General features: G+C 45.0%; 1 pseudogene; it reads left to right on the top strand.

The window, feature by feature from the left end:
* The first annotated feature begins 53,503 nt into the window (after positions 1-53,503).
* On the top strand, positions 53,504-58,101 carry LOC107978304 (annotated as a pseudogene).
* The last annotated feature ends 13,988 nt before the right edge of the window (positions 58,102-72,089 follow it).

Below are 72,089 nucleotides of genomic sequence, written 5' to 3'. Positions count from 1 at the left end.
ACAACACTACAGTCCAAGGATTCCCACATCCAGTGTGGGGAAACACCAGTGACAACTGTGTCCACTCATGTGCTCATTATTAAAAGGTTCATCGGATGCCTCTAAAGTCGGGACTATAGCAGGAAGTACAAACATGTTCTTTATGAAGACCTTACATGCGTTTCTGCAGGGCCTAAGCTCTTACATTTGATGACGCAGCACACTCCGTGCCCCACCCCCAAGCCCCATGTTCCTGAGTTTGGAAGTTTCCATGCCGACGTTTCTTGATGAGCCAAATTGCCTTAGGGTAATTTGGAGTGAGACACTGAGGTTATTTTTGATCTTACGCTATTATAAGCAATGACAGAAGGAATGACTGTGTGCACAGGTCATTGTGCATGTGTGACTAACTTAAATTACGACATTAATTTGTGAAATCTCTCTATTGGATATGGGGAGGGCTCAAATTGAATCATGATGTGTGCTGTCAAATGTATACCATACAATTTTGACAAAGAAAATGAGAACCATCCTGTTATTTTAAATGACCCAATTGTTTTACTTCTGCCCTTCAACTTAGCTTTTTAGTGATTTGAACTGGAAACTAATCGGAGAAACAATCCTGTCTAAGTTCTCTACAAAGCAAAACAAGCTGTGTCCCCATAGGTTTGGCTGTTGAAGATGCCATCAACTGCATGGCTTCCATACAACCAAGACCTCTCTCTTCTACTTGTGAAGTCAAGTTTTCAATAGATTTAGTGTCTCTTGAGGAACATTTCCTGTTTCCGATTTTTGGTTGGTTATCTTTGGTTAGACATGCATATGGTAGAAAGAGACCAAGGTTGCTTTTTCTTCCACTTTCTTGCTTTTGGGAGTTAGGGGGGCTTTGTCAAGACAGGTTTTCTCTGTGTAGCTCTGGAGACCAGGCTGGCCTCAAACTCATAGAGATCCGCCTGCCTCTGCCTCCCGAGCGCTGGAATAAAAGGTGTGCGCCACCACGGCCTGGCTTCTCCAAGTTTCTTTAAAAAATCTATCTATTTGTTTACCTTTTATTCATGCACATGTGTGTATATGTGTGAATGTCTTGCAGATACATTTCTTTTGTGAATGTGGAGGCCAGAGGAAACTTCCAGTTTCATCCTCAGGGACACTATCCATTTCCTTTGAGACAGAGACTCTTGTTGGCCTGGAGCACACCACATAGGCTAGACGCGCTGACTGGCAAGCCCCCAGGATCTGTGTGTCTCCTCCTCCCTGGGGTGTGGGCTCTGGGCTCAGACTTACATCTCCATATTTTCGTGAAGCACTTCACTGACTGAACGATCCCCGAGCCCTTGCTTCCTTCTCATATGAATTAACCTCATTTTTGAGTGTTCTATCTCCCCCACCTACTCATCACTCGCAGGCTACAACTACTAATGCTTAATACACATTAGTGGTGAAGACTTAAAACATTTTGTGTTGTGAGGGGGCACATACAACCTTCAGACCCCAGCAGCCCTCTGAGGTATTGTGTCCTTTTATAGGTATATTTGCCAGCTATTTTTAGGTAAAGACATTCAGCCATTGTTTTAACTCTCAGTAAGTGGTTACAATGGGCTTGGGACCATTAATGCAACAAATATTTAATGAGCATGATGGCAGAGACTAGGAGGGGAGCCAGTGTATTTCCCTTAGCCCTGGGCCTGTAATATGCGAACAATCCCCCAGCCCCTCTTACTACTGACATGTACCTGTGCTCTGACCAATGAATTTGGTGGAAGTATGTGGGAATTTCCCACACCTGGTCCACTGCAAATTTCCCATCAGATCTTCTGTTAATTCCCTAGACAACCACCATGGCTGGTAGACAGCCAAACTTGCCAAGAAATAACTTTTGTTACGTTAACTTATCAGACCCCCAAGACTTTCTTGTGCAAACAGTGCTCATGATTTTGACAAGAACCAGGTCTTCTGGCTCTAAAGGCAGTGCACAGACTGACCAGTAGCCTCAGGAGTATTGGAGAAGTTGTTGGAGAGCCCTAAAAACTGGCATGCAATTGTCTGAATAGGAGATTTCAGGCTGCTAGGAATAAATTTTATGACCCCTGAGTTCTATACCTACTCTCTACTTAAAGTTCATCTGAGTTATTCTTAATTCTAAGGGGAACGTGACAGATTAAGTCAGTCACATCTTCACTTGGGGAATGAACATAATCCCGGAAAGAAAGGCTGTTCTCCAACATACCGTTTGATCGAGCCCTGACTATCTGACTGCCTAGCTGGATGAGTTAGTTTGGGTGGATTGAAAGACACTTGGGATATGAAACTCACTCCTGGGTGTGTCTGTGAAGGCATTTCCAGACAACTGGGGAAGACCCACACTGAATGTGGACAGCACCCCAGCGGGCTGGAGAGTAGAGGGATAAAGAGCTATGGAGAAGGAAGCAGAGGGCCAGGGCACGCCTGCTGCCTGTCCATCATGAAACAGTGCCCTCCTTCCCGTGTGTCTCCACTGGGATGTTTTACCTCATCTGGACCCAAAGTATTGTGTCTTCAAATGAGTCAGCCAGAGCAATCTCCTCCTGTTGCTGTCTTGGGCGTTTTGAATCACTGGATATATGTACTGTAGAGGGAGCTGAAGGTGCTCCCTGTGGGAGTTAGAGTCTGCCTCTGATTCTCCAAGCTACTGGTTTATTAATATTAGGAGAAAGGCAGAAACCATGAAAAAGCAATGAACACTCTCAAGGAAAAATAGTTCCTAAATCATTGCTACCAGATGCACAGTATTTGCAGAGGCACTCAAGCAAAAACTAAAGCCAAACCAAAAATAAATAAACACAAAAACTCCAGAAACCTTTCCAAACCAAATTTGAGTTCAGCCTCTGTTGCCAGCCCCAGATGCAAGCAGGAGCTATCTGAGGACAAACTGACACAGAGGCAGGTTTGCTGTCCACAGGCTCTCCCTTTAGCCACCCTTTCTCTTGGCTCCCTTGCCTGGGGACAGAGCACTTGCCACCTTTTAGAATGTTCTCAGAAGTGATACCTGATGAAGTCATGGCTGATGTTTGGTGACTGATTGGCTATGTTTTGGTGGAGACCTGTATTTTTCAGTCACTATAAACAGATGTGATATTTTAGTTTTGCAGCTGTGACACTGGAGGAACAGTGAACCCACAAGTTCAAAGAGTTTCGGGCCTCAGCAGACGGAAAGTGTAGAGCAGGGGTGGGCGAAAGGAGTGGGGAGGGGCACGTGACCTTCTGGAGGGCAGGTTTTCCCACAGCCCCCCCTTCTTCTGTGGACACCAACACTCCAGCCTGAGGAGACAGCCCAAGGTTTTAGTTAGATGAGATTAGTTAGAGAATTGTTTTTAAAGAACGTTGTAGATCTTGTGCCAGCTTATAGGCAAACCTTGTTTCTCACTCCCTAAGCCAAACCCTTGACTCCAACACATGTGCTCCAAGTTGTCCCCAGCTTACACATCCTGAGAAAATGGCAGCCTCGCCATTCTTCCTGTTAACCAATACGTTTAATATGTGAGAAGTCCTTCATCCCCCTCCTCCCGTCACTGCATCCAGCTCCTCCCAGCTCTTCTCCCGCGAGCCTCCCATGTCCGTTTCACGCTCAAGTTGGTAGTCTACCTTTCTTTTCTTTACGTTGAAATTTATTTTCCCTTTTCTTGAAAATGCATTGTTTTCTCACGAATCTATCCCGATTGTAGCTCCCCCTTCCTCTGCTCCCCCCAGTTCCCCCCCACCTCCCGCTCTCCCACCCAGATGACTTCCTATATCTCTCACTGGAAGAGATCAGGCTTCTAAGAGATAACAGCCAAAAATGACAAAATAAAATATAATAAAGATGAAGCAAAAACCACCACATTGAAATTGTTGAAGGCAACCCAACAGCAGGAGAAGATTCCTAAGATCAGGCACAAGAGTCAAGGGTCCGCTCCTTGTCACACTCGGTCCCATAAAAATACTAAGCTAACAATGTCATGTGTAGGGCCTGGAGCAGACCCGTGTTGTAGGATCTGGTGCAAACCCGCGCTGGCCCTGTGCTTTCTGCTTCAGTCTCTGTGAGCTCATAGGTGTCTTGCTGAGTTGATTCAGAAGGCCTTGCTCTCCTGGTGCCTTCCATCCCCTTGACTGTTACACAGTTTCCACTTCCCTGAGCTCCGGGCAGGTGGGGGGGGCTTTGATGGAGAAATCCCATTTAGATGCTCCCTCATTATGACATCTGACTGTGGGTCTCTGCATCTGTTTCCATTTGCTGCTGGAGGAAGCTTCTCTGGTGATGACTGAGTAAGACAGCCTGTTTTCTTGATTATTTTTGTTACATACATATGTACATGAATGTACAAATATATGTAAATACCAGTATTCTATTTGTGGTATATATATGGTGTTAGGGTGATGACCACATTGTGTTGGACAACCAATAAGGGGACTTATCCTTGGAAGAGGCTAATTCTCCTTCTCCTCATGGTTATTTGTTCTTTGACTAGGGGTAGGACCCTGAGAAATTTACCTCTGTCCACATTAACATGTCAACTGACATCTTAGCTCAGTAATTTTTTTTTATTTTTGACTCTATTGTATTTTTCCATCTGTGTGTCTCTGAAACCATTTGGGCAATATGCCTCTGCCACATACAAAGAAGCTTCTAGAACTTAAAAAGTAATCTCTATGAAGATTATTAATTAATTTGAGTTGGAGGGCACCATCGAGAAGGAAGCTTGGGATGAGAATTTTCCCAGTCAGTATGACTCTGGCATCTGCCTGTCTGAAGGAAAAATTATCTGGAGCTATTCTGCCTCACGGACTCCCTAGGGCCATCCTCAACTGTGTCTATAACTTGACATTTAGTTTGTAAGCTGTGTAGCAAAGCTTTGAGTCCAGTCCCACATGACCACTGAGCCATGATCTTCTCAGTAAGCACCCTACAAGAAAACTGGGTTTGCATCAATGGCTCTCACATCTTTAGCTGTAAGCTGTAATGATAACTCTTTCCACCAGCCATCTGGGTTCTGCCACATTGGTAGGGCCCCCAACTTATATTAGTTACAATGCTGCTGGCCAATGACTAGGATTTCTTATATGTTAGCTCAGTCTTAATTATCAACCATAACTACTAATCCATATATTTTATAAGGACTTATCTTACTGAGGATGCCAGTCTTATGAGTCCTCTCTTCCTGGGATCATATGACAACTCTCTCCCTTTCCTACATTTCCCAGAATCCTCCTCTCCTAGTCCCACCTAACTTGCTTCCCTGTTGGCCAACAGTGCTCTATTTATCAATCAATAAGACAAACATATACACAGAAGGACCGCCCCCATCAATAAGATAAAACATAAATGGATTTAATTATCTTCACAGGAAAGAGCATGGTGCTTTGGCACATTCACAAGCTGTATATTGATCACCTCAAACCATTCCAAGTGTTTATTGTTTCCATGCGATGAGTGCACTCAGCATCCTCTCTTCTAGCAATCCTGGGTCACTCACTACACCCTTGTTAACTGTAATCACTCCCTGTGCAACACAACACCAGTGTGGACTCTCATGCAGGCCGTGACTGTGTTCACATTGAACATTTACTCTTTTTCTTCACCTCTAGGCCCCACTGTTCTGCTCACTTGCTAGCCATGTCAGCTAAGTATTCTTAGTTTCCATTTGAGCATGAAATTATGTGATTCCTGCTTTTTTGTGCATGACTCGTTCCCGTCAACATCAGAGTAGTCAGTTCTGTCTGGCTGCTTCAGTTGGTAGGCTCTTCCCTTTTTAAATGACTGAATAGTGTTCTGCTGTCTCAGGAAGCCATGGTTGGTTCCATTTCTCAGGTCTCGTGAATAATTCTGTAGTAACCAGGGGGTACAGATGTCTCTTTGGAGCACCGGTTTCCTTTCTTTTGGATAAATAACCAGCAAAGACAGTGTTGGGTCATGTGGTAGCTTTCTTTTCATCTTCTTGGGGGTCTTCTACAGTTTGTTCTCTGTAGAGGGCATTCGTTTACATTCCTTTCAACAGTGCAATTTTCCTTTCTCCATAGCTTCTCCAGCATCTGTCAATTTGCCTTTCCACTGGAGACATTCTGACTAGGGTAAGATGTCACGTCATCAGACTTCTCTGACGTTGACTGGTGTGGACATTACCTCATATACATGTCAGCCATTGTATATCTGTTTTGGGGAGATGCCTTTTGGGTTATTTTCCATTTAAAAATAGCAGATTTTTAAAATTCATTTTCATATCTTATTATTGTTTCCCAAACTGTCAAAGTCCTACATTTTCTACAGGAGGGAGTGTCGCCATTTTTCTTTCCTAATTACAATGGTCCTTATTCCCGCAGAATCTGGCTAAAATAAATGCAAAATGGACAGTATGTTACATTACTTTTAAGGCAATAATTACTCATGGAAAGCAAATGAGAGTTCTTGATGAGCTAAAAGGCACGAATTCCTGGTTTCTTACTTGGTGAACTAATGGCTTGGGAAGTGGGTTAAAAGTTTACCAAAACACACTGGGGTTATCTGCTCAATTTTAGATCCAGGATCCAGGAGTCTATCAGCATATTCGGAGCCTTGGAGAGGTTCTCACCGTCTTAATATAGCGATGAAGACAGAAGCCAGACCCCAGGAGAGGTCGGGCTGAGCAATCAAATTAACATCTGTTAGGAATGAGTCAGTCTTCAAGGTCAGCCTAATCACAGATGTCAATGTGTTGGAATGGAGAGATGATAACTGCTGACCCTGAACCCCGAAGCTTGGCAGGCAGCTGTGAGAGATAAGCTGAGACAGCAAATCCGTGTTGGAATGTACAACTCCTTACTTAAAAAAAAAAAAAAAAAAAGACAAAATATCAAACCCAAATCTAGGTTGACCTTGGTCCTACTGACTGTTGATAAGATAGACTCTCTGTTCTCACAACCTTCATCCTCAGGCTCCTGACAAGGTTCTTTCTTTCTTTCTTTTTCTTTCTTTCTTTCTGGAGTAATTCTGAAGACAAATGAGAATGAGGTGGGCAACCTGGGAAGAAGAGCAATCGGGTGTGGCTGCTCATCAGAGGCTATCTGGATATCAAAGCTAAAGCTTTAAATACTATGTGCCTCGGCTAGGCGCATTCCTAACAAGGCCTGTGCACTAAATAATTTCCCAACTCCAAATCAGAAACAGATTTTGTTTTTTATTTTTGGAGACAGGGTTTCTTTATGTAACCTTGACAGGCTTGGAATCACTAGGTAGACCAGGCTGGCCTCAAACTTTGAGATCCACCTGCCTCTGTCCTTGAAGTGGTGGCATTAAAAGTGTTCAGCAGCATGCCTGGCTGAATGGTGTGTAGATCTAGTTTTGGACTTATTATTATTTTTTAAGCAAACCTCAAAACTTAGAAGTAAGAATTGTACCAATTGCAGCCCGCAGCCTTGGAGCCGAAGAAATAGCTACAGATAGTGTCAAGGGAGGAAGGAAGAAAATTGCATCTCTTTTGTCCCTCAGAGTATTCGTGGTTCTCAATATGGTACTTAACGCCAACACCAGCAACAAAACAAGGGTGCTGCCATGTTCTCTCATAGAGAGCAGCAGACTGGACTGCAGTTCCCTCCCTCGATCGTGGGCCTTCGGGCAGGAGATGAGCTGGCAGCTTGAGTCTCCATGGTGGACTTTCAGCTGATTTTCTAGGGAGAAGGGCAGGGTTGGGGTATCTGGTTCTTCCCTTGTGAGAATCACTTAGTACACATCTCACTTGTGAGATGCAGATGACAATCCAGTGTCATTTGCAAGGTGACTTTGTGTTAGTTGAGACTGACTTGTCTTTTAACTGGGATGTGTAACCAAAGGCCCTGTGCTCACTGGTCCCCAAGCTATGGAAACACTGCAGCATGGGGTTAGGGTGCCATAGATCAGCTACAGGGTTGGCAACAGGAAAGGGGGGGTCACTACTGTCTAAAGACTAAAATTAGGAACAACAAAGTACACACAAAAAGAATTATACTCAGCAATCAGGGAAACTCTTGAGCCTTGGCCAATGTGCAGGGGTCCTCCCAAGAGAGGGCGACCACTGGGGGTCCTCCCAGGAGAGGGCGACCACTGGGGTCCTCCCAGGAGAGGGCGACCACTGGGGTCCTCCCAGGAGAGGGCGATCACTGGTGTTGGGGTTCTCTCTGTTTCTTACCACCTGGGTGCCTTGGCAAACTCAACTCTCCAATTACCAGTTATTTATCTTCACAGCATGTTATTGGGATCCTAGAGCATTTTTTTTTTCTAAAGGGAAATGTTGTCATGCAAAATGAGGCCTTCAAGGAAAAGATACACATCTCTGAACTTTTAGCCTGCAACTGGTCTGTAAAGTAGATTCCCCATCACACCTCCAAATTCTTCTCTATCTCCTTTTTTCTTTTGTTCCCCTTTCTCTCTCTGTTTTTCTCTTTCTCCTTCCTTCTCTCTTCTTCATCTCTTCTTTCCTTCCTTCTTTCCTCCATCCCTCCCTCCCTTCCTTGCTTGCTTGCTACTGGGGATAAAAAATAGTTTGCACATGCTAGGCCAGAACTATGCTACTGAGCTCTGGTCCTAGCCCACCTTTACTTTTTATTTTGAGACTGGGTTTTACTAATCCACCTAGGCTGCCTTGAACTTGTGGTCCCACCTAAGCCTTCCAAACAACTGGGATTACAGATCTTCACCAGGAGCCCGGCTACCTGTTGACTCTTAACTGGTCTGCTCTCCTGTGGTGACTTTCCAAGCCTGTGCTCACTCTGTGTGGAGCAGCCAGCATGTTTATGGGAATCGACAGGTCACAGAATTCTCATGGTGTTATTCTTCGTAGGGCATAAAGCACACACACCTTCCCAGCTGTGTGGGAGATACTCTCCCAGGCCTCTATTTTCCTGAAGTTAAACATTCCTGGCCCCTGCTGTAGGCTTCTCCTGCCAGGTCTCTGTAAAAATAAAGACAATAACAATGACATGTGGCTAGAACAGCCTGGCCTTTGACCACTGCAGCCTCAGATACTTTGTTTTATGGGCAGCACTGGCTCCCTTTAGCCCTGTTTTAAAAGATAACATTAGAGGAATTAGCTGCTGTGTTATTACTCAGATGGGTTTCTGTCCACGACAGGGCTGGGGACTAAGCTAAGCTTGGATACAAGGAGTCAGGCTGTTTGTGGTTCAACTTACAAAGGTAGGCCTCTCACACTTAAAAAAAAATAAACATGATGATTCTTGAGTGAATGATTCCTCTTTTGTTCATTAAGAATCAAGACTTTCCTTCAGTTGTCAGAATGGTAAAGGAAGTAGATTAAAGAAATCAGCTTAACCTCAAAGAATGCTGGCTACCAGTTTCCTCTGACTTTGTGCCCCTTTGTGACAGGTACTAGGAGACAGGGAGACTGTTAATACAGGCTTCCCTGTATGGTAGCCACCCCATCATGCAGAGTGGAGAAGACAACCTTTTGAATGCTTTCTCACCTGTAACGTATTGGGACACACTTTAGCCTATGTATTCTGAGTCGTTGGGAGCATTAATTAAGGAGATATGCATGAATCTAGTGAATTAAGCTTGTCTTTAAGGCTCCTCCATGCCCTCTGTAGCCTTGAACCACCCCCAGTGTGCAAAGGTGGCCTCCGGTAGATTCCTTTATTGTTCTCCACCTCAGTGTTTGAGACAGGGTTTCTCCCCGAACCCAGATCGTGTCTTTTATTTTTTAGACCGGCACCATGAGGCTACAGGCATGTGCTGTTACACTTGGCTTTTGTAGTGTTGGGAGATTCGAATGCAGGTCTTCATGCTTGTTAAGCAAACACTTCAGCCATTGAGATGTCTCTTCAGTTCCAGAAAACGATTCTTACTAATTGGTAAGTGATGCTTACGTTCAAGACATGACTTGTTCAGAGGTTTATGTTTGGTTGGGATGGAAGAAATGGTCCTTAGGGGTTTCAGGAGTGGAGCCGCTGGCAGGATCAGAGCATTTTTCTGTAGACAGTGTGGGTGGGGCAGCTTCTCTTCCCATCACACCATGTCTTCACTTTTGGGGGAGGGTGCAGTGCAGTCCAGGATCCTTAGAGCTGAGGGTGGTGTGCTTTAGAGATATTTTCAGCTTGTCCATGAGAGGGCGCTGGTGTTCCAGATTGCCCGCTCATTCTGGCTAGACACGGAATCCCACATCTTCCAGAGTGGCTAACCACTTACCCCACATCTGTGGGCATAGGCCATCAAAGAGGTGCGTGTGCGTGCGTGCGTGCATGCGTGCGTGCGTGCGTGCGTGCGTGTGTCCTTCCTCTGGGACTCTGTCCCTTTGCCCAGCTTGCTCTTCTGTGGTCTTCTCACCCTAATTGCAAGCTGCTAAACCCACTGACCATGTGTGAAAGGGCTGAGCGCTGATGCAAAGCACTTACAAAATTAATGCAACGGGTCAGTAATTCAGTATACCTTTGAAAGAGGAAGCAGGCAGCTCTGGGGGGCGGGGGTCAGTATACCAGGTAAGGGTGGGGTGGATATCTCGCTACAGGGGGACCCCAAAAGAAGGAAAGATAATTTACCTTGGAAGGAAGGAAGTTTCAGAAAGAGGTAAAAAAGAAAAAAGTCAGAACAGCCTGCAATTTCCAGTGAAATGGACACTGCCCTGTAACCCTCACCTTAGCTCGAGGCATGGGGTCAAAGGCAAAAATGGCTAAGGGTTCACACACATGCTTATTTCCAGCTGGGAGTCAATAGCACGTCACATTTCAAAACAGATCACCCTGAGACACCCTCGGTCCCCAGTGGCACCCTCTTTCATATCATCCTGTTTTATTGTACTCTCCACATTCTCAATATTTGGAAGAAGCTTGATCCTTCGGTGTCTTTTATCGCATGTCACCCTTGTTGGAACGTAATTGCTATGAACAGTGGGACCTTCCCCGTCTCCTACATGGACACAGCCTCTTCTCCTGAAAATACTGCCTGACACAGAAGTCCCTAAGTGACAGTGCCTGAAGGTGCCAAACCTTCACAAAGAGGGCCAGCGCCAGAGTGGCGAGGGATGGGCTGTGACCTCAGAGACTAAAAAGCTGCTCGCTCGCAACGACAAGTGCCCATGGAGGATTTGAACATGGGAAATTGACCAAGGTGGTCATGTGGTCATCACAGTGGCCACATACTGTGAGCACACACGTACTCTACACACACATATATGTGTATGCTTACTAATTTCTCCATCTGTAGTTATTGACAAAGTGCTTGTATGTGTGCTGAGTCACACTGGCATTTGGAAGGTTGGACAGCATCCTATCGGGCAATGAACGTTTGGAAATTTGGACATCCCAGTGCCACAGCGGTGACAAGAAGAGTCCACATGGCCAATAGAAGCTATTGAGTTACTTTGAAAGAAAATATGATCTTAGTTTTCTTTTTTTTCAACCACAGGCTGTAGAGACCTCAAACACGTGCCAGGATGTAGAAACCAGGGCCTCGACACTCCAAGCGCTGTACTGCTGAGTTCTGTCTCTAAAGTAAAAGTCTAATTGTTTGTTCTAGTCCACCTCTGTTTGGGTGGAGAGTTGGGGTGATAGGGTGAAGCCGGGGTTGTGACCATTTGTGGAAGGGATGATGAAGATTCAGAATCACTGCCTGGTGTCTTAGCCAGGGTTCCCTATGGAACAGAACTGAAAGGAGGGGTTTATTAGAGTGGCTCACAGGCTGTGTGTGGTCTGAGCAGTCCCACAATGGCTGTCTTCTCACAGGAAGACCAAGAATCCAGTAGTGGCTAGTGCAGGAGACCAGATGTCTCAGCAGTCCTGATCTGGTCTTGGAGTTCCCAGAGAGGTCCCAGAGAGCTGCCAGTTTCCAGTCTACACTGGAATTCTGTAGAAGTGTGTTCTAACACCAGCAAAGGAATGGGTCAGGTTAGAAGAATTTATTTGAAGTCCCATGAATGCATGTGGCCACATATGGACAAGGACAAACACTAGGGACAAACCATTCAGAGCCAGAGCTTTCCAGGGTATCAGGGAAAGAAAAGACTCTCAAGAATGCAGGGGCTCTTCATAGGGGTCTCACCTGGCCTGTGACATTGTTAGACCCCCGAAAACTCACGTATTCGGGGTCCCAGGCCACGTTCGCGGTCACCCAAATCACCAGGCGGATTCGAGAGCTTGCTGCAAACTGCACGAGGCTTTATTGTAATTTAACGAACTAACCCCATGTTAGCTCAAGTCTTTCACCCACCCACCATGGTGGACAGCTAGAAAAGACGGCTCCTACGGGCTCCCAAAAGATCTTATAGGGCAGCGTAAGGGGAGTGTCTAGGGGTACGCACAGGCTTACGCACAGGCTCACGATTGGTGTGCCTCCAGGCTTGGAGGGCTTGCCCTGTGTTGATTGGTCAACTGGTTGTTATGGCCCATAGGCCCTCCCAGGGTGGTTGCTATGCTCTCTACGTCATTGCTGTGCGCTTGTCTGTAAAGCACACCCAGGGTCGTAAAGCATAGCGCCACCAGCTAACTTCTGATTGGCTCCTTGTCACGAGACAGGCATCTGACTTTCTAGTGACTAACTTCTGATGGGTTCCTTGTCACGAGACAGGCATCTGACCTCTACGTGACCAAGGTAGGTTTATGGCAAGCACGTGTTCGGCTGTTATGGCTGCCAAAAGGAAGCTGGTTCCTTCAACATCTGTACCTAGACACCCTCTGAGGGCTCAGAGTGTATGAGCAGGTAAGTGTGTTTGTAGAGAGATGCCTCAGGGGGTCCCTGCGGAAGTCACTGCAGGCAGGAAAATAAACCGCAAAGAGGTGAGAAAGGATGCTGGGTGGTTCTCAAACACCGTAGAACTCGGGAAAGAGCTCCCAGGCAACAACGGTGCACAATAAAGGCTAAGGTGTGACTACACAGAAACTTCTCTTCAAAGTGCATGTGACCTGAAGATGTGTTCTATAGCTGAAAGGCTTAGTGTGTGGTCTCTGAATGAAGTAGCATAGAGGTCAGCAGGACACACAATACACGTGACATCCCCCCACCCCCAGGATGGGTTCTGCTGACTGGCAGCTAAAGACAACAGTCTAAGGAGGGAGAGTCTGGGATCTACATTCTGGGCATAGGTGGACGAGGTGTGTCTCTACAGATAACAAAGGTCACCGGGCATTAACATTGTCCACTTCTGTGTGGGAAGCAGGTATTCGCACCTTTGAGGAGACATACCTGCATGACCCGCATTCCTGGTTTTCCTAGGGATCTGTCCAAAAAGAGACTTTCATGTTCCCAATGACACTGAAGTGTCCTATGTACATGGCTCCTGTAGACACTCCCCGTGTTGAATGACAGACTCTGCATAGAAACTCCAGGCGTTATGCCCTTGTGATGGGCCCCCGAGATAATTCTTGGCAAGAGCTTTTCCACAGAGCACGGGGCTAGTTCCCTTGCACTGTGGCTTGTCAAATGTGAGTTTTACATCCTGATTTGGGGAGTGAGGGGCCTACTAAATATCTCACTATACCAGCCAGCTCCTGTGCAGGACAGAAATGACTCCCTCAGGGCAGGGAGACCACAGTGGTCTTGGTCTGGGTGGCAGACATTAAACCTTTTGAGTGCGATCATTTGTAAAATAAGACCTCATATCCTCTGCTAATTTATTTTTATGCTGCCTTTCTGATTGAGCTGCCGCATGAGGAAACACCGATAAAAGCATTCATTAATAAGCAGGGCTTCTCTGGTTGCAAACAGTGGTTTTTGTCTCATAAATTGGCACCAGGAAAGCATATGTGGTTTGTGAGTGGGATGTAAACTCTCTCTACATTTCTCCAGAAGTTCAGCAGTAGCCTGTGCTAACACCGACATGAGATTCAGGATCGGGCTCATCTGAAGGCTGGGAAATTTGACTTTTACTGAGTTTTTAAATACATCAAAACTGGTTTTGTATGAATTTAAAGAAAGATAATAAAAAGTATAGGATATGAATGTATGTACTCCTGTGGGCTGGAATAAAGGACTAGACTGTGAAATAAGGTACAGTGGACGTGTGTATTTGTGTGTGTGTATCTATGTGTGTGAATGTATGTGTGTGTATGTGTACGTGCATGTGTGTATATGTGTGTGTGTGAATGTATGTGTGTGTATGTGTACATGTGTGTGTATGTGTGTGTGCGTGAGTGTATGTGTGTGTATGTGTACATGTGTGTGTGCATGTGTGTGTGTATGTGTACATGCATGTGTGTATATATGTGTGTGTATGTGTACATGCATGTGTGTATATGTGTGTGTGTATGTGTGTGTGTGTGCATGTGTTTGTGTATGTGTACATGCATGTGTGTATATGTGTGTGTGTATATGTGTGTGTGCATGTGTGTGTGTGTATGTGTACATGCATGTGTGTATATATGTGTGTGTGTATGTGTACATGCATGTGTGTATATGTGTGTGCGTGTGTGTGCGTGTGCGCGCGCGCATGTGTGTGTGTGTGTGCATGTGTGTGTATGTGTACATGCATGTGTGCATATATGTGTGTGTGTATGTATGTGTACATGCATGTGTGTATATGTGTGTGTGAGTGTGTGTGCATGTGTGTGTGTATGTGTACATGCATGTGTGTATATGTGTGTGTGTATGTGTGTGTGTGTGCATGTGTTTGTGTATGTGTACATGCATGTGTGTATATGTGTGTGTGTATATGTGTGTGTGCATGTGTGTGTGTGTATGTGTACATGCATGTGTGTATATATGTGTGTGTGTATGTGTACATGCATGTGTGTATATGTGTGTGCGTGTGTGTGCGTGTGCGCGCGCGCATGTGTGTGTGTGTGTGCATGTGTGTGTATGTGTACATGCATGTGTGCATATATGTGTGTGTGTATGTATGTGTACATGCATGTGTGTATATGTGTGTGTGAGTGTGTGTGCATGTGTGTGTGTATGTGTACATGCATGTGTGTATATGTGTGTGTGTGTACATGTGTGTATGTGTGTGTGCGCGTGAGTGTATGTGTGTGTATGTGTGTGTGCATGTGTGTGTGTATGTGTACATGCATGTGTGTATATGTGTGTGTGTATGTGTGTGTGTGCATGTGTGTGTGTGTATGTGTACATGCATGTGTGTATATGTGTGTGTGTGTGTGTATGTGTACATGCATGTGTGTATATATGTGTGTGTGTGTGTGTATGTGTACATGCATGTGTGTATATGTGTGTGTGTGCGTGTATGCTAACTTTTGTTCTTTAACTTTATATCTAACGATGGAATCAAGGCCCATGGTTGATTTCCATTTCATACTAGTCTGTTTCTTGATGTGTAGTAATGTTAGACCCCCGAAAAACTCAGGTATTTGGGGTCCCAGACCACGACCTCGGTCACCCCAATCACCAGGCGGATTCGAGAGCTTGCTGCAAACTGCATGAGGCTTTATTGTAATTTAACAAGCTAACCCCATGTTAGCTCGGGTCTTTCATCCACCCACCATGGCGGATGGCTCGCAAAATACAACTTCTAGGGGCTCCCGAGAGATCTCGTAGGGCAGTGTAAGGGGAGTATCTAGGGGTACGCACAGGCTTACACACAGGCTTACGATTGGTGTGCCTCCAGCCTTGGAGGGCTTGCCCTGTGTTGATTGGTCAACTGGTTGTTACGGCCCATAGGCCCTCCCAGGGTGGTTGCTATGCTCTGCGTCATTGCTGTGGGCTTGTCCGTAAAGTACACCCAGGGTTGTAAAGCATAGCGCCACCAGCTAACTTCTGATTGGTTCCTTGTCACGAGGCAGGCATCTGACTTTCTAGTGTCTACGACAAGGTCAGATAAGCATGTGTTTGGCCATTATGGCTGCCGAAAGGGGAGCTGGTCCCTTCAGTTTTTCTTTAGGTTTTGGAGAAAGTCTCAAGAAGATCTGAACCTTCATCTTAATTACTTTTAATCCTATAAATCTTTCTCTCCTTCCAGTACTTTAAAACATGCTTTTGTCTGGCATATATGGAAGCTTTATCATATTTTACATTCAACCACTATATTATAAGTCATAGCTAAAAGCCCAGGACTAAATGCAAGCTCAAGTTGTTTAAATTAAAATTATCTTTTTAAGACTCATGAGGATGCTCAACAAAAAAATCCCTTCCATCAGCAAAACCTTACTGAGGATATTTCCAGATCAAACTCTGCTAGAACATTAATTAACTTTTTTGTGCCTAAAAAAAGACATTTGTGTTTGAATGTATTGACCAGTGTGTGTGTATACACCCACACATATATGATGCACACAAATACTATGCATACATATCACAATATCACATATGGATTTATGCACATGTATGCATACACATGAGCTTTCATTTAGGAGAAAATTAAATCCATTATCACTTCCTGGAAGCCTTGCTGGCTTTAATGAAAGTGGAGGATTTCAGGTAGATAACTGACTTGTCACAAAAGAGGGAGAATGTTCAAAATGAATGACTTTTAAAAACTGAAACAGCTAAGGTAAAACAAATAGATGACAAAGATACTTTGATTTTTAATGGGTTAGAATTCTCCCATAATCATCACATTTGAATTGTTGCAACTTAGAGCTCATGACACAGGTGAACTTCCTGCCTCTAGATATTTCTGCTTCAGTGAGGTCAAGTGGGAGTCTTTTCAGGGAATAGAAGAAGGAGGCCTAAAATGGGAGTCTTCAACTGAGTCCTCTTCAACTAAGTGGAGACAGCATGGTCTTAATGATCCTTGAGCTCTGTTGGCCTAGGAGACACAAAACCAAAGGCCCACTGAGCCCCAGAGGAAAGAGTACACAACAGGCTGTGCAGTTTACGTCCTGCTAGTTCCTAGCTCTGTCACCTCGGGTGACCTGTTCAATGTCTCACAGTTGAGTTTCCCCAGTCATGCGGGGGTGTTACCAGCCCTCAAATGGTAGGCATTTTAGTTTACCTCTTTATTTCTCTGTCTTGTATAATGCTGAAGAAATAGGCATAGCACATGGAGCTGGGGCAGGACAGTAGAAAGAGCTTGGCACAGTGCACATGGAAGTCACTTGAAGGGATGATGTCTAATTTTTTGTTCTCCAGTTTAGGAAGGTTGAATAAATTTGGGCCTCAGGGGCTCAAACAGATGGACAACACAGTGAGAGGAGAGGAATGGGACCAGAGCCTCCTTGGTAGATCCCAAGGCTACCTACGATCGCCCTGGGAGGCCTACTTGGCCATTTACAGCAAGCATCCAAGCACCCTGCAGGGATATTGGCAGCTCTGTCTACACAACTTAAAAAGCACTTAGAGGAATGCAATTCCATTAGGCAAGGCATAATGGGCCCACTCAGGGCAGGCTTTGTAAATACACGGCTAATGTCATCCTGACATGTTTACAGGCCAGGACATGCTTCGTCTAGGTCAGGACCTTCAGATGGCTCCTCTGGCTCTCAGGACAAGGCTTCACCTCCCACACCCAATACTCCATTCTTATTACTGGAACATGAAAAGATGGGACATGTCAGTAAACAAATTACTGTTCTGACAGACTGTGAGATGGCCTTGACAGGACAGAGGTCAGACCAGAAGCAGACAATTGCCAGGAGGTTCAGGAAAACAGTCATCTCACTTGGTAGCTGCTTACGTGAGGGTGAGGGCCGTTTTCCTCATCTTCAATTCAGAGAAAATGGGAAATGTAGCCACACTTTTACAAAAGGAATTCCTGAAAGAACAGGGATCATAGGCCTTCGTGCTTTTGGTTGCCTTGGGCGGTTGGCCTCATGGCCCTGAAGTGTGCTTGCTGGAGTGTAAATCCAGATTCAGAGCTGTCCTGTCCATGTCACCTGCAGATGGTCCTGCAGGAGGATCTTACTGACTCACTTTGTCTGATGCCCTTGACCGCTTTGCAAGGTCACTGACATTGCTAATGGCAGAATATAATATGTCTTAAATGCCCAGGAAGCTTCTTTTTTTTTAAGTGTTCCTTCCCTTTAATTCTATGAATTATTGTGTGTGTGTGTGTGTGTGTGTGTGTGTGTGTGTGTGTGTGTTATCAGACCCTCGGGGCAGAACAGTTTTGATTCTATGCCTAGTTTTGTTTTGGTTTTTTAACTTTCATTTTATGTGGATGAATGTTGTGGTTTGAATAATAACGACCCCCATTGGTTCATATCTTTGAATGCTTAGTCACCAAGGAGTGGCCCTATTTGAAAGTATTAACAGGTGTGGCCTTGTTGGAGGAAGTGTTTCACTTTGGGATGGCTTTGAGGCTCCATAAACTCACCCCAGGCCCAGTTTCTCTCTCAGCCAGCAGATCAGGATATAGCTTTCAGCTCCTTCTCCAGAGTCATGCCTGCTGCCATGTTCCCCATAATGAGGACGATCAGCTAAGCCTCTGAACTGTAAGGAAGTCCCCAGTTAACTGCTGTCTTTCATAAGAGTGGCCTTGGTCATGGTGCCTCTTCACAGTGACTAAGACATGTATGTCTGTGTGTCATATGTGTGTCTGGTGCCTGAAGAAGCCAGAAAAGGGTGTCAGATCCCTTGGTGCAGAAGTCACAGACAGCTGTGAGCTGCCATGTGGGTGCTGGGAAGGTGACCTGGGTCCTCAGTAAGAGCAGCAAGTGTTCTTAACCTCTGAGCTCTCTCTCCAGCTCAAATGCCTAACTTTTTAAAGCAAGTAGATGCCTACAAATGGTTCATAATGGACAACTCTAAGATTGTAGGGGTAGGGCTGATTTTACCAAGGAAATGGCTAGGATTTCTTGCTATTGCTGTATGGCAATGGAAAAGAACTGGGCTCAGGAGGAGGAGGTCAGAATGGATGGTACCCAAGAAGGAGCAAAGGGCATCTTTGGATACTCAATCTGTAGCCTTGACCTTGAGCCTATGACCTTATCACTCCAATTTAGACATTGCTCCTGGCCCTAGGATCACAGAATTATTTTACAACAAGGACATGTCAGCCTTCCCCAAGTTAGCAGAACCTGGCATAGATAATGCTAGTTGCAGACTTTGCGGCAAGACCAAGATGGAGATATAGAAACACCCACTTTCATATTTTGGTCTCTTTTTTCATGTGGCCTCTCTGAATGTGGTGAGCTCTGGTGGAGAAACCTGTGTGCTAGGCTACAATCTAGGATGGTGTCATCAGTTTCCTCTTTTTTTTTTTTTTTTTTTTTTTTTTTTTTTTTTTGGTTTTTTGAGACAGGGTTTCTCTGTGGCTTTGGAGGCTGTCCTGGAACTAGCTCTTGTAGACCAGGCTGGTTTCCAACTCACAGAGATCCGCCTGCCTCTGCCTCCCGAGCGCTGGGATTAAAGGTGTGCACCACCAACACCATCTGGCTTTTTTCCTTCCTGTTTCACTCTCTGCTCATAGTGTTCACCTCATTCACACTGCAGGTCACACGCTCATAATTGCCCTCACCTCTCTCCAGTGCCATCCAGAATCTGGGATCTAAGAGGTCAGAATCCAGTTTTATTTACTGACTTATTCCCAAGGCTTCTGAAAAGCCAGACAATTTATAAGAGCCAGACAAATCAGTTTTGAATGGTGTATGAAGAACCCCAGATATTTGTTCCTGATACCTGCTCCTCCACCTCCCTGCCCCCTCTGCCTCCTCTGCCTCCCCTCTTCCCTTCCTCCCCTCCTCCCTGCCTCCCCTGACTTCCCTCTACACCTTTAACTCCTCCACTCCAGCTCCATGCTCAGCCTTAGGTCCCCACATCACGAGACAAAGCATAAGCTTGGGTTTCACGTCTGGAGAGCTCTGCCGATGCTAACTAAATCACACCATAGTGGTTCAGATTGCTCTCCATGGCTCCAAGTCGGGATCTCTAGGAATAAAAACTGTTCCCATAGATAAAACATTTGGTGGGGCTAGTAGCTAACAAGGACCACGAAACCCTGGACGGAATGCTGCTTCCCACGTGACCAATGGGGAGCACGTGATGCCATCTCCTGCCTGGTCTCTGAGCTTCTCTGCCTTTGCGTGGTGCGAGGCCCCACCAGCCATACTTGATGAATTTGTTTTTAAAGAATTCATTTTTAAAAGTGTGTGTGTGTGTGTGTGTGTGTGTGTGTGTGTGTGTGTGTGTGTGTGTGTGTGTGTGTGTGTGTGTGCGCGCGCGCGCGCTATGCACAGAGGCCAGAAGAGCATGTTGGATTCCTGGAGCTCAAGTTACAAGAGGTTATGAGATGCCCAGTGTGGACACTGGGAACAGAATTCTGGTCCTCTTCAAGAGCAGCAAGTACTCTTAACTGCCTGGCAGTCTCTCCAGCCCCAGGAACAGTTATCTTTATTGCTGAGTTAGAAAATCCTTACTGAAAGGTAGTGGGAATGCATATAATTACAGATAAGCACACAGCAAACACCGTGTGAGCCAAGATGTGTGGGGGTCTCAGCAAGGAAGAGCCTTCATTGCATCTCGGAACTGTTGCTTCTCGATGTAATCCCACTCTGACTTTCACTACCATAGACTTCTTTTGCCTTTTAAAAACTGCACAAATGTCATGATAAGATTTATGGACATAGCTCTTCTATGATAAAAATACATTATCTGTCTATCTCCATCAAATAAAGCCCATCATTTTATCTGGCCCACTTATCTATGTACAGAGGGGTGGTTTGTTCTCAGTTTTATATTCTAACCTATCAATGCACCATAAATTTTTGTTCATTATGCTGGTGCCAGAATGGTTACCAGATTTTGGTTGGTGAAAGTGATGCTGTTGTGAGCATTTGTAAGCAGGTGACTCGGGGACTGCACATGTGTGTGCTTTTCTGTTGTGTATCACGGGTGACTCTGGGACTGCGCATGTGTGTGCTTTTCTGTTGTGCATCACGGATAGGGGGACTGCTGGTTCATGGAGGAGGGATATGTTCAGCTTCATTAGACACCACTAAGTGGTTTTTCAAAGTTGCTGTGTAAACTCAGATTTTCAGAGCTGTGTGTGAGAAATCCTGCTGCTTTGGATCAAGGCCAACACTTCATATGCTCATTTTAAATCTATTTAAATGATCCTGATGGGTATTTAACATGTTTTGTTTTGATTTAAATTTGAATTTCACAATAGATTTGTGCATGGTGACTAGTATTTGCGTGTGTGTCTTGTGCAGAATAACTAATTGTATGGTGCTTTTCTAAAGCAATCTAGTATATTTCTGTATTTGATTAATAGTTGCAGTTGTTCATCTGTGGGTGTTGGGGGTGGTGATCATATATGATTCTCTCATCTGTTTCTTCCTTCCAATGCCTTTACTTTTTTTCTTGTGGGAACTCTCACAGTCTTGCATGCTCCATCCCTGACTGCAGAAGGAAAAATGTCAATATCACACTCAGCATGATGCATGCTGTGGACATTGTATAGATGTCTGCACCATGGATAAAGAACTTCTGTTTTCTCCCTGCCCTCCAGCTGTTTGCTCTAAATCACCTCAGGTAAAAGTGCTACCAAAAAGGCTTCCCATGTCGGCAGATTTTTAGCCCCTCTTTCCTTCCTGTTGATCTGAGAATTGTGTTGGGTAATTTTCAAATGTTCACCATTCTTGGGGTGAAACATATCTAACCATGGCTTAACCTTTTATACATAAGTGGGCATGTTATTCTTTTGCTATATTTTTGCATTTTTATCACAGTTGTCTTTCCTTGTCATATATTGTAGTTGGTCTTGGTGGGAAGCTCACACGGATTTCTGTTTGAATTTTGTTACCTTCCTTCCCTTGGCCAGATGCTTGAGCTTATGGTCCTTTGAAGTTAATGGTTATCGCAGACATTTAGGCATGCACCTTGGCTTATTATCACGGTATCTCGCCACTAGCAATGCTAAAGTTTAAAATACATCGACTTCTTCCTCTCCTTTTCATCATCATTACCACACTGTTAGTTCCACATACATCTTAGCTCTGAAAGGCTAGATTAATACTGAATTCACTGTTAATGTCCGTTTTTATTTTCTAAAGTTATAACTTGTCAGTTATAACTTTATATATATATATATATATATATATATATATATATATATATATATAAAGTTATAACTGCATTTTTTCCCTCATTTCTACCCAGGAGCACTTCTTTCCACTTACTGACCAGCTGGTGACTGGCAGATGAAAAAAAAAACAACAAAAAACAAAACAAAACAAATCTCTTTTCTGTTTATCTGTAAATTCTCTGTTTTAAAATATTTTAAAGATCCACTGTGTTTTATTTTATGTGTGTGAGTACCTGCATGTATGTATGGACATCAAGCAGTGCTGAGGGAGGCCAGAAGAGGAAGCATCAGCTCCCCCGGAACTGGAGTTACAGACAGCTGCGGGCTGCCGTATGGCTTCTGGGAGCTGGTCTTGGGTCCTTTGCAAGAACAGCCAGTGTTTGTAACTGCTGAGCCATCTCTCCAGCCTCCTGAAGCATCTCTGTTCCGTCTTCATTTGAACTATTGTTCAATGTGCATGTCAGCTATTTTCTGTTCTTGTCTTCACAATGCTATTCTGCTATTTCCTTGGTTTCTTATTTTTCTGCTGAGAACTTAGCTGTCAGACTGTTGCCACTTCTTTGAAGGTAGCGTGTCTTCACAATTTTATTTTTATTTTTCACAATTATAATCGAAAGATCTGCACATGCAGAGGAGTACAGTGTGATAATTCAATACATAGAGACAATATGAAGTGATTAATCCAGGTAGCTAGTATTCCTATCGCCTTGAATCATTTATCCCTTTATCCGGTTGCAAACCTCTAAACTCTTCTCCTGGACTCTTTGTAAGAGTCACAGTGAATGAACTATTGCCACTCTGTTGGGCTGCAGAAGACATCAACCTCCCCCCCCCCACCGCTTCAGTCCTGGCTCCATTTCTCCACTGTCTTCACTGTGCTGAGCCAACTTTGATTCCGTTCCATCAGCGTGCAGTTCTTGAAGCCATGGGCTGCCCTCTGTTGCAGAAGCACCTGGTCATTCTCTGCGGAAATACCTCCTGCCTCAGTGCGACAGCCACTGATGAGCCACACCTGTGCCTGTTTGTAGTGTATCAACTTTCACTAATGCTTTTCTGTCTTTTCTACCCATTTTGTTGTCTGAGGTTTCTCTCCCACCTGCCGGTTCCCAAATAAACACTCCGAGGCTTAATATTAATTACAAACTGTTTGGCCTATTAGCTCAGGCTTATTATTAACTTGCTCTTACAACTTAAATTAACCCATATCTACTAATCTGTGTATCTCCATGTGACTGTGGCTTAGAGGTAATGCTCTGGCATTTCACTCCTCACACAGGGCCACATGGTGTCTCCCTGACTCTGCCTTCTTTCTCTCTGTGTCTCTGTTTGGATTTCCTGCCCAAGTATATTCTGCCTGGCTATTGGCCTGATCAGCTTCTTTAGTAACCAATGGTAATTAAACATATTCACTGCTTACAGAGGGGCATCCCACATCAATTGTCTTCCAGATCTTGCTTTTACTATATCTGATCTTCTATGACACCTAATCAATCTTTAATTCCAACTGTTACAATAATTCTTAGTTCTAGAATTTCTACTTAAAATTTTGAAATAGAGGATATTACAGATCTCTGGTATAATAATCATACTTGCCTATATAAAAAAAAAACGAATGACAAGAATTTTTAAATCTGCATCTCATGATTCAAAACAAAACACTTGACCATCTGTGAATTTGCATTTATTTTGGTCATTTTGTTCTCTTGTTTCTCATTTTACTTTGTTTGAGTTTCTAATTGGGAACAAAAGCTGTGGATACTCAAGACAGTGTGAACTGTCTCTAGAGAGGGCTGAGCACACCTGGGACAAGTGTATAATCTGATCAGACTGGGAGTCCAAGTGAGGTGGGTTCAGTGAGCTGGTTCCTTTATTCATTACATTCCTTCTCCCTGGGTAAGTACGGCTTATTGACAATCTAACCTGGCTGCCTAGGGCAAGTACGGGGACTCTTTAATTTTTTTGTTTTTAAATTAGCCCATTAGGCCATTGGCCTCTGAGGGTCTCAGACAACACTTCAGCTGTTGCTCCCAGCACTCCTGGCTCTGATCTTGCTCCCCTTCACGCTGGTTCTTAGCTGTTTGGTGCTCTCTGCCAGGCACTGAAGTGGGAGTGCTGGTGCCCCCACCCCCCAAGATTCATGCTGATCTTGAGTCCCCATGCAACAGCCTCAGAAGGCAAATGGGCCATGAGGGTTCTACTACTAGGAATGGGATTAATCCCTGGAGACAGAGTTTACAGGAGTGAGCTAACCTTTTATGCCACATTGGAGACACAGTTTTTTTTTTTCATTTTTTTTATTTGAATTAGAAACAAGATTTACATGACAATCCCAGTTCCCTTCTCCCTCCCGTCCTCTCCTACCACCCTTCCAACTAAAACCCTACCTATCACATTCCCTTTCTTCAATTCTTCACCTGACTCAACCTTTCTGCTCCCTCCTGACCTTTGCATCCTTTCTCTTCTTCCCTTATCATTCTCGTAGCTCCCTCCCCCGTCTTCCCATGCTCTCAATTTGCTCAGGGGATCGTGACCCTTTCCCCTTCTCCAGGGGACAATGTTGAGACACAGTGTTTTTAACATGTTCCCTTCTGTTCCCTCTACACTGGGAAGAAACCTAGAGTCAGGCTCATCACTGAGAAAACGGTGTTCTTGAGACACTAGATCTGCTGGTGCCTTGATCATGAACATGCTCAAACTTTGGAAAATAGAAATGCACATATTTATAAATTACTTCACCTTGGGTATTATATTAGATCCAGAAGCACAAGTGGACTTCAAAAGTCTAGAAACATGCCAGGGCCAGCTCTGAAACCTGTGTCTCCCAATTCCCAGTGGCTCCTTTGTCTCTTGGCCACAGCTCTGAACTCAGCCTTTCAACTCTAGCCCATCGTAAAGGCAAACATAGCAAACATCTCAGTTGGAAGCGGCACACAGCAGGCTCCCCATGGCTCTTCTCTGCACATTGGCATTCTTGTGTCCTGCTTCTCTTGGCTGCTCTCCAGGTCCTTCGAGTAAATGCTTCAGTGTTTTATCTGATTTCCTAGTTAGTTCTGGAACAGTGCCATCACCAGATAAAGCATATGTCAGGAGATTTATTTCTTAAAAGCCTGGTAACTAGCATATGGATCACACTTAACTGTGGGCATTAAGAGATCTTTTGGTTAAAAAAAAAAAGTTCTTCTGAAGTTGATTTATAATGTCCTGGTTAATGCAACACTAAAGAAAGCTAGCGACTTCAGTCTTGAATAGGCAAACAATGGTCTTTCTCCCTTTGACCATAGAATATACAACCACTCTTAGAGCATACAGATGGGTGGGGGGCACAGATGTTTAGAATATATCCTCATATTCAGGGGTGAGTGTGAAACAGATCCTGAACCTTGGACTATACTCAAGGGTGAGAAGTCACGGGACACGCACATGCACACACATACATATCACACACACATATATACATACACCACACATATATGCATACATACATACTACACACACACACACACACACACACACACACACACACACACACACACACACACCACACATTTAAACAGAGACTCAACACGAGTGCTCTGTTTTTTAGCATGGTCAGTGATTTATGCACCTGTAACATGTGATAATAATTCCACAGCATAATCCCCAATTTGAAATATGTAACACCCTGGATTTAAAACCCACCGATATGGCTCATTGAATATGCGTGCTTAATGTTCTATAATGCATCTCTTCATCGTTTAGTGTGTCAGATGAAAATTGCTCAAAACATTTATTTTCAAAAATTCACTCTGTTATTCTTTGTGACTCCAACATTAAATCTAGAAATTTATTCTGTTGATAAATTGGGTTATTAATAATATTGCCTATAGCCTTTAATCTACTTTAGAACATCTTAGAAGTCAGTAATGATATTGTTAGTAATACATATTCATTTATGCTGGTTAAAAGGTTTGAAAAATTAGCTGCAGATGGCTTCATGTTTATGGATGTCCACACATATTTTGCAATAGTTAGTGAGCATTAGCTTTGAGGGAGGCTTTAATATGACAGGTAATGAGATGCAGAACAGGTGTGGAAATCTACGCCTCAGTTCCCAGGTGTCCCCATCCTTTGTTTCCTTATTGATCACTCAATCACCAGCAGCCCTCGATAACTGTGCATTGAACACCCTTGGGGACCGCAGGAGCATTGGACGGTGAGATTAAGTCATGAGGACATGAGGTAGGTCATATAGGGAACATGATTATTGTTGGACAAACATAACACTTAAGGTGACCAGAACAGCCTAAGGAGGTCAGAAAAGGTGTTATGGGCTGAGATAACAGACGGAGAGCAGTTAGGATCTGTTGAGGAAGGGGAAGCAAGAAGGAATGAATGTCAGGCACTTAGCGGGAAGAACCGATGGAAGCAGAGGTCCGAGGACGAAGAATGTGGGTGGTGGTAATCGTGATGGGACATGTCCTGCTGTGGAAGACAACACGCGGCATGTGATAAGAGAGAAACTCATTTGCACACAGTAGGACTATGATATAGAAGCCACCTAACACATTTGCCCAACACACAACAGGATGGCTACTGTGCTGGCTAGTCTTATGTCAACTTGACCCAAGCTAAAGCCATTTGAGAAGAGGGAACCTCAATGAAGAAAATGCTTCCATAAGATCAGGCTGTAGGCATGCCTATAGGGCATTTTCTTAATTAGTGATGTGTTGTGGGGGGGGGCCCTTTTGTGGGTGATGCCATCCCTGGGCTGGTGGTCCTGGGTTCTATAAGAAAGCAGGTTGAGCAAGCCACAGGGAAAAAACCATAAGCAGCTCCCCTCCATGGCTTCTACATCAGCTTCTGCCTCCAGGTTGTTTCCCTGTTTGAGTTCCTGTCCTGAATTTCTTCAATGATGAACAATGGTGTGGAGGCACAAGCCAAATAAACCCTTCCCACTCCCAAGTTGCTTTTGGTCATGGTTTTTCATCACAGAGATAGGAACCCTAACTAGGTCAGCTACAAATAAGGAATACTTCCTTTCTGGAGCAGCACAACAACGAAACAAACCCCATCCTTTATGGTGCACATATTTGTAATGAGCAGAATAATAGAATTTTGCATCCTTCTCTTTTCACATAAAAAATACAGGGTTTTAGCAGGGTGACAGCACAAGCCTTTAATCCCAGCTCCTGGCAGGCAGAGGGATCTCTGTGAGTTCCAGGCCAGCCTGGTCTACAGTTCAAGTTCCTGGACAGCCAAGATGACAGAAAAACCCTGTCTGGAAAAACAAGCAAACAAACAAAATAAAGAAAGGAAAAAAGCAGGGTTTTCTAGCTCCCACAGTGTTTATAAGCAGGATTCTTAATGGATACCAAGTTTCCCAGTGAGTCACTTTAAAGAGGTTACTAACCCACTGGAGTTTTATTGAACATGTACATTGCCACTATAGATGACACCATGGATGTCATGATATATGTTTGACTTTTTTCTTTTAGCTTCTATTGCCTTACTTGCTGAGCACACATACTCTGGAGTATGGTGATGGTACAGAGCGGGAAGCCTGTGGTACTTTGTACATGATAACAGACTCCTCTTCACGGCTGTACTGACTGATGAACCCCCAGAAAATGAGACACGGTGTTTCTTTGAAACAAACAAACAAAACCAGAAGAGGGGAGGAATATGAAGGGGATGAGAGAGAGCAGCGGTTGGTAGGTGATGGGGCAAGGAAAGTAGGAAGAAGACAGTGGGCAGCTGTGATGGAGAGATGGGAGAGACAAGTGTGGGGGTGCTGGGAACTCCTGACTGAGAGCCAAGGGGCCCCTTGAAGTCTTTGATTTCTCCAAGCTGTTAGCTGAACTCTCCCAAGGGCTAAGAGTTCCTGGGAGGGCCAGGTCTCAGTTCCTCTTCTGCCCACAGCTCTGGCTACCAGCCCAGGGTTTGTTTCGTTCAAAGGCTCATTCCTTGAGTCCCTCCAATGTTCTTCTTGGTTCTGTCTGTGGGTAGTGTCAATCACCTTCCTCCCGAGCCAGTGGGGCACTGAGGTGGAGATCCCTATGGAGGCTGGCTGCATTTCTCGGGCTCCTCCCTCTCCTTTGCTGCTGCTAGGAGGAGGCCTTGGCTTTAGAGAGCGGTCCCTAGGCCCCGCCATTGTCAGCGCCCATTGATCACAGCTGTGGAAAGTGTGCATAGATACAGCTTGTTGCTTTTCACATTGGGATGAACTTGCAAAGTCCAAGACTGCACACTAGCCCTTGTCTCCATTGGCTGGGAAATGTTCAGCCCTAGAATGTGCCCAGGTGATGAGAACTGCCCCAGTGTGTCACATGTTGTCTAGCCTTGGGCGTACATGTCACTGTTTCATTAACACATGTAAACCATTGTGAAATATTTGAGGGATTGAAGAAAAATGGGTTATAAGAAATATATATACATCCCTCTCCCAGAATGAGTTTGGAGGTCCGAGCTGTGGAGACTTGGCCTCTTCTCCTTGCCAATCTCTTTCTCCTGCTGTCATGACTGGTGTTCTCATTTCCTGTCTTCCCTGGAGCATCTTCCCTGGAGCACCGTGAGCTCACGGAAGTCTCATCCAGACACCCAAGCTATTCTGTCCTCCCCAGCATGTTTGGTTCTCTTACTAGCTTTATTTTTATTTAGAGCAATTGTCATTGCTGGTGTCATTTCCTTTCCCAATCTCTTGCCCTCACTGCTCTGATGTAGAACTCCCGCTCACACCACCATTATCAATGCTCACAGCAGAGCCTGGCATGGGTTGGTACAGTTGGCTTTCAGTGTCTGAGATTTTGTACCTCTGGCCTCATCCAATGTTCTGTCAAAACTATTCAGGAAAAAAATGACACCTGTGGTTTTTCTTTGTAATTATCTATGGGACAATGCAGTGTAGTAACTATTGCTGCATCGTTTCAATTTTGTTAGGCATGACAAGTAGTCCGGGGATGATTTAGCCTCCCAGGGAAGTACTATGTAGATTATATGCAAATCCCATGCTTTTAATACAAGGAATCTGTGCATCTACAGATATTGGTGTCAATGGGGTCCCTGGAGCCATCGCTCCTGCATACGGAGGGACAACTATGCTCAAGAAGTATTTGTGGAGCTAATGAATTAAAACCATTGATCTTTTGACTCAAAACAGAAAAACAATTTCAAGAGCAATCATACTTAAAGTGGTATTTAGGCCCTAGGAGTAATGTCTCAGTAAAAACAGAGACAGAGTATTGAATGAGGGCCCTGTAAACCAGACTTCAGCCTAGAGATTCAAATGAGCACCCAGCAAACATCTCCCTTTCTTAAGTGTAGTTATCCATCATCGCACGGGCCTGGCTAGCAGGGTTAGCATGGGGTATGCAGCTACTGGGGTGGAAGCTCTAACTTCTGAGAGCACCGGGGCAGACAGTGGTGGCTGAGCTGTCATTCACGTGGGGCCAGACGTGGATGGTTAAAACTGGAGTTAGAGTGTAGGGGGAGCTTTGTTCCAGCTTCTTCTCTCGCCTTCTTTCAGACCACAGCCACATCATCCAAGTCACATGCCCTGAAATTATCTGCACTAGAAAATGGGAAGTGATAGACAATGGTAGCTGTGTCTCCTTCACACAGCATGGTGATCCTGGCCATTCACACAGCATGATGACCCTGGCCATTCACACAGCATGGTGACCATGGCCATTCACACTGCATGGTGACCATGGCCGTCCACACAGCATGGTCATCCTGGCCATTCACACAGCATGATGACCCTGGCCATTCACACAGCATGGTGACCATGGCCATTCACACTGCATGGTGACCCTGGCCGTCCACACAGCATGGTGACCCTGGTCATCCACAGGAGCTTGATGAAGTACAATGGCCAGGTCTGGGGAAGTCGTCTCGGATACACAGGCATCATTTGGAACGTGAGCAATGGTCCATGGCTCCTTCTCCTTCCTCACTGCTGTGGAGTCTGCTTCTCCTGTCTGCAGCTATTCTGCCCACAGGAAAAGAAGGGGCAGGTTATAGATTCTGTCCACCAATTTTTTTCCAGCAGTAACTTGACATCACGTCACATCCTTGGGTCTTACTAAAGGATATTTCATTCATTCCTGAGATGAGACATTGAGCCAGATTTACGGGGAGGGTTCTATCCCAGACACCTGGTGGAACAAACACACTGCTTGCAACAATGGATGGGTTCTCCACCTACCCTGTGTGTTTCTTGTTCAAGGTAACCTCAGGGCTCTGCTTACCATGGGCGTGATGGGCTGAGTACAGCAAGGGATCACTGTACCTTCTCCAGGCCCAGGACTCAGGGGCCTCCCAGGAGGAAGAAGTCTCCCACACATTTGCTGTGTGGCAGATGAAAGAGAAGAGCAGCTGTACCAAGAAGAGCATCTAGTTTTACCTCATCCCTAAACCAGCTGAGACCAAAGGTGGAGACAGAAGGGACACGTGTGACAAATAAGAAAATGTTTGTATCTTTTCTATTTTGGTTTTTCGAGATAGGGTTTCCCTATGTATCTTTGGAGCCTGTCCTGTCCTGGTACTCACTCTGTAGACCAGACTGGTCTCGAACTCACAGAGATCTGCCTGCCTCTGCCTCCCAAGTGCTGGGATTAAAGGTGTGCACCACCAACACCTGGCCCATTTTGTTTCTTATGATTGGAGATGACCCCGAGTTTAGTATGTATTTGCTACATGACTAAGCACCCCAACAATCTTTGTGGGACCTGCCACTGTCAGAGCAGCCTGAGGGTAATGTAAGACACGTGACTGGGTTGCTGTTGTCACTCATTCTGGGACAGTCATTCGCAGCAGACCTGCCCAGCATGTGATGGACCCCAAGAAGCTAGGAAGAGCCTGGTCCAAGTGTGGGTGACCCAAATGGTTAAAGGCACTGAATTTGTTAACCACTGATAGACCAAGGGTCAGGATGGTCGGGGTTCAAACTCTGGCATTATTTGAGAACCCATTTCTACCCAGCTATGTGGGGGACAAAATGGCAGTGTGGGTGGGTCTTGCTGAAATATTCCTTTCACCAAAGAGCTAAGCAGCTTGCTGCCAGACAGCTCCGTTCAGCTTCTTTCAAATGAGTGTGGTAGGTGTGGCTCTGAGACCTGGGAATACACTGGAATGTTCTGGACGTACCTGTTGAAATATCCAGAAATATATGTTCTTTAAAAAAAAAATGTATGTGTGTGTGCATGTGTGAGTGTGTGTGTGTGTGTGTGTGTGTGTGTGTGTGTGTGTGTGTGTGTGTGCATGTGCATTTGTGTGTGTGTGTGTGTGCATGTGTGAGTACTGGTGTCAATGGGTTCTAGATGAGGAAGTTCTAGATGAGACCTGGAGCTGGAGTTAAAGTGGTGATGAGGACTTGATGTGGGCCCTTGGAACTGCACTCAGGTCATCTGCAAAGACAGTGCATGCTCTTAACCACCGAGCCCTCTTTCTCATGGCATCCCTGGTGCAATCCTTTGCCATAACAAGAGACAGTTTAAGAAAGGCGAACTACTCCCAAGAGTAGGACAGGGTTAGTGGGCTCAGAGAAGGCATCCGTTCAAGTGGGGTGGGCCACTAGAAGCCTGACACTCCACATTTGCGTAGCCCCCAATTCTCCCATTCTTGGACATCAGGGACTTTTCTTGTGAATGCCCTCCCTGTCTGGTATGTGAAGCTGTGGTGGGGAAGGGCTCCCACCCAGTCTCTTCTCTGATCACTGGTTTCTTTCATCTTGATTCGGGTTTCCAGTCTCTGCTCTCTTCTGTAGGAATGTGTCTGGGTTCTGGCTGACGTTGTGAGGCAAAGGCAACCAAGAGTGTCTCTCTGGACTCTGCTTCAATTTTGGCTGCAACAGAGATTGGAAGAAGCAAGTTTTTTGGGTCAGATCCCTAACAATTTAGGCAGGAGATGTTAGCAAGCTTGGAATACAGTGACATGGAGACATTATATCATGTGGATATAATGCTCACACGTTGTTGTCATGGCTACTTTTCATCTTAGTGTTCAGTCCACCAATATACTGCAGAAGGTACTCCACATCTCAGTGAACCCAGGTCACTGATGTCCTCAGAGAGACAGATACAGGAGAGAGAGGCATAAGCAAGATGGTTTAAGCTCAGCATTAGGAATAAATGTTGGATGAACTCACAAAGGGACCAATGGAATAGGATGTCCCAAACTGAAGCCACCAAACTCAGTTTAGAGACCCCTGAATTCTGGCAGCGCCAGATCAGCTCTAGGAATTAGTCTTGTTTCTGCCACCAACTGTGGTCAGGGATTTCATGGCTTTGTAGAGTCACAGAACTCATGGAACCAGGACAGAAGTTTTCTCTAGAAGTGGCTTTCTGGTAGGATTCAGAGGATTTGGGGCAGTGACCACAAGGTCTGGAAAGTGACTTTAGGAAGCTGCTGTGTGGTCCAATATCCCTTTCTGGTGCTGTGGAATCCAGCCACTCCAGTGACGGGATGATAACTGGGGAATAAGGAAGACTGGACTTCCTAAGGTGGCCCCATGGCATTCCTGGGAATTCGGATTGATTCCTATTTACTGTTTTGTCTATCATTTAGGGTCCTGAGGTTGAAGGCTTGGCAGCTTTTGCTCAGAGCACTTTTCTGGGTGTGTGAAGTGTTCTTAATTAGTTCCACAAATGACAAGCATCCACTCAGTGGCCCCCTTCTGCTTTTCCCTTTCTGGAAGCTTTGTGTTTATCTGATTTCCTCTGTGGTTTGATCCGGAAATGTTGTGGAACACATCGTGGGAAGACTCTCATTGATAAGATTTTAAAGTTAGACTCCAGTTCACTGAAAATATTCATGTTTGCTCAGCTGGATGAGTTGTTGCATATTTGCTTCTATGTGTTTGCTTTGGTTCTTAGTCAGCAAAGTTAACCCAACTGAGTAGGTTTTGCATGACTCTAAGTTGCAAAGGGATAGGGCAAAGTGGGACAACAGGCTTGTGATTCTAGGTTGGGCTGTAAGTGGCTCCCCCGCCCATGCAGGACAGGACAGCGGGCAGGACGGGGGCTCTTTGTCTTACAGTGAAGTTAGGTCTCCACACATCCATCCTAAGTAGAAAATAAAGAAGTCACAAGCATCCCAGCTTAGATGCAGTGTCCAGATCCTTTTACCCTTTGATCATGTGACTGGCTTGCAGCTGAGCTTCTGCCTGTACCTGGTATCACAAAAGAGCACAGTGCTGTTACACACCACGAGTCCAGGAAAGAGCGAGGGCCAAGATTCCAAGAACACATTCTACTGACTGCCAACCAAAGTTCTGTCGTGGTGCAGTTATGAGAGTTGAATGTTATAGTCCCTATGCTGTCTGAGCTCCTATCCTCCCTCTGTGTCTGACCTCACACCCTTGTGACTATTAGGTAACCAGCCCCAATAGTACATTTTTGGGGATGTACAAACAGACCCTCTAGCTTCAACAATCCCAAATCTAAGAATGTCATGAAATAACACTGAAGGTCTGCAGTGCAGATTTCCCTCCTTTGCCATCACCTACCTACCTGCTTACCTACTTAATACTTTCACTTATATGTTTTAAAACCTCTTTATTTATACTTTTATTTGTTCTGTTACTATAAAACTTCAATACAATTGTTATCACAAAGGAACGTGGCATTTGGGCAACCCCGATCTCTCTGTTCCAGGGCCATGGTCACTCATGTTTGGCTCCAGAACAAACCAGTTCTTCTTCCCTTTGAGGCAGGAGCTATGTTTTGTATTTTGCTGTCTGTGTGCACAGTGGGAAATTTTTGACAATACATTAAGGGTCAGTGCTTCAGTGCTTAATGGCTACTTACATTTCTTTTCTTCGATGGTGGTTTCAGTACATTAAAGACGGGCTACTCTAATGTGGAGACCATCTGACAGTGACTAAGTCCTGTTGCTTCCTATCCAACCCTTTCTATCGGCATGGTTTTGATTAAGGCAGACACACAAGCCAGAGAGACAGAGCATTCCAGATAGGTAAGTCACTTACTGGGGACTCTTATGTTCACACGCCACATGGCACTTCCTCTGCCCTGATACGCTGTAGTTCAGTGACAATATCTGCCTCATTCTCAGAGGGTTTCATTCTCTGCTCACTAGTGGGCGGTGGCTGCATACACTGGGCACTGCTGAGTGCCTCTGGAAACCTTTTGACAACCATTGACTATTGCTCACTGTGTGTGTAAAGACACAGAACTTTAGATGATTTATAAAATAAGTAGAATTAATTTTTTTTTCTGTTAGGAATGAAAACAACTGAGCAAAACTTTCATCTAGAACAAGAGTCTTCTAATGGCCAGGAAGGAATTCTCAAATGGGAAGACAGGAACTAAGGCTTTAAAGGTAGAAGGAGTTCATCGGCATCTAATTGCTTAAGACCCAAACAGAATTTATTACATGCTTCTGCCTGACCTTCAGCTGGGTACAAATTGAAATGGCAGAATTGATCTCCTCCTTAATTTATGACATTATGACGAGGATTTGCTCCCCTGCCTGTTGGAAAAACTATCCCTGGCTTCTCCTCCTCCTCCGATCACAAGACATGCATCTTTACAAACTCTTACACTAAGGAAGGTTCCCTTCTGTCACAGCTAAAACCTTCTGAGACAGACTGAGCTTTCTCAGAGGAGTTTCTATCTGCCATCAATAGGATACAAACTGCATTTGTGTCAGTGCTTCTGTCCACCGTGTGATCTCTTGAACCTGGGCGTCATGTTCTTGTCCCAAAAAGAATCCGGTCGCTCTTCCTTCTTGAACTGACCATGCTCAGGAATGTTATGCCTTACCTTAAGAATATGGCCCCTCCCGAAGTCCCTTCCTACATGACTCCCTGAATAAGTTCCCATTTTTCCTTTGTTTGTGGAGGGTTTATTTGTGCCTAGTGATTAATTTCTGAGAGTGGAGAACTTCATCTCTTACTCAGGAGAAGCCTTTCTTTCATGTTCTGGTAGGTTCCTATTTGTTCTGTCTCCATTCTGGCTACTCAGTTGCAATGAAAATATGTCTGTGTATTGCTACAGTGGTAGGCATGTTCTGTTTAATTGTCCTGGTAGACGGAACAATGACTCTCAAAAGTGTCTGAATCTCATCATGAGAACATATTGATTTGAGTGGCCATGGAGAATTAAGATTTCTACTCAACTAACCTTGAAACAAGGCCTTATCCTGGCTAGTATGGGTTGGCCAGTGAAATTTTCAGGGGTCCTTCAGTGGTTAGAATGACAGATGCCTCCTAGAGGCTCAGGCAAAAAACTTTTAACATAGTTAAATCTTGGTCCCCAGTCAGTGGTAATATTTGGGTGAGGCTATGGAACTTTTTAGCATGGGAGCCTTGCTGGAGGAAGTAAATCACTGGGTGTGGCGGTTTGAGTATAACTGGGTCCCTGTAGGTTCATAGGGAGTGGCACTATTAGGAGGTGTGGCCTTATTTGAGTATGTGTGGCAATGTTGGAGGAAGTGTGTCGCAGTTCATTTCCTGCTGCCTTCAGATCAAGATGTAGACGTCTCAGCTCCCTCTCCAGCACCATGTCTGCCTGCACACAGCCCTGCTTCCCACCATGCGGAGAATAGACTAAACCTCTGAACTGTAAGCCAGCCCCAATGAACTGTTTTCCTTTATAAGAGTTGGCGTGGTCATGTGTCTCTACACAGCATTATAACCCAAACTAAGACCCTGGGCTTTGGGACTTTATAGCCTTTATCCACTTCTGGTGATCTTGCTTTGCTTCTTGTGTGTGGCTGAGATGTGATATGTTTGCTGCCTGCTATCATGCCTCCCTGCCATGGAACCATAAGACATGGTAACATCTTCTATAGGTTGCTTTCCATCAAGGTGTTTTAGCACAGCAACAGAAAAGTAACTAGTACGAACCCTTCAAAGAAGAAAGGAAAGGCAAGAAGAAAGGTTGGAGTCCTGCTATGAGAAGATTCACCCTCTGTTGATGGAGACAGATGGACAGAGCTGAGCTATGAACAAAGCTATTTGGTCTGCCTCTAGGAGATGGAACAAGCCAGAAATGGATGTCATTCTATGGCCTTTGGAAAAGATTGCAGCAGAAACCTGGCTTTTATTCAGTGAGGCTCTCATTGAACCACTGGCCACAGAGCTGCAAGAGAGCATGTTTGTTCCTAAATGTTAGGCAGTAGTGGGATACTTTGCTCCAGCATCCTTAAAGAAATGAATGGAGTTGTTTTATTTCAAATTCCACGTGGACTTCCTTGAATTTGGGTGATGGTTCTATAATCTTGTGTACTGTGATGACTGCCAACTGTTGAGTTTTTATTACTACTCAAGGTGCCCCCAGAGAGGGTAGGCTATTGGCGATACATTGAGACTTTGATGTAAGGACCATCAGTATCCCTGTTTTCCAGAAAGAAAAGAGACTCGCCCATGATCCTGGTGGGCATGGATCTAAGGTGCACATATTTTGAAGGCAGGTTCATGGCATCTAAGTCATACTGCTCTCAGTCTCATCATGTGCAATGTACCTCTTTTGTCCTTGAGAAAGTTTAGGACCTGAGTCTGTTGTGAAGTGGTGGCAAAGACCAGATATTCATCCTCTGGGATCAGTCAGGCTTCTCAACAAATCCTATGCTTGCCAAGAGACACCGGGGCTTCCCAGCCTGGATGGTTAGCTCCGTGGCTGCATGATATTGAAGGCCTGGGGCTGGGAGCACGGCGGGATGGGGCCAAGAGAGACATGGGATGTTCACACACAAGTCCTGGGAGCCCAGAGTGATCAGACTCACAGTCTCCTGTACAGTGACCTATTTGAACTTATTAGTTAGGTACTGAAGATTGAACCCGGGACCTTGTGATGCTAGGCGAGTGCTCTAATGCCAGCCTGCATGCCCGGTGCCTCACCCTGTTTAGTAAGTGCTCTGTCTTTGTTTCCTGGTGCCAGACGAGAATATTGCCCAACATCTATGCAGTCTGTTGCAGTAAAAACAGAAAGCCAGCATGAGAGCTTAGTTCCCGAAACCGAGATCCTCCCACTTACCAGGACCATGGACCATACACAGAGCATGGGAACCCTCCAAGCCATCTGTTTTCATTTGGTCTCCTAATTACAAGAAAAAAGGAAAAGAAAAACCAAATCACTGCATTGAAATTAGCCAAACAAATGGCCATTATGGTGTGAAGCCAGAGGTGTGTTCTCCTGGTTTTTCTTTAATCAGAAGGTTTCTGCTGTGCCCCCATCCTCAACACGTAACCATTGTCCAGAGGTGGAAAAAATAAAATTACTGATCTTTCTGGTTTACCCTCCACCTTCAGCCCCACTGTAACCATCACGCATGTCCGAGACATCTGAGCTCTCCTGCTGTGTAAACTGAGTGTGTGGGAGGAGGGAGATGTGTGCTTCGCTGTCCTGGGTCACTTATTGTTTATTTTTCAGCATGTTGAAATCTTTTAAGTGGTGGTTACATGAGCCTCTGCTGGCTACTACAACAAAATGCTTCCGGAAAACAGGTCTTCATTTTCTGACAGGTTTTGAGGCTGGAAGTCCAAAATCCGGTTCCAGTGTGGTGGGATCTTGGTGCAACCTGTATTTCCCTCTCTAGTCATCCCCAGCTTTGATACTATCCAAACCAATTAAAATTCATCTCAATTACTTAGATTAATGCACCCTCTTCAGTGGAGACTGCTCCATGTTGCATAAAAGATGAGACCATTAGGAGGCTTATCTGGTAGCTGAATATAAAAAGAGAAGTGGGCACTATAAGACTGATATAAATAATATATTGTTTGTGGGCCTTCTATCCCAAAGGGCTTCAAAAAGTTTTACCAACCTTACCGATAATGTTTGTGCATAAATGATACCTGTATGCATTAACCTTGCTGATTAACTCCTGCCACCCAGCCCCAGTGTTGTTACTGGCATCCTCCATACTTTATGTCTTAAATTGTCTCTTATCATTAAGCACAGGGGGTCCCCAGATGTTATGGCCTGTGCATTCCCAGCAACAGGATGGCTGCATGTAAGCATGAGTTACATATATGGATGCTACTCCAAAACTCCAAAACAAATAGGAGTAGGGAAGTTAAAGTTGGTGATTAATAAACACGAAACACTGGAATCTGTTACTTCTAGATGATTTCAGACATTCACTAACTAATACCTCAAGACACAGCAAACAGCTATAGGAAAATGTAGTACATGTAGAGCTGGTGGTAATTCTATTTTTCAAACACTGTTCTGGTTAATCTCACCATCCTTTTCCCAGCACTAATTTTTCTTAAAAACTGTGAATCATGGAAAATTATAAATACACATAAAAGAATAATATTGTGGCAGAACTCTGTCCATCACACACTTTCAGTGGTTCTCAATGTTTTACATCTGATTAGACCATCATTTTAATGTTATAATATGACCAATGAGGGGTCCTTTTCAAGGATTCTTAATAATTTATATCTGATCAGGTCTTTATTTTTTCATGATATTAAGAGCAATGAAGGGTTCACAGTGGAACAGAAGTTTAAACTCTGACATTTTCTTTTTGTTTATTGTGCTTACATTTTATATTATGCTTAAAACAGGATTTCATAGGGAATATCTTAATTTTAGGGTCTTATGCATTCGAGGCAAATGCTATACATTGAGCTATGCCCCTGGACCCAAGATGCTGTGTGTATTAAATTTTTTGGGCTGTGTAACAAAATTTTCCACAATAGGGAGGCCCACGTGGCACAGATCCATTTCTGGACAGTGCTTGAGTCTGGCCGTCCAAGACCACGTGCCAGTGTAGTTAGTGTCTATTGAAAACTCTCTTCCTCCTACACAAGCATCCTTGCCCCATGTGCACAAATAGTCTTTTTTTTTTTTTTTGGTTCAGTTTGTGTGCATAGAAAAAGACTACAAGCTCTCTGGAAGAACACTAAATCCTCCAGGCAAGGGTTATGTTCTTATAACATCAATAACATCATCTAACCCTGTTTACCTCTCTAAAGACCCCAGTGTGTAAGTCTGGGGTTTGCTCCAGACATAGCACTGGTCTAGGTTTTGTTTACATGATTCTAGATAAGTTCTAAAAATTAAAATTCCCTTGTCTGCTACAATAAGGTGAGATTGAATAGGGTTAGGAACCACTGCTTGAGACCTTCATCCCTCTCAGGTTCTGCCCCTGCCACCTGCACCCTGCCTGGGACACATGGCCAGAGTAAGGCGTCCAAAGTCAGGAAATAAGTGACTATTAGGATAACTGAGTTTTTTAAATAAAGGCACAGGACACCAGTGACTCCAGCATGTCCTTCCCTGACTTTCCTGGTAACCATTCTCCCAGGCATTGGGACACCAGTGACTCTGGCATGTCCTTCCCTGACTTTCCTGGTAACCATTCTCCCAGGCATTGGGACAGCAGTGACTCTGGTGTGTCCTTCCCTGACTTTCCTGGTAACCATTCTCCCAGGCATTGGGACACCAGTGACTCTGGCTTGTCCTTCCCCGACTTTCCTGGACATGGCTCTTCTGTGTCACCACATTTCAGTGTATTCATGGAAAGCAGCATTTGGGTGGCTGTTGAGTCTTTAGGCAGTATCAGCTTTGAGTGGGGAAAATGATCCAATCATAAAGAATGCTGGTTTTGTCTAACTTGTTGAAAAATACAACCTTTATTTTACTTGAATGTAAAAGATCATGGTACTTGGCTTTCTGTCAAATTAAAGATGTGTGGTCAGGGGTTCTGAACATATAATGGCTCCGGTGTGGTCTGGACACTCCCCAAGCGTGCGTGTTCCACAAATACTCTCGGAATAGGGTCTGTGTGCACTGCATTTCTCTTGTTGCTCTGGGAATAGCAGGAATTGAGTGTGGAGCATGCATTTCAGCTTGGGCAGAGTGGCGTTCAGTCGCAAGGAAGATCTTGGTGTGGGAAATTCGGGAAAATGGTAGGGAGGAGGGGACTGGCAGGGGATGGGGCACTCTCCTCTCAGCAGTGTTAGGGCTTTGCTCATCAGCATTCAAAATATTCAAGGTCAACAAAGTACAGGATGCGGACGCCCTTGGTGTTTCCCTTCCTTATGTGGTTTATTCTTTTCGTGTTTATTCTTTCCGTGTCTTTAAAGATTTTATATTCTTATTTTTAAACTAATTTTTCTATGACTTTCTCCACCCATTTTCTTTTCTTCCTTGAGCATCTAAGCACATTTTCAAGCATACTGTTTCTGCTTAGAGTTTTTCTTGTCCCGGACCTGCTTGCTTTTTTTTTTTTTTTTTTTTTTTTTTTTTTTTTTCATATCTGCATGTTTCTTTGACCGTGTGAGCCAAAACTTAAATGCTTAGGCTGCTGCCACATGGCTCCACTTAGCACATGGTGCTGGCAGCTGGCTCTGTGCCCTTCTTGGGTCCACAGGCAATAGCCAGGAGCCTGACCATCCCAGCTCTAGGATGCTGTGTCTGCGGTACAGCAGGCATTTTTGCCAAGCATGCTACTCAAGTGCCCAGATATCTAAATCGGTAGAGCATGAGACTCTTAATCTCTGGGTCATTGGTTTGAGACCCACATTGGGTACCAACTGTAGTTGGACTTTCTTGTCAGACCAGCTGCCCCCAAATAATGACAGGGAAATTCATTATTAATTATGAAAGCTTGGCCTTTTTTTGGGGCTTGTTCCCAACTAACTCTTACAACTTAAATTAACCTGTTTTCATTAATCTATTTTCTGCCGTGTGGCTTTTTAGCTTTCCTTCATTCCGTATATGCCCAGTTCCCTCTGTGTCTTACTGGCATCTCTTGTGCACCTAGATTCATCTCCAGTTCCTTTCTCTTCACAGAAGTCCCGCCTATTTTCTCCAGCCTAGCTATTGGCCATTCAGCTCTTTATTAAACCAATCAGAAGGCACCATTTGCACAGTGTGATCAAATATCCTACAATAGCTTTTGGTTGTGGTTTTATCATGGGGACAAAAAAAGAGTAATGAGGGAAAGAAAACCCTCTTTCTATTTTTATGATGACAAAACCTTCTGCCTGTGGCCTGCCCATTTCAGCCAAGAATGGTAGACACTTTTATGGAGAGACTCCCATATTTCACAGTACCCTTTCTTTGACTCCTGTCATTTCAGCCACATGCATCATGACCTGAAGATAAGCTTACCCTCAAAGGCATTCCACATCTTTTCTTCTTAAACTACGACCTTAAAGTGTATATGCTTAAGAATGTACTGCTTAGCTGAGCTGCGACTACCTGAAAATACTTGTAGGTTGGATGTGTACAGCCACCTGGAGTGCTCACCACCATGGATCTCCACACTTCCCTGTCAGGCTCTCCTTCCTGCTGCGGTAAGGAATCTTCTTCCTTTATTTCTCAGTAGCGTTTTGATTTTCACTCACTGGGATGTGAAGGTTACATTAGTTAGACTTTGCCTCCTTCCATAACACCCCTGGCTTCCTGTCCCACAGCTTCCGTTCAATCTTTCACAGTCATTCTCTTTGCCTGAATACCTGGACATCCCAGGTCAACTTCCAAATCCTCAGTAGAGCTTCCTTGACCCCAGCTCAGCTGAATTGTTGCCCTTCTCCATCCATCTTTTGGTTGTACCCTGACCCTCCTCATGGCACTTCATTACCTTCCAGCAATGACACTATTTACACATCCTGGCTCAACTAGAGGACAAGAACCATGAACTCAAAGAAAAAGCCTGAGCTATTGTGAATGGAGCTATGTGGGCCACTATGGTGAGAGGCCAAGGAAGACTAGCTGCAGGTAAAAACTGAAGCCTTTTCAGGATTACTTGAGTAGCATGGCCAGTGTTCCTATATGTCTTGAATGAGACTGAAGGAAAGGGTGATGGACTTTAGAATAAAGGCTGTATTTGCTGCAGTTTAACTGAATTGTGACTGTGCCTGTAGGCTCTGTGCAAGGCAGAACGCAAGAGTGATGGATTAAGATACCCAAGAGGAGAACTTTCTAAGCCAAAGACATTGAAGAAGTTTCTTGGATACTTTTAACCACATATGGTTACAGACAGAGATAAATGGTTTCAGAATAGAATCTATAATTTTAAAAGAACCAAATCAGAAAGTTCTGAAAACTTTGCAGTCTAGCCAAGACCAAAAAGGCATTAAAGACAATAAGCCAGGGGCACATCCCAAAGACCTTTTAGAATGTAGTTAGCGTGGTAGGGGGATTCCATGTCACTAGTCATGGAGAAAGGCCCTGGAGGCCCATGGAGATCTCTGAGACTCTGGTAGTCATAGACCCAGAGCTCTACAAGGGCAGGGAGATTTCAGATGTTTCTCTGTGCTCTTCATAGGTTCACTGCCAAGGGTCACCATGGGGCTCCCCATGCATTCCAAAGCAGTACTTCTTGGCAACTCACCATGACTCCAGAGGTCCCAGGCCAGAAGGCTCTGGCCATTGTTCTTGCCATTTTTTTCTGGAAGGTTCCAATATAAACTTCAGCACTATCCATCTGGTGCTAATTCTATAGGCATGCAGAGTAGAGTTTACAGGGCCATGGCAACCTCTGCTTGGATTCGGAGGATTTACTGGGTAGCTCGGGGCCAGGTAGAAACATATTCCAGGAGCCACCAGAAAATCTCCACTAAGACAATGTACAGTGGAGCTATGGGAGTGAGTTTGCCACTAAACACATCCTTTTTCCCACACCTCTGAACTGTGAAGCCCAGTGTATGATGGGAGCCTGGGACAGGTACAGGCCCTAGATGCCTGCCTATCAGAATCAATGTATGTACTGAGCCGTAGCAACAGAGTGGTCTGAGGCCTTGGGGTCCAGTTCTGCCACTCCAGTGCTGTCATAGCATAGGACATAGAGTCAAAAGAGATAATTGTCCAGCTTTAAGCCTTAATATTGTGTTGGATTTAGGTTTACCTAGGACCATACCCTTTCCTGTCTGTTCCTCCACCTTGGAGTGGGAATATGGATTCTTTGCTTGCCCCACCACCATACGTCGAATGGTTGCTCAATTTTTATTTCATAGTCTCAAGCTAGAGGGGGCTCATGATTGCAGCTGCAGCTTGCCTGGAATCTCACCAATACTGACCTGGAGGAGACAGTTCATGTTGAACTTTGGAGTTCGTGCAGGAAGGAGCTAACTAAGGCTTTGGGGCTGGTGACATGGTGTGAATATATTTTGCCTGTGGGAAGAGCATGGCTTTTGAGGTCCTGTGACAGATGCTGTATCTTCAAAGTTTGTATGTTGGAAACCCAATCTCCAGCACAGTGATATTGGACAGTGAGGCCTGTGAGAGTCTACCCTCATGAATTGCTTAATCCCATCACGGAGGGACTTCCTTACTGATGGGAAGATGGCAAACTTCTTTTCTCTCTTGTCATCTTCTATGGAATGATGGATCAAGAAATTTCTAACTTCCAGATCTGAGGAAATAGGTTTCTATTGATTATAAATTATACAACCTCTCTTATTGTGTTGTAGCCACACAAAATGGTATGTGTGGGGGGTCGTGTGAATGCACACAGATGTCTGTGTGTGTAGACTTGATAACTTCACCTTGATAATTTTCACAAGGCAGGTGTCATAAGAATGAGCCCTGACTCTCTCGTAGCCCTGCAGACAGAGTTAGACAACTAAGACGATTCAATAAAATGCATTAAATTGTGAGCATGGGGGAGAATGCAACCTCTGACACAGACTCCCAGACCAAGGATGAAGAGGCAATTCCTCTTTTTATCTCTGTCAGTGTCAAAGGATAGCCCACAGAAATTAAAAAGCTACACTTATTCTGCTATTGAAGGAGCATGGTTGGAGTTTGTTAATTCATCGCTAAGAAAAGTCAGGAAGATGTTTAAAAACAGCACAAACCATTTGGAGAGCTGGGGCTCACACAGTGCATGGGGTACCTTGAAATGTGTGTCTCTGTGTGGACACAAGAGGGTATGACTTGGAAAAAAAATCAGGTTATGAGCCTGCAAGTCCCAGCTGCTGTAACCTTCCAGAAGCATCTATTCAATGGGACAGAAGTAATTTGCATTTCTTCCAGACAAAAGTCGACAAGCTAACACTTAACTTCACAGTGTCTGGATGCTCAATAATGGACTGAAATGTCAGCAGAGTCAATGTCCTGGAGTGTGAAAGGGCCTGCTCGCTGACCAAACCAGCCTTGGTGAGGTAGATCAGGATGCTGCATGAGGTAGACCAGGACCCTGTATGACATGAGGTAGACCAGGACCTTGTATGGCATGAGGTAGACCAGGACCCTGTGTGGCATGAGGTAGACCAGGACCCTGTGTGGCATGAGGTAGACCAGGACCCTGTGTGGCATGAGGTAGACCAGGACCCTGTATGGCATGAGGTAGACCAGGACCCTGTATGACATGAGGTAGACGAGGACCTTGTATGGCATGAGGTAGACCAGGACCCTGTATGGCATGAGGTAGACCAGGACCCTGTGTGGCATGAGGTAGACCAGGACCCTGTATGGTAGACCAGGACCCTGTGTGGCATGAGGTAGACCAGGATGTTGCACTCATCTCTTTGACTGGCTTTTTTTTTTTTTTTTTTGAGTCCATGCACTTTCCTTGACACAAGTGAGTGTTTAAATCTGAATCCCACAGGCAAACCTACCTCATTGCTGTGTCCCCTTGTAGGCAGCTTTGGATGGAGTTCAGGACTGCATCAACAGTGGGGCAGATGGCAGCATGGCCAGCAGGCTATCTACAGCAAGCAATGTACAGCATGTTAGAGACTGGTTAGATTCAGCCCTCATCACATAGTAGAGGAAACAGATGCATGAGGGGCAACGTGATTGCCTGATGTGACCCTTCCTGCCTTATCTTTTGAGGTCCAAAGACCTCAAAATATTTTTAGTAGCTTTTAATACCTAATACTCAACCATTTGTAGAAGATATAGCTCCTGTCAACACTTTGATTCCGTGATGTTTTATTTGTGTCTCTGGTACAAAATATGCTATGCTATTTTACCCCATGTATTAGTGACCTTATCAACCTGGTTTGCCTTTGTGTGTTTATTCAGGGCAGGAATGATAGCATATCACAGTTTGTGTGTTACTGAGTTCCAAGCCTGATGTATTCTAGGTGCTGAATAAACACTCACTGGCTTGAATAGAAATTTACCAACAAGTTGGTGTCAGAAGTGGGCTGGCCTCTCTTATCTGTTAGACTCTCTCTAGTGTGTCCAGAGTCTCAAAAATGCATACTTCTGCATCCCCAAGTGATGGGCTACTGTAGAGGGTGACTACAGTCACAACGGACATAGGAGTTTTAAACAGGCAGAGTCACCACTCACAAGTTCCATCTGCCTTAATCCCATGCAAGCAGCACACTGACCTTTCCCAGCTTCCCCTGCTCCAGAAAAGAGGCTCACTTGTCAAGCAGGTCTCACCACCTTGACCGCCTAAGTCAACACCCATCTTTGGCTGCAGGGTCAAAAGTCTTCAACGACTATGTTCTGTGTCTGGTGTGTGGTCACAGCCTCCTAGGGAAAAGTCAGACACATTTCTTTCTCTTCTGAAATCTGCTTCCATTTTGATTATCTGGCAAGGGTATAGGGAATTCTTTTTGGGAGAATTTTAAAAAAGTATTAGAAAAGAGGCAATTTTAAAACTTAAATGTCATCTTTCAAATATAAGTAAAGGTAACCCTTTGGTATATAAGATTCTATTCATTTTTCTATACATATGTGTCTAAATAGCCATACATAAATAACTGTGATCACCATAGTCTCTAGAACCTGCATGTTAAGTTAAAACACACTGCGAGGCCGTGCCCTGTCAACATGCGCGGTTTCAAGTAAAACCGGACATAGTTGCATGGGAGGTGGCTGCCTGGATGATCATAATTTACTGAAGCATTTAAAAAATAGTTGGTCACATTGCTTCTTTCTAGCATCTGATAATTATAGGCACTCTGAAGACTGTGGTGAGGGTAAATTTTGGCATATCTATTTAAAGCAACATGTATTATGGGGGTTGTTTGGATTATTAGTTTACAACAGGCTCCTTCTTCATCACGTCAGTTCTTCCTGAGGCCCTTGAGCAGTTGGAGCAGATTTCAGGTGCCTTTCTGATCGTCAGTTTTCTCATCAAAGCTCCTGGGGACCTCGGGTCTCTGGTGCCCATGGTACCTTTCTCATCTACTTCACTCTTCCCACAGTTTAACCCAAGAGTGCGTGCCCATCAGTGTGGAGCCACGAACAGGGACAGGCCACAGCAACGTCACTGATGCTCTTTAGGACATTCTGTTTTCACTGTGGTCATCTGTATTTCCCCAGAGAAAACATAAAAAGGAAGGAGAAGACTAAAGAATCCACAACTGCCTGAGGAAGAACCACCTGCTTTCAACTGTTAATGACTCACTGGGAAGCTTGGTTTCAACAGTCTTCCTGGGAATGAAATGCTTTCCATGTGTGTGGCTGTGAGAGACCGCCTAGTAGCTCCTGCCATCTGGAATGGTTGTTCGGTATCCCCAACGACATGACTTGACCGACTTTTACTACCATCTCCAGGAACTAAGCGAGGCCTGGATGCTGTTTTCTCTGGATTTCAGTTAGCAGTGAAACAGCTGAGGACACGGATGGTTGGAGAGGCAGTGTGATGAGACCTGTGTGGACTGGGGTCAGGCGTGGCCATGAGCTGTCCTTCTCGCCATCCTCTTACCCTTTGCCCTCTTCGTTTTCTACCTTGCACCAGCCCTTCCTTGGTTCAGAAGGCATCACACTCACATCATGTGTAGTCTGGCGACATGAAGCTCACACGGCTGGGAAGGATTATAACTGGGAGACTGTGCTGGGAGTACCACACATGGCTGATAGTTTCCTCACAAGAATTTCAAGCAAATCCAAGACAGCGATCTTCACATATTCCCTTCCTGCTTGCTTCTTGGGAGAATAGAGAACCATGTTGTTGTGAGCCTGTGTTCACAGGAATACAGTAAAAGGAGATGCTGTGTTAGAACTGGCTGACCCATAACAACGATGTTGTTGTGTGTGTTAGAACTGACTGACCCATAACAACGATGTTGTTGTGTGTTAGAACTGACTGACCCATAACAACGATGTTGTGAGATACGGTAATAGGGTATGCTGTGTAAGAATTGGCTGACCCGTAACAATAATGACCTTGCAAGTGTGTGTTCACAGGGATACAGTGAAGGCAGGGTTTAAATGAGTCCACCAGACCTAAGATACATGATAATTAGGTGTTTATTAGGGAAGCACTTACACAGATAATAGTAAATAACCACCTCAGTTTTCCTGCTCCAGAAGATGCAGTCTCTGCCCTTCCAATGCTCTCAGAGAAACCCACGAGAGCCAGCCAGCTCCTCCTCTATCTTATAAGGGGTCACACCTGAAGCCACGCCCATAGGGTGTGGCCACCACCGAAAGTTCCCTGGCAAAGCAAGATCCCACAATAATACAGTAATAGGAGATGCTATGTTAGAATTGGCTAACCTATAACAATGATGTCGCCAGTGTGTGTTCACAGGATACGATAACAGGAGGTGTTGTGTTGAATTGGCTGACAACAGGATTCAGCTCTCATATTCCAAAGTTAAGTGTTCTCCTAGCTTCATAAGCTGACATTGAAGGACAGACTTGGAGACCCCAGCTTTGCCACCATCCTGTTCACAAGATGACAGAGAAGTTAGAAAAAGGGCTAAAGTGTGGTCAGAGAAGAGCCATGTTCTATGCCTCTGGTGAGATGGGACCGGTGGTGTTTTTCTCTCTTTCCTAATGAGCTGAACCTTATAAGATGATGGAGACCTTGGTATAGAAGACCATGGGTCTGGGGGCATGGTGTGTGACTCCTGCCAGAGACGTCCAAGGAACTTCAGGCCATGTAGAGTCAGTCAGTCAGTTCAGGCAGTCTGAGTCAGGAGCACAGAAAGTGCAGGAAAACACAAGGGAGTCAGAGTCAGAAAAATAGGCAGTGGAGACAGGACGCTGTCCTTTTGGAGTCTTGCAGGTGGGAGAGTCTCACAGATGCAAGACACCCAGGAAAGGGGAGTGTCCCAGCCAGAAAAGTCCAGATCGATGCTACTGAAGCAAGATCAGTTTACGCTTATCCTCTTTCCATCCTCCCTGTCCACAGAGTCAGGGCGGCGTAGTGTGTGGAGGGCGGCAGATGGACATCCTGGGACAGTTCTACCTGAGACCCAGGATCAGATACTTGTTTCTAAAATAACTGAGTAGCTTGTCATGCTGACTGGACATCTAAATGGTAGGATAAGGCAGCTGGGGGCATTTCTATTTTATTTCCCAACCACAAAGGGGTGAGATTTGGTGCCTGCTGGGGATTCTTTTTAGGGAAAAAAGGGCCATGTAGGGTCAGTCAGTCAGTAGGAGATATAATGTCATCCCATGAATTGAGAACACAACTGTCTTTATTTTGACATGCAAGTTATGCCAGTTACTTGAAAGACAATTTTAGCCTTAAATAACAACAAAATTTCCCCTTTCCATCATGAAAATTGTAATGCCTACAATGTGACTGCTACTCAGACCTGAGAATCCCACAATTTACAAGAATTTAATATACAATATAGTACTTAGAATATACAAGTCACAACACCATGGAAATATAATAACTACTTGTCTTTATTATCCCCTAGTAGAGGATTAGGTTGCAGACTTTGTGCCAGGCAAAGCTACTGTGGAGGCTTATTTTGACTGGCTACTGCAAGTTCTTCCTGTGTGAAAATGGTCCAAAGTGGTCATTCTGTGGGTAGTAGTGTATTGGTTAATTATCGTTGCATGACAAAATTAGTGACATACCATGGCCTGTTGTTGTCTCTCACTCTTGTACTCAAGAGTTGGTGGGGTCAGATCCAATCTAGCCATGTTTGGGTGGCTCTGTCCCTTAGTGCTGGGCTTGCTCTCAGGACTATGAAATGGTCAGGTTGGCTCACTCAAGCAAGGAACAGCTGTCTGCCTTTACTTCTCACTGTAGGTCTGCAATGGGTCTTCTTTGGGCTGTTGTGGCTCAGACATCTCTGTGCCAATGTCTTGTCTTCTGTTGGGGACAAGCAAGCTGTCCAGGACATGTTTTCATCGTGACAAGAAAGGCACAAGAGGGCAAATGGAAACAGGGAGGCCTCCTAAAGTGTAGGCTCAGTACTGTGGTGTTGTCACCAAGAGAGAGTCATGCATTTGAGTTCAAAGAGAAAGAGCAGAGATGCAGCTGTGGCAAGGGTAGAGCTGCAAGGAGCAATCTGGAGCTGGGCCCCAAGTCCAGTTTGTCATAGGCTGAAACTCGGAAGCAAAGGAGGCCAGGAACTGAGAGCTGCCTACTGGGAGAAGCACCTGTGTCTACATCATCTGTCTCCTTAGTGGGGTCCTGCTTTGGATTTAGTTGGCCACTCAAGCCAGGAGGGTGGAGAATGTGCTGAGCTGGCTGGCTGAGTGGAAGTCTTCACCTTTGCAAAGGGGTTAGGGCCAAGAGGCAGCTTTGTAATCCTGCTTCTGATTTATCACTTGCTATCTTGCAAACTTCTGTCTCTACCACCATTATTAGAAAATCCACTGAGGGTCCGAGGAGCATTCATTAGGGGATGCTCTTGATATCAGTTAGTCAAAGATGGAAAGCTCTGGCTGAGCTCTGGAGTCCACAAAAGGGAAATTAAGACAGAAAATGGTTAAATTATTATTTATTAAATACATGTGATATTCTAGGGACTGTAGGAGATTTTTTGTGGAGCATCTGACTTAATCTTTGTCAAAACAATGCATTCATCAATGTAGCCACTTAGTAAATCTTCAAATGGTTGTAAAAATAAGTGAGTGACCTCCCCTAGTCACACAGTCAGTGCCTGGCTGAGGTTACTGCACTTGCTGTGCGCAGCCTCTGCACTGAGCCAGCGGCTTACGCATTTACACCACCACATACATTTTTACGGATACCCAGGAGGAGTGTCCAGGGTCACCCATCACCTTCTCAAGGTGAGACAGGGATGACAGTTAACACTTTCAAGGCCAGGCATCTCCCCAACACACAGAATATTGTCTCTTCAACTGAATGGAAAATTGAGTCTACACCAGGTTAATTTTTTTCTCACTGAGATGGGAATTACCTTTCCTAAGTCCCAAACATCTCTAACCGAACCCTGCCTGTGGCTGGCACAGAGCCACACTTTTCTCCTGAGCCATGAAAAAACAGTCTCTGCATTTCACTGTCTTCCACGGGCTGAGTGCAGGGTGATGTTGCCATGGCAACTGTGGCAGAATTTAGGCCACAGAGGATATTTGGGTCTTGCTGCATCTTTGACCAAAAGTTGCTGTGTGACACTAGCTGTGCCACAACTGACAGTGTGTCTGTCTGTAACTGGTGGTGACAACTGGGCTTGTCATTGTCCCTCTGCAGACAAGTGTCCTTCACCCTTGGCACTGGGTTTCACTAACAAGTCTCCAGTGAGGAAATAGCTCCCTTCTGCTTGCCTACCCCTCCCATTTCCCTCCTTCCCTTCCTCATTCCCTTTCTTCCTTTCCCTCTCTTAACCTGTTTTTCCTTTTTTATTCCTTGAGAATTTCATGCATGCGTATAGTGAAATATGATCATCTTTACCCCTCCCCCTCCTCTTTTCTAGTTTTTATTTATTCTTTGAAAACTCATACATATGTATGTTGTATTTTTATCATATCAGCCCCGACTCCCCCACCTCCTCCTCCACCTCCATAATACTTCTCTCTCTCTCTCTCTCTCTCTCTCTCTCTCTCTCCTCTCTCTCTCTCTCTCCCTCCTTCCCTCTCCCTCTCTCTCTCTCTCTGATTTATAAGCCATTAACTCCAATTAGTGTTTAGTGTTGCCTGTATGTGCATTGGTGTATGGCTAACCCTGAAGCATGAGCCAACTGCAGTGGCCACTAATATCTCCCCCACGCCCCACACCCCATCCCACACACCACACCAGAGAAAATGACAGCAGAGAAAATGAGATGTGTATTCCGCCATGCTGACTTCCCTCTCACTAACCTGCTATCTAAGACCTGCTCCCAGGTACTTAGTACATTAGAGGACTTGGCAGGTCAGTGACTAGAGCAGGGGCCATCTCCAAAGGAGTTGTTAAAAAATTATTTTTAGCTTACATTCATTTTATCTTTTGAGACAATGAGTAGAAACTGGAAAACAGATAAAACATTTAATGAAAAATAATTGGCCTGAAAGGTGTGAGATATGCTGAACTGTATTGATCTGTGCTGGAGGATGGTGATGTGTCATGGCAAAGCAAACCCAATGGCATCTGTGGAAATTCTTGTCCCATAATGGTTTGTTTGTGCATCCATCTATCATCTATCTATCTATCTATCTATCTATCTATCTATCTATCATCTATCATCTATCATCTATCTATCATCTATCTATCTATCTATCTATCTATCCATCTATCTATCATCTATCTATCTATCATTTATCTATCTATCATCTATCTATCATCTATCTATCTATCTATCCATCCATCCATCCATCTATCTATCATCTATCTATCTATCTATCATCTATCTATCTATCATCTATCTATCTATCTATCATCTATCTATCTATCTATCTCTATCTATCATCTATCTATCTATCTATCTATCTATCTATCAATCATCTATCTATCTATCATCTATCTATCATCTATCTATCTATCTATCTATCTATCTATCTATCTATCTATTTTACCTTACTTGTCTTTTGCTTGTATTTTATGGTTTCCAATTTTGTGTTTTATGGGGTTTTCCCTCCTTTGGTGTGTGTGTGCGTTTGTGTGTATTTTCTTTTTCTTTTTTTGTCTGTTTTGTTTTATTCTTGTTTGTTTTCTTTAATTTTTTTTGCCTGTTTGTTTTCTAAAGAAAGAGAGAAAGAAGGTGTGGATTTGGATGGCTGGGGAGGTGGGAAGGGTCTGCAAGGAGATGAGGGAACAGAAACTGTGATCAGAATACATTGTGTGACAAATTGTTATCAGTAAAAAGAATATGTGGTGTACATACTCTCTCATTCTTGCTTACATGTTTCACAATCTACCCTTACTACTTTTGCAAAAATTAAAAATATCCATGTGTAGGTAGAGTCTGAAAATCCTTGAATGAGATCCCAAGACGGTGATACTAGGTGAAGAGGACAGGGTGGGCGACAGGACACATGGGACATTAGCGAGGAAAAGAATATGGAAGGGAGAATATGAAGGGGGCAGGGGTGTGAGGGGCTGCGGGAGAAGAGGTGGAAGGAGAACCACAAAATAGATTTTGTTTGAAAAATGCTGTACTGGTATCTAACATGTATCCTGACTTACAGTATTTTATGTGTTAAAATAGACCTCAATGCCTCCTTTCCATGCTGTTAAGATTCCAGGCAGTTAGAGCTAGTGGCAGCTCTAATGCAGCTCCAGGGAGCACACACAGCTCCAGGGGGCACACACAGCTCCAGGGAGCACACACAGCTCCAGGGAGCACACACAGCTCCAGGGAGCACACACAGCTCCAGGAGTTCTGATCTGTAGCCACTCACAGCCAGGCTGGAGGAAAAGACAACACAAGCCCCTCCACCCATTTTTACCAGGGGCTGGAGATTCAACCAGTTCACACTCTGCAGTTCACAGTGGGTCCAGTTCTTCCCTGAGAGGCCACTGCTTCCATCAGTCTGCCTGGGTGTAAACTGAGGGGATGGGATAAATATGGACCCAAGTGTCCCGGTCTGTGCACTGAAATCAACTGCTTTTCTTTGCGAGCTGGTTTCCTCAGGTGTGCATTACAGTAACAGAAAGCTCACTAACGCGTCCACCAAGACGCCTGCTTTCTCACATGGTGACTGTGACATGGACTCTTTACAAAAATCACATGTTGAAGTTGAAGAAGAATGTTTCACATTGCCTTATTTAGGGTTTAAGGCCACACAGAAGGTGCCCTTTTGTTATTCAGATTTGTTTATTTCATGTGGTTTTGAACTGAACTTTGATAAACAGATCCGTGCCTAGCCCAGTTGTCATCAGACAGTAACCGATGGAAGGAAACAGATGCAGACACCCACAGTCAAGCACCAGGGGAACCCCAAAGAAGAGGGGCGTGAAAAATTATAGGAACCAGAAGGGTTATGGACATCACGAGGATACCATGAGGACACCACGAGAACACGGCCCACGGAGTCAACTAAGTAGGCCTCATAGGGGTTCACAGAGACCAAAGCAACAGTCAGGGAGCCTGTATGAGTCTGAGCTAGGTCCTTTGCACATATGTTACGGTCGTGTAGCTTGGTGTTCTTGTGGGAACAGGGGTGTCTCTGACTGTTTTGCCTGCCCTTGGGACCTTTTCCTTCTACTGGGTTGCTTCTTCCAGCCTTGATATGAGGGTTTGTGCCTGGTTTTATCATAACTTGTTATGCCATGTTCAGTTGATGTCCCTGGGAGGCCTGATCTTTTTTGGAGGAGAAATGGATGAGTGGATCTGGGGGAGAGGGGAGGACTGAGGGTGGGGCAGGGAGGGTAACTGCAGCTGGGATGTGATATGTTAGAGAAGAATTATAAATCAGAAAAAATTAAGACTCATGAGATGAGATCATCCAGGTGGATTTTCAATGCCATTACAAGAATCCCCACCCCCCAAAAAGATTTATTTATTTCTCACTTCTCTCTCTCTCTCTCTCTCTCTCTCTCTCTCTCTCTCTCTCTCTCTCTCCCCCCCCCCCCCCCCGTGTGTGTGTGTGTGTGTGTGTGTGTGTGTACCATGTGAGTACAGGACCTATGCAGGCCAGAAGAGAAGAATATCAGATCCCCTGAAGCTAGAGGTGTAGGTGATTTTTGAGCTGCCCAATGTGGGTGCTGGGAACTGAACAAAGGTCCTCTGGAGGAGCAGCAAGCATGCTCAGTTGCTGAGCTGTCTTTCGAGCCCTCTGGTCTTCCACTAAGCTAAAGTGTGGGAGTTCTTTCCCACAAAAGGAACAGTGTTAGTTTTCTCTGTGTTGTGTCTGCTCTCGCTGTTCGTGGATGGGGAGACATGGATGCTGAGGAGACATGGATGCTCTTGCTCCAGGAGGCATCTTGCTCCTGGAGGCATCTTGGCCCTGGAGGCAGTTACACTCAGCACGTCTTATGGAAGGAGAAAAAGAGATCAAATACATAAAGGGAGACACAAAATGGTAGCAACGAATGGCCTTGTGCCAAAAGCACCATTAAAACAACAGCATGGAATAAAATATATTTAACCATCTTCAGGTCTTTTTGTTGGTGATATTTAAAAAAAGACAACCATGCAATGCACACATTAAGAAAGTTATTTTCCTAAAACTCACCGTCATTTGAGGGATATGTGCAGTGTCAGATCCTAATAATCACAAGGCGAACTCACAAAAATAAAGCTAATTCCATGACCACAAATCAACCCAAGTTTTCTGAAAACAAAATGTATCTCCGAAGTCCCCATTAAGTATGGTCTGGTCTGTAAGCATATATGTATTGGATTAGACCAAAAAAAAAAAAAAAAGGAACAATTGAACTAAGTGGTTTTTCCATTAAATCCTCAGAACATTTATGCATTGTATAAGATCATCCCTATCCCAGAAGCTGCCCAGTTAGCTAAATGTAATAGCTGGGAATTAAAAACAGGTTCAGTGCAGAGGGATCCCCAGTGAATTTCCCATTTACTCAGCCTACAAAATTTGGGTAAAATCTCTTTCTTGAATCTATTGCAAAAACCTTACTTAGTGAATACTCCTGGTCCGACTGCCCAGGATTGCTGTCAGGAAAGGCCCTCCTGGTGGGATTTAGTGGGCTAAGAGCATTGCTACTGTCCTCTTAGAAGAAGCTCTCATCTCCAAAGGAGTGGACAAAAGGTGTTCATTTTCCTTACGAAGTTTTCACATCATACTGCGTTTTGCTGGCACCTCAGGGTCCTTCACATTTAGCCTCCACCCAATCCAACAGGATGAGAAGCCAAACATTCAGCTGAACCTATTTCCCATGTCAAATGCAGGGCCCCTGGAGCAACTTCCCTGGAGGACCTTGCCTCTGGCAGCATGGGCCAGGCTCAGGTGCCAGGCATGGCCATGCTGAGGTGGTGACCACGGTTGTCTAGTCTTTATGTGAAAATCTCATCTAATTTCTATACCGTCCACATAGGTGAGGTCTGTCATCAAATTCCTCATCTCAGGGGCGAGGTAACCAAGGGAATTCAGAACTTTGAAGCTAAAACATCTTCACAGAGGCATAGACAGTTTTATGGGTGAGCTTTGTTTCTTCTCCCAGGTTTATAAGTTGAGTCCAGTAAGTCAGGATTGGAGACAGGATTTTAAAGAAGCAATTAAACTTGTAAGAGGTCTCTGGGGCAGCCTCAACCAACATGACTGGGGCCTCGGAGACCAGGACACAGGCACAGGGGCAAGATCATGTGAAGACACATGGCATACATGGCCATTGCCATGTGGGGGACATGAGTCTCAGGAACCAGCCATATTGACAGCTGGAATTATGATGAAATGATATTTTACCAACCCAGTTTGTGGTACTTTGTCACTGTAGAGCAGGCTTGCTAGTTCACAGAGGCCCAACCTAACTGGCTTATATCGGTCTGCTATCCCAGCTGGGCTTCCCCAGGTCGCACTTTCTAATTTAGGAAAAGTGTAGGAGAGATGCCAACTTGTCTCAGTGAGAGTCGGAGGTGCCGAGACCACACCTCCATTGTTGGGGGAAATTGTTTCTTTATGAAAAAGCATTTGAGAGAGTCCTTGTAACGCAGCCAAATTAGGGCAGGCTGCAAGGCAGCTGCAGTGATGCTAGGCAGGAAAGAGTACAGAGCTTGCAAAGCACTTGCTAAACATGTACCACCAAGAGGTGGCCTGGCCTGGGCAGTGTTGAGTTAGAGAATAGATCAGTATATTTGACCCATTTCTCCATGTGGCTTTCACCTCTGTGGCGATAAGGTGACCTCTATGGAACCTTTGTATTACAGTTTGAGGGTTTCAATTGCATTATAAATACATAAGATCTGAAACTGGCATCAGACTGAACATTTAAAAGGAAAGGCCTATAACAAAAACACATGTGCTTGCTCAGTTTACTGGAAACAAAACTTGGGGGTTGCCAAAGAATTGTGAAGGGCGGCCTGCTCTCTTCCATCATGCCGAGCTCGCTGAAGGTCACCGTGAACAAGGCCCACCATCACCAACTGAAGAAATTTATGGACAAGAAGGTATCATTGAAGTTAAATGGTGGCAGACGCATATGAGGAATTCTACGGGGCTTTGATCCCTTTGTGAATCTTGTGATTGATGAGTGTGTGGAGACAGATGGAGACTAGTGGGCCACAGAATAACATTGGTATGGTGGCCACACGAGGAAACAGCAGCATCAGGTCAGAAGCCTTGGAAAGAGTCCAAACAATGGCTGCTCAGCAGAGCAGTTCACATCCTTCCCCAAAGGACCACTTGACAGGGGTGTAGAATTGAGTCACATACATTTTCATAAGAAACTCTTTGCTAAATAAACCTTTGTGATACTCAGAAAAAAAAGAATTGTGAAAGGCACAGTCTACAAGAGGCAGCCTTGTCCCTGCCAAGTGCTCCCCCAACAAAACAGAGACACTCCCAGAGGAAGCCATCAACTTGTGCACCAGGTCTCGAAGGGATTCTGGTGTATTCTCTCCACCACTGTCTTCCAAATATCTCCAAGTTGTCACCCTCCTTACCTTACATACTCTGACCACAATACCATCCAGCAGGAAGAAAGGCAAACCCCGTGCTGGCAAACACAGGGCTGCCTTACTGTGAGGGCAGAGAGAGGGGGGAGGCTGCGAACATGAATCTGCCCTTTGCCTTACAGCCCAGTCTGAAAACTGGGCAAAGTGAGAGAAACACGGGAAAGACTTGTGATCAGAGAGAGGGCGCTGGAGCAGGAGGGGGGGCACAAAGGGAGTGACTTACCTCACTCTTTTGACTGTGACAGGGAAAAGATTGTGTTGGCTTCCATGACTGAAAATTTGGGAGGCCTCATCACCTTCGGAAGCCGCTGGATTTAGCTGTTCTTGTATGCTATAGCCCATAACTTGTTTCGTCTTTCTGATCAGTTGGCCTTCTTTCCACACAGCTTCTTCCTACATGGTAACAAAATGCAAATACTACCTCTGTGTTATAGGGTGGGTGTGCATCTTCCGGCCACATTCCAGCGTGCTGCAGCTTGGTCTGGGGTAGCTTACATGGCTCCATTTGGAGCATCTCCTCAGAGGGTAGCTCCTGAAGTTGAATTCTTGTTCCCTTGAAAGAAGGACCAAGAGGGTGTGTGCTGAGACAGAAGGTGATTACCCAAACAGACCAAGATGTCCCGGACAAAGGCTGTGTTGGGCCAGCTAGCCACTGGTTCTGAGGGACTTTTCCTCCCAGGTTCCAAAGAGCTTTCCACTCCCTACTCCTCACCATTCTGCTTATCCTTGGCTTTACATTTGCAGAGCAAATGGCTTCGTAGGTAACAGACACCCAGACTTTTCCACTCCACTCTGTGATCCCATGTGGGTGTCACAGGGACACCTCAGTTGGCACCCTGCCATCCTCCCACTGAACCCTTAGTCCCAGGTATACCCTGTGCCCGAAACTCCCTATCTGCAGCAGCAGCTCCCTCACTCAATGGCTCACTCTCCCACAAGCTTATTTTGCATTAAACACTGTCTGAAATAGCTGTATGGTTTCAGAGTCACTCTCTGAAATGTCACTCTCCCCCAAGCTGAGAAGGATGGCTGTGCAAAGATGGTGTTTTCTGGAATCTCCCACTGTAAGGCTCTGTGAAGTCGGATCATTTGTACCCAATTCCAGATTTCTTGGGCCAGGTCCTCTGGATCTTAACTGCAGGAAGAGAGTTCTCTTTCGACATCCCTTGCCTTTCCCAGAGCAGCCTCCCTGTAGGCTAATTCAAGTTGAGTTATTTCTTGGCTAAATGTTTTCCCATGGAGGAAAAAGCGGCCTGTGCTTCCCTGGGTTGGTCTCAGTGCTTGGCTCTGTGACATCTAAACCTCTCTCTCCGAGGCTGTTTGTATCCCTCTTTCTCATTGTGAAGCTACACATTTTAGCCATTACTTCTGGCAAGTCAATGTCCCGAGTCCACATTCTTCTGGACATGAACTATACCAAACACAATACAAATAGGCTAAATGCAGAGAAGATTCAGAGTGTGCCCAGAGGCTGTGGACACGGACCTGTCTGCAGCCACACAGATGTCATATGAGATGTGGTTTATATGGAAATGCAGGACACGCCCTCAGCCATCCTAGGGCACTGAAAATAAAATATTAATTGATGGTAAAAACCACAACACTCAATGCCCTCCTTTCCCTTCCCCAACACAGACAGACAGACAGACACACACACACACACACATACACACACACACACACACACACACACACACACACACACACACGACAGACACACACGACAGACACACACGACAGACACACACACAGACACACACATACAGACACACACAGACACACAAATATACATATTCATGCAACAATACACACAGCTATACACTCATAAACATAATACTCTGACAAATACGCACACATATATACATACACACACAGCACACATACATGTCACACACGTGTGTGCACACACATATACTCTCACTCTCACAGACACACACATACCAACTTCAATCAAGTGTGTTTCTTGGGTGGAACTTACCTCACCCCTGTGCCCACCTGCCGGATTCTCACATTTTTGGGAACAGTGCCAGAACCTGGGGCTGGAAGTGTCTGGAAGTTGTGTTCAGTCTCTTCATCAGTGAGCCATGTCCTTCTGTGAGGCAACACAAGCCCCCTCCCCCAAACCACAGCACTGACTGCATTGAAGGATGGAATGATTGCTGGAAAGGTGAAGTACTAAAACACGCCTTAGACACACCACCATCACCTTTCGTGTCCTTCTCAAAAGCCACTCTTCCCACTAACCTGGAGTGCCAGAGAGCTGGACTGGAAGAGTGCTGTTGGGACCATCTGACCCCTGCCTCCCACGCCCACCCATGGCTGTTACCTGGGTGTGTCTTACCCTGCCTCCCTATTGCAGGTGCCTTTACTGAATGATCCTGGTATTAGAAGGCTCAGCGTCTCACCCGGGGCCTGTTGTGCAGCAGGCTGCCCTGGACGCACTCCAGTGCCCTTCCTCTTTGCTCTGGCTCGGGGTGCAGTATGAGGCCCCTCCAGATTCTGAGCAGTTGCTGCACTGTGCTCTTGGACCTCCCTAGCCGTGAGAACCATGAGACTGAGGGAATGTCTTTCCCTCGTCAGTGACCCACAGTCGTTGCTCCAGGGTAGAAAGCAGAGCAGGCTGACTTGATGAGGAGCTGCTTGTCCTTCCCGAGCTGAGTACTGCGCATTGCTTGCTCGCCAGGATGGCCTTCGAGAGCCACTGGGCTCTGAGCATCCGGGGAAAAGGGGAGATTTGAGTATGAATGTCAATATTGAGAAAATGGTCCCAATGCTATGTCCATGACAACAGCCATGTCTTGTTTAGCCACACACCTCTACTACCATCTTATTTATATTGATTTTATTTCAAATCACTCAGTGACCCCCTCCTGTCTCCCTGACAACACCTCTCACAAGACCGTCCATTGGGAAGTGGTTAGAACACACTGACGTCAAATATGGAGAAAGGCATTATCGCTTCTGCAACCCTGGGCTAAAGGATGCACATTTGACCAGATCTCTGGTGGGCCTCAAAATGGGACATAGTGTCCTTCAGGGTTGGGGGACAAGGGAAGGGATGGTTGGGTTGTCATGGGTTGGATGTTGGCCAGTTGTCTACACCAAGAATCCACAGGGAGGGTTGTGAAGTTTTTACCATGGTCACAATGATCTGCCTGTAAACCTGACTTGCTCTCTGGAAAAGCAAACTGTAGTGACTGTTCCAGCTCTGATCCTGTGGACATGGGGTGATGGAGAGGTGCCTTTCCACTGCACACAGCTCTGCAACAGAACCCTGTAGGTGTCATTACTTACATACTTTGCATTGCTTAATTCATCTGTGAATAAACCTTTTGTTAATCTTAGCCTAGAGAAACTGATTGTGAAATTAATCCCTCAGAAGCTAGAGCTTAATGGTGAAGAAACAAGCATTAAAACTCCTATTCTTGGTAATGTCCTTTTCTGTGATAATTTTTGACTTTATCAGTGATAAAGATAACCCTCTACCCTAAATATGACTATTTTTATCCCATGCTTTTTGCATTTTTTATTGTGAAACAAACTCTTCTAACAATGGACAAAGACCCTGCAGGCTGCTGGGGAAGTGACTGACACCAGGCCAGTACTATCAGCCAAAACTAAAAGAGAAGAAAATACAATGAACTGACTTAAGAGACTATAAATCCTTTGATTCAATTAGTGCAGGCTCAGTGAACCTACACACAGCTGCCAATGGCTTTATACCATGCCTACAAATTGCATAACATTCTTTTCTTAAAGAAGTTGAGGCTGGGCCTGGGAATATGGCTCAGTCAGTAAAATGCTTGGTGTGGCAGCATGAGGACCTGGGCTAACCCCGAAAGCTCACAGAAGTACCTGGGCGTGCCAGCACACATCTGTAACCCAAGTGCTGGGGTGGGACAGAGCCAGATGGCTCCCAGAGACTTGCTGGTCACCCAGTCTAGATTTCTTGGTGGCCTCTAGTACACAGAGACCCTGTCTTAGAAAGTGATTTAAAGAGTGACTGAGGAAGATTCCAACTCAACCTCTGTCCTGTGCATGCATGCACACACATGCACACAATAAAAACTAAAGTAGGGATTAGTTATGTTTCCTTTGAGTTCCAGGACTTAGTGACTCACTACCAATATAAACGAGGGCTGCTTATGACATTGGTTCACCATCCTGAAGCCAGACAGCAGGGTGGCCCAAGGGCATATCACCTGCTCTTGGAGGGGACAATGTATTGGCACTGGGCATGTTTGCAACAGCCATAGCACCATGCTACCTCATCAGCTAGTCCTCCTGCATAAAGATTCGCCTTTCCTCCCTCCCTTCCTCCCATCTTCCCATCCATCCTTTCTCCCTCCCTTCTTTCCACCCTGTATCCAAGCATTGTTATTGTAGACTCACCGAGCATAGTACTGCAGTGCAAGGGGAACTAGCAGAGAACTATCCTGGTAAAACTTTCTTGGACCATTTCCCCCACAGAAAACACCAGAGAATGTGGTGACAGAGGGACAAAGAGAATGAACGATGAAGCACCAAAGAAGAGAGTTCTATCCCAATTCTTGTCATGCCAATCCAATAGGGCTTGGGAAAAGGATATTGAAATGGGAGAATCAGGCTGCCTGTTCACCTCTGTGATGCAGGCGAGCATGCTTTTACTTCAGAGGGGTAGTAGTGCTCGATCCTGATGTGATTGTCCTCAGTGGGATTTAATGGGGCTTGGCTTGACAGTGACGGCTATGAATGAACACAGGCTAGAACAAAGCCCAGAACTTGGAAATGAGTCATGTCTGCTGCTACTGGCTTCTGAGAGTAATAAACTCTACAGCAACAGGGAGCTGCCACCCCCTGAATAGGCCAGTGTAGTCTTTGTGTCTTGATGTTGAAGCTGAGGTCTACTGATACAATGGGGAAAAGGGGATCTACTATGCTCAAAAGATGGTTTGACCCTTGAAGAACAGGATGGTATAAAAGGGAACTCCCCAGGGAAGTCTTAAACAAGAGTGAAGACTGTTGGAGAACTTTCTAGTAGCTGAAATCAGAGCAGGGTGACACCAAGGGACTTTGATGTTGATAGAAAAGGTGACAAGGGAAAAATAAGACACAGAAAACCCCTTTACCAGTGTTTACCAAGAAAACGAAACTGAGGGGGATTCATGTCTTAGACTTGGCAGTAAATGTCTTCAGAGCAGAAAATATTTCATTCAGCACAATGTCCCAGCAGATCAAGCAGCGCCTCTGACGCACCCTCCAAGACGCCCATTCTTAGTGTCTCATTATCTCACCATACGCAGAGTTCCTCCACGCCCCTCCTGTATCCTTGTCTATGCATCCTGTACTCATCCTGTCTTCCCAGAGGGTCAGTCAGGATCCTCCTGAAACACCCAACACCGGTATCACCCACAGGAGCCCCATGTCCATCTGTGCTCTCAGCAGATGCCTGGATCTACTCTGGGAGTCAACACACGGCAAGTTCATGAACAAACTAACCCAGAGAAGACGGCAACTGAGCAGGAAGGGAGGAGGCCTGTTGATGACAAAGCATATTTGACAGGAGTCTGAGAGTTCTGTCCTCCGTCACCAGTGTGATGGAGCCTGGGGATCAGATAGCTGATTCTATATCATTGGGGTCTTTTGAGGTGAAACCCGAGCTGTACCACAGAGAGAGAGAGAGAGAGAGAGAGAGCCTAAGTTTTGTGTTGATGAGCCAAGGCTTTGAAATCAGGAGACAACAATGACTGCTCAGGCTCTGTTTTACTTGTGGCATTTAAACATCTGTAGCCTGTTTTCTCACACAGAATGCAGGGACGGATGGGGTGCTGAGATTAGGGTGTGATCATGCTATGTGGCCATCATCCTGTATGTTCCCGCAAAGCACTGTGCTACCCAAGAAGACATACAAGCTAAACTCTAAATCCCTACAAAGGTTTAAACTTACACCAATGCTCCAGATGGTCTTTCCCTTCATCCCATGGTGTAAGTATGCTGGTCCTGCTCATTCACTATCACCATTTAATCAGTAACCATGGTTAAACACGTCTACCCTTGCTCCTTGGTGTGTCAAGCCTGCTTCTGCCTTTGCACTTACTACTGTTGCTGCTCCCAAGGCTCTTCTTTCAATACTCACATTTCAGTGATTCACCTCATTCCAATCACTGTGCAAATGCAACCCTTCTGTGGAAGCCTCCACCAGACCTGGCTTTATTTGTCTTGGTGGCTCTGCTGTACATACTGTCTTTACATAGGGTCTTATTTAGTTAATTAATTCATTTATTTTTGAGACAGTATCATATTGTCTAGTGCAGGCTGGCCTGAAACCTCAACTGTTCTGCTTTAGCCTCTCACGTGCACCCAACAGTCAGCTTTGTCTGTCTCCCTGATCATAAAGTAAGACTCAAGAGTGTAAGAAGTTTGCTTGATTTATAGCAGAAGTTCCAGTATGAGGGACAAGGCCTGGATTCTGTGGGCTGAGTGTGTGCTTGGGAATTGAGTGCACGAATGCAGTCTAGGCTGTGAGGGCTAAGACTGGTTGTCAACTTGACATATATGGGGAGAGGGAAATTCAGTTGAGGAATTGCTTTCAACAGATTGGCCTGTTGGCATATCTGTGGGGGCATTGTATTGATTGTAATTATTGTATTATGAGGGCCCAGTTCACCATGGGCAATGAAGTCCCTATGCAGGCGAGCTTGGGCTACATAAGAAGGGTAGCTTGGGAGAAAGCCAGTAATTAGCATTTCTCCATGGTATCTGCTTCAGTTCCTGCCTTGAGTTCCAGCCAGTATTCCTCTGATGATGGACTGTAACTTGCAGGGTAGGACAAACCCTTCCATCGGCATGTTGGTCATGTTGGTCATGTTGTTTATTGCAGCAACAGAAAGCAAACTAGAGTACAGAGTTAACTATGATGTCATATCCTAACTATGTCTTACAATCTCCTTGTTTGCACTGCTCAATTTTTCCTTCCCACCCAGAATGTCATAACTCAGTATCTCACATTGATCTTCAATTTCCCACAGAGAGATTTATTCAAACAGTGCAATTCATACAACACATTATTACTCTGACATCTTGGAGGCAGATTCCGATGACCAATAATTAAGCAAGAAAGGCCCAGCAATTGTCTGATGCCCAGGAAAGCTACACTATGTCATGGAGGCGCCATCGGTTAAATTTCTTTCACTCAATAGACTTAAGAATAAGAAAGAGCACCATAAACTCATCTGATACTAGAAACTACATCTTCCTTGAGAGACATTTGTGTTGGCATGACTAGTGTAGGGCAAATGACTTGGCCAACGTGACTTCAACTGATGGCTAGGTCTTGTGGAGATCATTCAGAATGGACAGACTGTTAGCACCAACCTGCCCAGTCTTCAGACACACAGATGTTATATTAATTATAAAACTGTTGGCTATTGACTGGGGCTTCTTATTGGCTAGCTCTGTCTTAGTTATTAACCCATTTCTATTAATCTATGTATTTCTATGTGGTCTGCTAATGAGGTTTACAAAGTGGAGTCAGAAATAGGTTGATAACAGGTAGTTTATGAAGAAATAGTACCCAAGGGAGCCAGGGACCAGGTTTGACGGGAGCAGGAGGGACCCCTCAGATGCTTCCTAGTCAGCTCAGCCAGGCGAAAGAGAGAAAGGGGCTGTGTGCACACCTCCCTCTTACTTAAACCTTTGTTACATCACTCTGAACACGCCCAAGTGGGCATGGTCAGCAGTAGCTCTAAGCAGGATTTCTTCCTACAGTCTTGGCTTATCAGAGAACACCTGGTGTGTCCTCTCTTCACATCTCTCTCTGCCCACCTTCCCCAGAATTCTTGTCTCCTGGTCCCGCCTATCTTCCGGCCCTATTGGTCAACAATTTTTTATTCATCAACCAATAAGAGAAACATATATACAGAAGGACATTTCCATCATGACCTAGTGACAGGGGATTTTATTACTTGTATTGATAAAAAACAAATGTCAGACTTGTGCTTGAGATGTCATTTCCTAAAAATTACATTTATTTATTGTGTATTCATGGAGTTCAGATGACAACTAATGAGGTTTGGTTCTCTCCTGTCATGTGAGATGCAGGGATCTAGCTCAGACTATCAGGCTTGAAGGAGAGTGCCCTTCCCTGATGGGCCATCTCATCAGCCCAAGACGTAACTTCACTTTTTCAAAAATTACATTTGCTTTGTGTGTATTGGGGGGGCATGTGTGTATGGCACTGTGTGTGTGTGTGTGTGTGTGTGTGTGTGTGTGTGTGTGTGTGTGTGATTAGGGGACAACTTGTAGGGGTGTGCTCTTTCCTTTATCATGTCAGTCACAGGAACTGACTGGTACATTGGGCAAGCACTTCTGTTTGCCCAGCCCACTGGGGATGTAAGCAGGCAGCAGAATACTTGCCTAACATCCACAAGGCCTTAACTTGATCCCCAAAATTTTGCACACACACACACATATACACACACACACACCATACACACACATACACACACACACATGCACACACACAATACACACACATACACACACACACATACACACACATATACACACACATACACACATACACACACATACACACACACATACACACACACATGCACACACACAATACACACACACATACACCCACATACACACACACATATATACACACACACATACACATACACAAATACACACATACATACACACACACATACACACACAAACATACACACACATACACACACACACACACACACACACAGAGAGAGAGAGAGAGAGAGAGAGAGAGAGAGAGAGGGTGGGAGGGAGGGAGAGAGAGCAAACTGACTTCTAGTTGTTTTTATTATTGGTATTAGATTCTTTACAGATAATGCAAGCCTTTATTACCAACACCCAGCACAGAGGTCTGACCACTCCCACTGCCCTGCCTCTGATAAGCCACATCCAGACCCTCCCTTATCTGCCTCAGTTTACTAGTGAGAATAGCATAAATTTTGTCCTCAGTCCCCATGAAAAGAGCATTTTACAGTGTCCTTCCAAAGGAGCAAGCCAGTGTAGATGGAAATTTCTGTCCCCCCTTGTCCTGCAGCTGTTTAGTCCCAAATAAACACACAGAAGCTTATTTTAATTATAAACTGTTTGGCCTATGACTCAGGCTTCTTATTAGCTAGCACTTTCTTAATTATTAGCCCATTTCTATTAATCTATGTATTTCAATGTGGTTGCAACTTACCTGTTATTCCCGGGCGTCCTGCCTTCCTGGTAGCTACATAATGTCTCCTTGACTATGTTTCTCTGTCTCTGTTTGGATTTCCTGCCTGGCTAAATCCTGCCTGTCCATTGGCCAAAACAGCTTATTAATCAACCAATGAGAGAAACATATATTCACAGCATACAGAAGGACATCCCCCATCAATCCAGTCCAGATGAACTTATTAAGAGAAAGTAACCACGACTCAGAGATCAATGTGGAGCATTGTGGCCTTTGGAAGACACCCTGGGATAGTTTAACAACCCCACCCCCACCCCAAGGTTCACTGAACTGCCTGTGTTTGTACTTCTTATGGCCTAACTATTTATTACTAATAAAGACTCAGCCCCTGAGCCTGCTCTCGGCTTGCCATGCAGAGGGAAAGGAAGCTCCCGCCAGCCGTGAACCCAGCAATGTTCTCCCGTTTTTTTCCTTAAATGCATGCAAATGCCCAATTCCTTAAACTACTACTTTAATCAAATTTTCCATCTTAGTGGGTCTGTAATTAATGAGAGGATACATCTTTGTCACCAGTCAAAATGTGCCAATCAGCAGTGAAAGTGTGTGGTTTGGGCTTTGTCCCAGCTCCTCGTGCTGGAGGCCTCTCTCCTCTGGAGCTGTTCAGTGTCCCAAAGCATGCATGGCGGACGCACTGTCGTTTTCCTTTTGGAGATGTTTCTACTTCTTCCCTTTCCTTCTCTATCTGAATTAAGGTTTCCTAATTCTAGTGCCCACTTCACTTTTCTGTACCCTGAGAAAAGAGAACTAGGGGAAGGCAGAGAGAAAATTTGTTCACATGTATGCCTGACATGCTTGGAAATAATTGTCAAGTAGACACCATGGTGGCACCTTCAGGATGTCCCTGTCACATGTCCACAAAAGCCTTAACTGTGGAGCTTGTGGTACCAGAATAGAGGAGGACCATGGCCTCCAACTGGTGACAAATCCAGGAAAGATACTGAGTCTTTCAATCTCCCTGGGATTCCCTAAGTACACAGACCCACATTCTCCTTCCCCTCCCCTCCCCTCCCCTCCCCTCTTCTCCCCTCTCCTCTCTGTTCTCTCCCTCCCTGACAGAGAATAGAATCAGTGGCAGCCACCTCTGTTTCACTAAAATCAAACTGTTATTTAAATGCTCCTAAATTGGTCATTGCTACCCATGCTTCCAGATGTGGGCTCTGAGGGGGTTAGGATGGACTTTCTGAAGGGGAGGGACCCTGTGTGCTAGGTGTCCCACAGTAAAGAGAGTTACAAAGCCCGTCGCTTTTCTGAATGCTAGAAATGAATCCTCTAGAGGTCAGCAGGACACCAGCAGGGTCCATATGGAACAGGTTTCTTTGGTGGGAACCATGGTATGATTTCCATCATCCACCCTTTTCCCTCAGAGAGAATGTCTCCAACAGAAGTAACTGAGGTTTTGTACCCCACCTGCACTGTGGCTTGCCTCTCCACCACCTTGCTTAATCTGCCAGGAGGATGCTGGCAGATATGACCAAATCGAGGGCTGGGAACATGCCTGTGAGACAGACAGCGCTTCCTTCTCTCTTCTGCCTCTGCTTCTGCTGTGAAAAGAGCCTGCCTCACCAGCACCCTGGTCCTGGGGAGACAGCCCAAGGTTCCTGGAACAGGAGCACATCTTCCACCATCTCACAGGCATCAGGACAAATCATTGTGATCATCAGCCTCTGAGGTTTCTTGGTGACCATCTTTGTAGACACATGGAGGTGATGTCATTGGTGGGAGCTTTGGTGGTGAAATGGAGACTCAGGCCTGAAGTAGCTAGCTCTCACTTGCTGTTGGTCCAGGCAGAGGCCTGCTCACTGTTCCTGCGGATCAGGGCTAAACCTTGAGCTAGAAAAGATTTGTCATCTGGGTTGTCAAGCAAGGCTGACAGCCTGGACTGATAAATGACATTCTGTGTGATTGAGTTTTTTGGTTTTTGTTTTTTTGTTTTTTTCTTCACAGAAGCACTGAGAGAAGGTGCTAAGTCTTTGGGTGTTGGGTTGTCACACAGGACTACTTCTGTCACACAGAGCACAAGAGATAGACAGTCAGGAGAGGCCTCAAGGTGCTTTACAGCCTGCAGCTGCACTGAGTGGGAGTGAGGCTGCCTGCCTGCCTGCCTGCCTGCCTGCCTGGGCACAGTCCAGGAGTCCAAGAGGAACAGGCTCAGGCTGACTTCTAGAAAAGTGGAGCTAAGAGGGAAGGGTGGGGGGGAGAGATGGGGAGAAGGAGGGAAAGAGGGAGGGTGGGGAAAGGGCAGGTAGGAGAGGGAGGGGAGAGGGGGATGTGGAGAGAGGGGGAGGGGTAGGAGGATGGAGGGGAGAGGGAAAAGATGGAGAGAAGGTAGGGAGGTGGAGAGAGGGGGAGGGGAAGACGGGGATGTGCAGAGGGAGAGAGCAGGCAGCAAGCTACGCACACCAGCATGTCTTCTGCTGAAACGAGTGCTTGGATGGACCATTGCCAGACGTATTTTCAGTTTCTAACACTGCAAGGGAATTTTCAAGTTCCTGAATGAAACCCTCCATGACGCATGAAAATATCTGGCTTCATTTATTAGCACAGAGATAACCAAAACCTCCCTTTATGCATCATGGCGGATGTAAAAACACATAATCCAGGAAAGAGGTTTGTGTTTGCTTCTGCAAGATTTAATTGTTGTTATCATAAAAAAAAATTGCTGGAGGGGTCTCGGAGTCCAGTTCCTTCCAGATGACAGGCTATAGTTGACTTAGGACTTCTTGAGAAAATTTTTTAACTGCTTTTGGGGAAAATAAAACCAATACAAATGTCAGTGAGCATTTGTCTCACGCCACATTAAATTCTTGTTGGTGTTACGGCAAAGCACACGTGTTCTGGGGAAGCTCTCCATGTTCTGGATCACACCAACCACACAGCATGTGCTGTCTTTCCTGTGGACATGCAGGTCTTATACTCTGCATTTCTCTTATATGAACCAAACAATTAAAGGTTGTCTGTCTGTCCGTGTGTGCGTGATTTTGTTGACATAGCGTGCTCTTTCATTCAGAAACCTATCCTTAAAAAAATAGAATAAAACAGCGGCTGGAGAGATGGCTCAGCAGTTAAGAGCACTGGCTGCTCTTCCAGAGGTCCTGGGTTCAATTCTCAGCACCCACATGGTGGCTCACAACCATTTATAGTGGGATCTGGTGCCTTCTTCTGGCCTTCAAGTGTAATGCAGATAGAGCACTCATTTTGATACAATAAATAAATCTTAAAAAAAGAAAAGCCCAAATCAAAACAAAAACACAAGGATAGGTGAGTCTGTGGGTTTGTTGAGGCATTGAAGCCATTTGCAATCCTGTTGCTATTTACTACTATATTAATATGTTATATATTAATCCGGCATCATTTCAGTTTGGGTTTTCTTAGGCAACTCTATTTCCCTATTTTGGATTGACTTCCTCATTTCACCTTTCTCTGTTTTATTCTCCTGGAGTATATTCGTGTCTTCTTTGTGTTGTTCAGCATTCTGTCTTCACCCTTCTGTATTGTTTGTTTGCCGTGTTCTGGGTGGATATGAGTAGTGGCAGGGTCAGGGGTCCTTTTTCTCTTTGTGAAGATATTTAAAGCTAGATGCTCTATTTTGAGTCTCTGCTGAGTCAGCATTGTCCTGTGTCAGCTCAGGCCTTTTGCCTGGGTCTGCAGGTCTCACTGTAGGCTGGGGACTCTCCACAAGCCCTTGTTCAGGACCGGTCTGCCTCTTGGGGCCACAGGCACTGCTTCATATAGTAATTCTGAAGGGCAGCCCCCCATTTCTTATTGATTCCTAAGGTAGTCTATGGAGGAATAAATCCCTCCCCCATTTCTCCTTGGTTTTTAAGGTAATCTAGGGACAGATAAATTCTTACCATTTCTTATTGATTTTTTTTTAAGGTAATCTGTGGAGAGAAAAAACATACTTCTTTGTTGTTCCTCATCATTTACAGTTTTCTACATTTCTTTAGAAATGGGATTATGCAAATTGAGAGAAAAGCAAACAGCCATTGAAGAAGTCTTCGCTTAGGCAAACTCACAGGCTGTGTTAGAGAGAATATCTCCCCGTGGATGTCAGTGCTGTTCCCAAAATGATGGGCTTATTATGAACAGTAAAACAAATTCCAAATTCAGGTTGGTAATTATGACAGCACTTGCCATGACTGTCTCTTAGGATGAAGAATTTAATTATATATATATATATATATATATATATATATATATATATCAGTTTCTAGCAACAAGGGATTAAAGTGGATGTCCATGAAGCCTTCAATAAATGGTGGATCAAGAGACTCCGTGCATTATGGGAGGATGCAAAGCAGTGACATCCTCGAAGATGGCACTGTGTGCTGTCACACGTCAGGGTAGAAGAGCAATCCCAGATGTGACCTTTCTCCCAGGGATGTCTGTATGGTAGCTCAGAATGCCATTGCTGAGAATTCCTCAGCAAATGGAGAACAGACCAAAGGACACACAACCAGATGGGCATGGTGACTGCAGAGGTTAGTTACAGCAAGTGGGGTGGGGTGGGGGTGGGAGGGCAGATGAGACAGGAAGAACAGAAATGCAAGAGACCTGAGAAGCAATTTCTGCAGGGCAAAATCCTGGCCTGGACAATGGAATCCTCAGAGAAATACAAGGAAATACATGGAATTTCTATTTGTGTCAGCCATATGGTATGAAGCCCAAGAAACTTTTAGTATAATTTTTCATATGTGCTTTTTTTCTCTCTCTCAAATTTACAGTGTTTAAGCACCTGGGCATCTTGAAATTTGATCCACTTAATCTGACAGCCACAGCTAGAGGCAATTGGGGGTGATCCAGGCCTCTCTCAGATACCTGCTTTCCCTTAGGACTATTCTTTGACACAAATGCATCACGATAAGACTACTGCTAAGGACACCACACTCTTTGGTTATGGAGCATAAGAAAACCAACCTTGACCTGCCAGGAAACTGTACCCCTGCTGGCTAGCTTTCATGCTAGATGGTGCTGTGTACTCGGGCTACTGGGAGACAAAAGACACCAGTGGTCACCCTCCCCAGCCCCATGTCCAGTCATGTTCCCCCACTTTAGTAGCCTATACTGGTAAAACGCACAGAAAAGTAGTCTATTTGTGGCACAAATCTCTCAACATATGACAGATATTTTGGGGGAGAGTATTGTGTGTGTGTGTGTGTGTGTGTGAGACAGAGAGTGTGTGTGAGTGTGTGTGTGTGAAAGAGTGTGTGTGTGAAAGAGAGAGAGAGAGAGAGAGAGAGAGAGAGAGAGAGAGAGAGAGTGTGTGTGTGTGTGTGTGTTTATGCATATGTATATTACTTTGTGGAAGTCAGAGGTCAATGTCAGGGTCTTTCTCTACTGCTCAACACCTTGACTTTTGAGACAAGTCTCACTGAACCTGGAGCTCCTGGCACCCTTGTGCCTTCACCTCCTGGTGCTGGGATTAGGTACCCATCACCACCCAGCTTTCTCAGCATGTTTGAACTGAAGGTAGATTTACTTGCTCAGCTATCTCTCCAGCCCCAGGTTCTTTTTTATCTTTTTAAAGTCATAGTTTAAATAGAACCTGCTTGTGGTTTTTGCCTACAATCGGCAGAACTAGGATCCCTCCATGATCTCTCATGGAGTGTATTATTTGTCTGCTCCAGGTCCACCCATCCCTAGGGGCTTCACCAAGCCCCCAGGCTCATTGTCAGTGTTTCCTAAGTGGCTGCCAGCCCTTCCATTAGCAGTCCCATGTTAGAAGGGAGACTTCATTCACATAAATATTCTCTGGGGTTTTCACTTTCTGCAAGGTCCTCCAAATGGCTTTTACCCCCATGTTAATTTTACAAGAATCGCCTTGCTACATCCAAGTAAAGTGCAGAGTTTTGCTGAGTCCTAAGGCCATTTTCGGGCTTGCAGGGCAGCATTAGAAGATGGAATGAGGGGAAAATTAGAAGCAACAGCAGCAGGCAGAATTCATAAAAGAAATGAGGCAACCCTTCTGGTAATGGAGGTTGTTCACAAACGGGCTGTGGGCTGAGAGAGGGTGAAGCACCCTTGGTGAGGAGTCCGGAGGCTCCCTGGGCCCCTCATCAACCTGCGCTCAATGGGCTACATTCCAGATCACCTCCATTATCACCCATGCTGTTCTTCTACTAAAAACAAAACTAAAACGAAGAGTCACAGTGGAAGGTTTTGCTGGGAAAAGTGATGAAATTTTGTTCTTGTGATTTGTGTTAAAGTGAGTGCAGGTCTGAGGTTTTACTAGAACAGATCAACCCTTTCAAATTTTATGATAAAAGTTGGGTGGGGCATGGCCTTTCTTACTCAATTATTGTGAAAATTAAATATATGGCTACCTAGCATTCCTCAATAAATGTCTTCTCATTTATTCATGCTTTCATAGCCTTATTCAGTCTGCAAAAATGGACTG

The sequence above is a fragment of the Cricetulus griseus genome, chromosome 3, assembly GCF_003668045.3.
Source record: "Cricetulus griseus strain 17A/GY chromosome 3, alternate assembly CriGri-PICRH-1.0, whole genome shotgun sequence".
NCBI lineage: Eukaryota > Metazoa > Chordata > Mammalia > Rodentia > Cricetidae > Cricetulus > Cricetulus griseus.
The sequence above is the reverse complement of the archived record's forward strand: the minus strand, read 5'-3'. Positions and strand labels throughout refer to the sequence as shown.